A 72,089-nucleotide genomic window follows, 5' to 3' on the forward strand; every position below is an offset into this window, starting at 1 on the left:
TTTTCCTTTTCTTGTGTTTCCTGCCTAAAGAAGTTCCTTTACCATTTGTTGTAAAGCTGGTTTTGTGGTGCAGAATTCTCTTAGCTTTTGCTTGTCTGTAAAGCTTTTAATTTCTCCATCAAATCTGAATGAGATCCTTGCTGGGTAGAGTAATCTTGGTTGTAGGTTTTTCTCCTTCATCACTTTAAATATGTCCTGCCACTCCCTTCTGGCTTGCAGAGTTTCTGCTGATAGATCAGCTGTTAACCTTATGGGGATTCCCATATGTGTTACTCATTGTTTTTCCCTTGTTGCTTTTAATATTTTTTTTTCTTTCTATTTAACTTTTGATTTGATTAATATGTTTGATTAATATGTGTTATGGCATGTTTCTCCTTGGGTTTATCCTGTATGGGACTCTCTGTGCTTCCTGGACTTGATTAACTATTTCCTTTCCCATATTAGGGATGTTTTTAACTATAATCTCTTCAAATATTTTCTCAGTCCCTTTCTTTTCCTCTTCTTTTTCTGGGACCCGTATAATTCTTATGTTGGTGCATGTAATGTTGTCCCAGAGATCTCTGAGACTGTCCTCAATTCTTTTCATTCTTTTTTCTTTTTTTTTGCTCTGCAGTCATTATTTCCACTATTTTATCTTCCAGGTCACTTATCCATTCTTCTGTCTCAGTTATTCTGATTTTGATCCCTTCTAGATAATTTTTAATTTCATTTATTGTGTTGTTTATCTCTGTTTGCTTGCTCTTTAGTTCTTCTAGGTCCTTGTAAACATTTCTTTTACTTTCTCCATTCTATTTCCAGGATTTTGGATCATCTTTACTATCATTATTCTGAATTATTTTTTAGGTATACTGCCTATTTCTTCTTCATTTGTTAGGTCTGTTAGCTTTTTGCCCTGCTCCTTCATCTGCTGTGTGTTTCTCTGTCTTCTCATTTTGCTTAACTTACTGTGTTTGGGGTCTTCTTTTACAGGCTGCAGATTCTTAGTTCCAGTTGTTTATAGTGTCTTCCCCCAGTGGCTAAAGTTGGTACAGTGGATTTGTATGCTTCCTGATGGAGGGAACTGGTGCCTGTGTTCTGGTGGATGAGGTGGGATCTTGCCTTTCTGGTGGGCAGGTCCATGTATGGTGTGTGTTTTGGTGTGTCTGTGGCCTTATTATGATTTTAGGTAACCTCTGTAGTAATGGATGGAGTTGTGTTCCTGTCTTGCTAGTTGTTTGGTATAGGGTATCCTGCACTGTAGCTTGCTGGTCATTGAGTGGATCTGGGTCTTGGCGTTGAGATGGAGATCTCTGGGTGATTTTCTCCATTTGATAGTACGTGGAGCTGGGATGTCTCTCATGGATCACTGTCCTGAACTTGGTTCTCCCACCTCAGTGGCACAGCCCTGGCGCCTGGCTGGAGCACCAAGAGCCTTTCATCCACACAGCTCAGAATAAAAGGGATGCATAAAAGAAAGAAAGAAAGAAAGAAAGAAAGAAGGAAGAAAGAAAGAAAGAAAGAAAGAAAGAAAGAAAGAAAGAAAGAAAGAAAGGAAGGAAGGAAGGAAGGAAGGAAGGAAGGAAGGAAGGAAGGAAGGAAGGAAGAAAGAATCAAATAAATTTATTAAAATAAAAAATAAGAAATAATTATTAAGAAAAAAAATTAAGTAATTAAAAAGCAAAACAAAACAGACAGACAGAACCCTAGGACAGATGGTAAAAGCATAGCTATACAGACAAAATCGCACACAGAAGCATACACATACACACTCACACAAAGAGAAAAGGGGAAACAATATATATATCATTGCTCCCAAAATCCACCTCCTCAATTTGGGATGATTCGTTGTCTATTCAGGTATTCCACAGATGCAGGGTACATGAAGTTGATTGTGGAGATTTAATCCACTGCTCCTGAGGCTGCTGGGAGAAATTTCCCTGTTTCTCCTTTTTTCGCACAGCTCCCAGGCTTCAGCTTTGGATTTGGACCTGCCTCTGCGTGTAGATCGCCTGAGGGTGTCTGTTCTTCTCTCAGACCGGACGGGGTTAAAGGAGCAGCTGATTAGGGGGCTCTGATTCACTCAGGCCGGGGGGAGGGAGGGGTATGGGTGCATGGTGTGTCTGCGATGGCAGAGGCCGGCATGATGTTGCACCAGCCTGAGGCATGCCGTGCGTTCTCCCGGGGAAGTTGTCCCTGGGTATGGGACCCTGGCAGTGGTGGGCTGCACAGGCTCCTGGGAGGGGAGGTGTGGAGAGTGACCTGTGTTTGCACAGAGGCTTCTTGGTGGCTGCAGCAGTAGCCTCAGTGTCTCATGCCCATCTCTGGGGTCCACGCAGATAGACACAGCTCATGCCCATCCCTGCACTTCTTTAAGTCACACTCTTAGTCCCCTCTCTTCGCGCAAAAGGAAACAAAGAGGTAAGAAAAAGTCTCTTGTCTCTTTGGCAGTTCCAGACCTTTCCCCGGAGTCCTTCCCGGCTAGCTGTGATGCACTAGCCCCTTTCAGGCTGTGTTCACGCAGCCAAACATAGTGCTGTCCCTGGGATCCTACCAAACCCCGAGCCTCAGCTCTCAGCCTCAACCCGTCCCAGCGGCTGAGCAGACAAGTCTCTTGGGCTGGTGAGTGCTGGTCAGAACCGATCCTCTGTGCGGGAATCTCTCTGCTTTTTATTTATATATTTTTGTGTGTGGTATGTGGGCCTCTCACTGTTGTGGCCTCTCCCGTTGTGGAGCACAAGCTCCGGATGTGCAGGCTCAGCGGCCATGGCTCACGGGCCCAGCCGCTCTGAGGCATGTGGGAACTTCCTGGACTGGGGCATGAACCCATGTCCCCTGCATTGGCAGGCAGACTCTCAAACACTGTGCCACCAGGGAAGCCCGGAATCTCTCTGCTTTGCTCTCCATACCCCTGTTGCTGTGCTCTCCTCCATGGCTCCGAAATTGCCCCCTCCACCACCCACAGTCTCCACCCTCGAAGGGGCTTCCTAGTGTGTAGAAACTTTCCTCCTTCACAGTTCCCTCCCACTGGTGCAGGTCCATCCCTATTATTTTGTCTCTGTTTTTCTTTCTTTCTTTCATTTTTTTTTTTTTTTTTTTTTTTTGCCCTACCCAGGTACGTGGGGAGTTTCTTGCCTTTGGGGAGGTCTGAGGTCTTCTGCAAGCATTCAGTAAGTGTTCTGTAGGAGTTGTTCCACATGTAGATGTATTTCTGATGTATTTGTGGGGAGGAAGGTGATCTCCACATCTTAGTCTTCTGCCATCTTGAAGCTCCTCTGGGGATCCTAATTTGAATGCTTTGCTGCAAGGATTTTCTGCTCATTGCTTCATGATAACCTATCACAAGTACCTGTTCAAAACAAATGTGTGCCCTAAGTAGAGTCCTTCAATCTCATTTTCTGCCCTTGTATCTACTATAATTTTGTTCTAGCAATGCCAAACCACCTGTTCTCCTAGATCATGATATTTTCCCTCTTGCTTCTCTACACCCGACATTTCCTCCTTTGGGGACTCTTTTCTCTACTTGTACCCCTAGTAAAACTCTGCTGTTCCAGGAGTTGGTCCAAGTGTGACTTCTGGGAATCTTTACCTAATTTCCCACCTAAGGATCTGCTTCCTCCTGGGTGCCACTAAAGGTCTCATCACCTGGCACCATCCTACAGTATGATGCCCTGTGCCACATTCATGTCTCCACTGCACTGTCATTTCCTAAAGGATGAAGCTCAGGATCTTCTCATGCTGCTGCCACAGTGACCAGTTCCATATAGCACCTTGCTCAAAGTAGATGGTCAAGTTATGATTACAGAAGAGAGGAAACAAATAAAGGAAAAGGGAGGGAAAAGAAGAAGAAAAATTTAAATAGCGAAAGAGAGACCAATGATAGAAGAAAAATGGGAAGGAGGGAGGAAGGAATCTTTCACAGAAAAATGTATTTAGCTGCTGCCTTTGTGCTGTGCATGAGTCATACGAATGAACATTTCCAAATACTCCAGAGAGGGGTGGGGCTGTTTCTGATGTACAGGAAGGTGAAGACAGAGATCCAAAATATAGCATATTGTCTGAAAGAATGATCCTGAATAACTAAGGACATTCTGATTGGAAGTGGTTGTATGATGGATTTATAAATGTCAAAAATGGGGGGTGGTAGCAGGGCATTGGAAAATGCGGCTGTAGTAGGGGATAACTCTCCTCCTCCACAGTACTGTCAGAGCCTCCCAAAGTTGTAGAGAGTGTGATCCTCTATCCCTGTATCCCTTACCACTCTCTTAATTCCACATCTAACCTAAAGTGGAATGAGAATCATCAAATTCAGCAGCAGCACGGGCAGTGTGAGAGAGGAGAGAAATATCTACAATTGGTGAATGATTCATTGTTTTGATAGACACAACTGCAAATATCAAAGATTTTAAGAATGTGAATTCTAGTTGAATGTTCCATTTTTTCAGATTTGGGGTGTCAGATAGATGTAACTGCAGGAAACCTGGGCTGTTAGTAGAACTACAAACACATCAGAGGTAACCTATGAGCATGTATGCACAGAATATTGTCAGGAGCCAAGAGGGAAGGACCCATCCCAAAGCACAGAAAGACACCCTTATATGAGTGCCTCTCACAGCTTCCTTATACCTAGCATCACCACAAAATTAAATTAATTTTTTTTTCTCTTTACACTGAGGGAGTAAAAAAGGCAGAGAACCCAGTGGGAAGGAACAAGGTGCCCAAGAGCCGTCTCAGGTGGAATGATTAGATGTCACATACTTTCCTGAATCCAGAAGCTGAAGTGAGGGCTCTGTATTCAAGATATGGAAAGAGACATATGACTGAAGAAGGGATGCAATGAGAAACCAGAGGCAGAGAATGTCAAGGTTGAGCACCACAAACTCAGCAATTCTGCTGACCATTCATTATGTCAGTCTGAAGAACTGGGATGAGACCACAAATACAGCATAGTAAAAGCTGGAAAGAGTTCCAGACCCAAAGCCCTTCTTGGTACAGTTAGGGAATTTGAGGCCAAGAGAAGAAATGGGGAGTGGTTTGCCCTGGCTATACTTTATTGGTGACCCCTAAATCTAGATTTCTTGTCTTTGACTTCTGCTTCATTGCTCTTTGCTTTAATCATGATTGCTTCCTTAAAAGTGCTCATGATCTTAGATTGAACCTTGGGTGATGAAAATAAAAGTTCTGAAAAAAATTTTTATTACTGTTTTCCTCTTTTAAAAATTAAATAAATTCCCATATACTTCATGAGATTACAGTTTTGTTTTGTTTTGTGTTTTCAAGCAGCTTTTAGCTCACAGCCCATAGGAATGAGAAAAATGAAAGAGAAAAATCCTATACGATCACCTAAAACTGAAAAGTTTCCACTCATCTTTTTGATTTTTTCTTGTTTCTGGGTCACTTTTCCTGGTTTGGAAGTTTTCCTGCCTTCCTAGCACAGAACCTCGCTATTTATGTAAGTTAATCCTTTAAAAAAATCATTTTCTTTTTCCTTAAGAAGGTTGAATGGGTAAGAGGCAGGAGGAGGGAGGTGAAAAGCATGACCTGTTCCTAGATGACCTGCAAAGAATATCAGATTATCTTCATTCAACAAACTGCACAGCACTGGAAGACATACATTTGTATGTGGTAGAACCAACTGAAAAACCTAATCAGAATTCAATTCTACAAACAAGAGGAGACAATTTCTTTTTGTCTGACTCGATTATTGGGAGGGAAAAGACAAAGTGTGGGAGTGGAGTGGGGATAATATATTAGTGCAGATTAATAGATTAAGACCAATATCCCACTTGGGTCACATGATTTCCCTCTTCTTTACCCCTCAGATATAGAAAAATGAAGCATAAATTGAAAGAGTTCTTATTAAAAGTCTAAATCAGGCTTTTATCTAACATAGAAATCAGAAGCCTGGTCAAGTGGCCCAAGCAATCTGGTAAATATCACAGTTCCACTTGATACATAGCAATAGTATTGTCTCAATAAGCCAATCTGGATTCAAATCCCTAAAAAAAGGGCAACTTTTGGCTACTCTATGGATTTGCTGTGGAGCAAATGAGGTTTGATCTCCGAGTTAAAATTACTGGCTCCACTTTGACTTGATACAAAGACAGGCTGTTTGTAAATGTCTCCAGCTGTGCTGAAGGTTGGTATTTGGGACTTAGTTCATAAAATCTGGGTTCCCAACTTCTTATATTAATCACACGGCTCTAACAACATGATCTATTTTGTAAAGATTTTCATGATCCTGCAGCAGCCAGCGCTATTTAAAATATTTCCCAGGTCAGAAGAGACCAAGAGTCAGAGGCAATACCTCCAACTAGAACAAGTATTTGTTATATTTAAAGAGGACTAGAAATATCTTCTCTGTTATTAGTCAATGGGAGGGAGATATTGGCAGTGAAAAAAAAATGCTGGGTGAGATGGGAAAATCTTGGCCATAAAGAAAAGAACAGTCATTGATTCAAACTAACTGATGATTTCTAGGTTACAGATGGGATGGTAAATGGGGTATATTTGAAACATTAGGGGTTTTTCCAATAACAATGATGCTCTCTTGCCCTTACTTTGGTTTCTCAATGGAACACAAAAGAAAAGATTTTTTTTTTGGTTTCTGTCAAACTAAATCATATGTAAAAAAGATTGTGGAAGTACTTTCTAAATGCTATATTTTTAATCAAATATTTACTATTACTTCATATTTCATAAGAAAGTAAAATCAGTGTATCCCATAGAGATTTGGATTTGATATTAAAGAAGTCTAGAGGTGTAAAATCTCACATCTTCCAGGCACCATAGCCTATGGAAGGTCACCTGAGATTACATAACTTCACTGGGAGATTCATCACAACAGGGGACTGTTGTTGAATGTCTAATGCCATCGATTGTGTAAACATTACTGCAGTATTTATAGTGTATTAATTGGTTTGTAGAACATAAATACATGGATTGTTAATGTAAATAATGCACAATATGGGAATGTATCTTCTGTTCACATATGCCCATTATAATTACCTCTCCCTGAAAACTACATCTGACTTTGGTCATTTAATGAGAGTATAGCACCTCATGAGCTACAGCAGAGTTTAATAAGCCCTGTGGACACAAGCAAAACCATGTATTGAAATGTCACTATATTTCAGCACTCTGAAAGTTGTTGTGGGGGAGAAAAACAAGAAAAAGTTCAGAGACTCTGCTCTAAGGAGTTATAGTCCGTACCACAGGCAACTTAAGATAAAGTGAAATAATACCAATACCAGTTCTAATAGGATTCAGAGTTGATATGATAAGAAGTTATCCTGGAGATAGGAAACATAACATATGGGATATTAACTGGTCCTTGAAAGATGGAGATGCAGTTCACAGTTCTACCTGTGAGCTAGAGGAAGAGTCAAAGGAGGATGCTTTAAGCTGAGGGAATATTGTGAGAAAAGCAAGAAGGACAGGAGAAGTTGGAGCCAAAAGCATTTTGATGAGAGTGAGTTAAGCAGGATGCTGGAATGGAGAATAAATCTAAAGGGACCAGTCCACAAAACCCTTTGCATGCCATATGATTTTGCATGTTACAGCTCCTAGGTCAGATTCTCCAGGAAACAGACTCTGAGATAGAAACTTGTGTGCAGACAATGTATGTAGTTCTCTGACAGAATGAACGAAGCTGGACAAGTGAGAGCTGGATGATGATGATGTTCTTTGTTATCAACCATTCAAACTTTAAGTGTGCTCATTGGCACATGGGATTCTGTATTTGTTTTTCATAACCTCCTCAAATGAATCAGTGTTATACCACACTCGCACAACAATACCAAAAGAAAAATAAATAAGATACAAAATTTTATCAGGAGAATTTATTTCTGTTCCCGTACATGAAACAGGAAAAAACATTTTGTCCTTGTAAAAATATCTCAAATTCTAGTTTTCTTTAAATGTTCATGCAGGGACAAGAACAAAAATAATGCATTTGCAAAGAGCTTAACTTAAAAAAAAAGAAATTTTAAAAACATCCTTCACTGCACCAAGTCATAACGAGGCATACAGCAAATGCTGCACAGTTAATGTTGCTCATGGACCCCCGTGGAGTGGAAGGATTTTACCAGAACTGTATGAAGTGCCTTGAAATTAATTTTCCTGTAATAGAAACTACTTAAAAGAATTATCTTGCTGTGCAGCAAATCAGTTCATGTGGCAGATTTATGCTTTCATCTGGAATTTTCTTAAAGGGGGCAAAGGCAACAAAGAGATGGTTTGGATGAACTTAAAATCAGAGTCTGTCCAAGCCCTGAGCTTTGTTCTTGGGTTAAAAAGACTTCAGAAAATGTTAAGACATGAATAAATGCAAGACTGTTTTGGATAAGCATCGGGCAATCTTCCAAAGAAATTTCAAGCTAAAGAAACTTCTAACCCCACCCTTATCTTAGAGATGAAGATACTGAGGCTGTGGGAAGGGGTCAAAGTGTAGGTCAGTAGTGTGTAAGCACACACATACACACACATAGACACACATATATTCATCTATACATAGACAACATCTCATGTTTTAGAAACATTTCCCAGTTTCCAACCATTCATTTAAAATCTGTATTAGTGAGGCTGGGCTAGGCTTTGCTGTGATAACAAATCAACACACATTTAACACAGAAAAAGCTTATTTCTCACTTACTTCATAGGTAAATGGTAAATGTTGGTTTAGAGGCCGTCCTGAGTGGTTTCTCCCCAAATATAGACTCTGAGAAGCAGCATGAGATGCTACTGTCTCAGAGTCCCATGCTTCCAGTATACTAATGAGGGAGAGAGACTCTACTAAACTCTCCTGTTCGTGCTTTTTTTTTTTTTTTTTTTTTGACAAATATTTCCAGAATTCCACTTTGCCTGGTGAATGGAGAAGCAATTAACTATCAACAGCAAGTTCTGGGAAAGCTTCTAGACTAGTGCTCTCAGGTCTCCTGAATGGCAGGCACCATTGTCTCCTTCTTTAGAGCCAAGATGAGTTCAAGGAAGATTAACTTTTGCAACACGTATTTGGGAGGTAACTGCACTGATCCATGCTCTGGATTAAAATAATAAAACTGTTAGAGAATTTGGGAAGGGTCTTAAAATAGTCATGGGAATGAAATTCAAGAAGTGATTGTATCCAACCATGGAATACGGGAATCCAGAAAAGAGAAAAGTTGAAAGAATATGTAGGAATAAATAATACATTAGTTTTGGCAGAGCAATATAAGAAGAGAAAGACAGAGATTTAGGAAGAAATACCTTTGAGGTAATGAGTAAAAATTATAGAAAACCATGTCTTTCAACCTTTCAGACTATGTTTTATGAGAATATATGAATAATAATGCTGATAAGCAACAGCTTATAAGCAAACAGCCTATGAATCTGGGAGTCTCAGGGGAGAGACATGGATTAACAGAAATTGTTCCTTCTTTGTCCCAACACATTAATAAAGACCGAATTTACTCAAGATCCCTGACTGCACTTATAAAGGAAATGAGGTGTTTTTTTGTGTCAGTTACGAGGCATGATCTTCAGGTGTTGACAAAGCAGCATGTGTGAGAAGCAAATGGACAAACAGCTTCTTTCTTTGTTTTTGTTTTTTTTTTCAATTGCGCTTATTTATTTATTTATTTATTTTGAAATTCGTAAATCAAAATCTTAGACAACCTTCTCTGGTCAAGTACAAAGTTGAGCTGAAATTTCATAAGAAGTGGAGAAATTTATTACAATTCTGCTTAAGCGGACCAGGAGAACAAATAAGCAACAGCAAAGGAAGCAGAAGAGAAACATTCCTCAGATTTAAGCTCAGTGTGCATCAACCAACCCAGTTTATCATCTGTCATCATCCCCTCAATCACTTTATGGTTGAGAGGAAGTGCTACTAGGAGTTTTGCTTTCTAGCTTATTCCTTCTTCTTTAATGAATCAGTTCAAGGAAAGTTTTAAAAAGCAATGAGGTAATCAAAATATACAATAATGTTTCTGCTTTCTTTGTTTTAATTACAACCTTCACAATGTGAGAATATTCAGTATCAGATTGTCGTATATTAAGACTGACCATTAGTGCTAAATTTTGCCTGTAACACCTTGCCTTTGCTGAAACAGTAGCCCTCATTTTTATTCAGCCTTCTTCCAGGCAGACCCTCTCTCTCTCTGGTTTATATAAGCAGGATATTTTAGCTCATTCTGGAAACTAACCCTGGAAAATTCATCTCACTCCCCTGATCAAGGGTAAAATATATCTTGCTAGTTCTGGTAGCCAATTTCTTCTTGACTCTGTAGAAAGATATGCTCCAAGGGGCTGAGTAACAAGCCTTTAACTCCTATGTGCCTGAATTTCTAGCTATAATTCCTTTGCAGAGCCTCTGTTCCTAAAAACATGTTCTAAACCCTCCCTATTCTATATATATGCATTCTATTTGCAATTTATATTTTTAATCAAAAATATTTTAATATGGGTCACTCATGAATAACATAAAGGGCTGATAACTTTAGAGAAATTACTATGATATGTTAAGAAGGTTAAAAGGAGATAGAGATTATATTTTCATGAAATTATCCCCCTAAATGTAGGTGATATGCATATTCTACAGTTAGCAACCTAATGCTGGGCCCTTATAAATTCCAGTGAAGAACAATTATAAAGTCTATTACTTAGTTTCTGTTCAAATCTCTATTCTCTAAGCTTATTGTATTTCTAGGCCACTAAAACCTTCTGCCTGATTTGAGGAGTTAGGTTGTGAAAATATTTACTGAACCTGATTCCCTGATGGGAAATAAAATCCACTAAAATCAAACGTATTTGTGAAACACAAACACATTTTCACTATCTGTAGCTTATAATCAAAGCAAAGTTTCTTGCTTTGACAAACATGCTAGTCACTTTGGAAATAGAAGTGATGCACAGTTTTTGCATTTATTAATTGTGGATCCCTGCTGTAAACATTAGCTAACCATTTGCTGCTGAATCTTAAGTAAATCTCTACACTAAAAGGCACTGCTGATCTTCCAAACTCTTAGGCTCCACATTCTGAGTGGGGAGGAATTTGTCAAAGGAGGAATTTGTAAAGTCACCATATTCACAGAGGCCCTGGAGAATGAATTTAGCTGATGTGTGTAAAGACCTCCAAAGGTGAAAAATAGGGCAGGATAGTCACTGATGCCAGAGGGACTTTCTAGGAAGTTTTGTGGAATATTCCATGAATTAAACAGGAGCATTTCTTACATGACCAAGAGAGGAAGAGGCTTTCTAAGATAGTTACTTGGCAACATATGTGATGTCAAGCAGTTGTTCATATGAGATACTTCTGCAATGGCCCATATTTACTCATTTAAAATTTTAAAATATTTTAAAGCTAGAAGAAAATCAGAAACCTTGAAACAAACAAACTAAAATAATTAAAAGTCCCATTAGAAGATATTGCAAGCCTTTGAAATATCTGTATATTTACTCAATTCTGGAGAGAGGAAAGGAATGTTAGAAGTCCTAAAGTAGATGATCCCAACTATAAAAAGCGTTCTCAGAGATAGAAACCTTGCTCTGCTACATAGATTACTTTGGTAAATTGGTATCTATCTATCTATCTATCTATCTATCTATATGAGTGTATATATATATATATATATATATATATATATATACACTCACACATACAGGGCATTTTCAATGACTATGCTCAGTTATTAGTCAATAGGAAAACTATAAGATTTGGTGTGGAAGTATTCATATTTTTAGCCTCATATATTGGCCACATGATATATTCTAACTGGAAAAACTATGTTAATAAACCAGTAATTAATAAAAATGTAAATAAATATTGTCCAATTATTTTCCTTTGAGTATCAATTTGGGACTTTTGGTGCCTTGACCCATCAGAACTTCTTAGGTCTCTAAGCCCAGTAGGTTCCTCCTTCTGTGTAATGCACTGGTTCTTTCTTTTGGCTTTGCCACAAATTCACCTCGGACCTCACCATCCCATTCAGAGCTACAGCAGTAGTCTTGCATCTCCTTTCCTTCCATCTCTTCCTTATCAAATTAATTACATCTGCAGCAAGCTAAGTCTTTTGAGTATAACACTTTAATTCTGGTTGCAAAACTATCAATTTCTTTTCGTGTCCTAGAAGATAAACTCTAGCACGTTATTCAGACCTTCTACAATCAACGAACCCATCTTCCCTTTATTTGTCTTGTGCCCTTTGCAGCTAGCAAGCCAATCTAGATTTGGTGCCCCAACAATCACTGCATTATTTTACTGCCCCTCCTTTCTTCAAACTTACCTTTCTTGCCTAAATGCATTTGTTCTCATTTCAACTAATCCTTAAGGCCCAGGCAAATAACTCCCTTCTTCTAAGCAGCTCTCTCAGTTCACTCTCGATAACTGTAATCTCTTCCACCAATGGAACTATATGAACCATTGTCCTTACCAATGGAACACACCTTGCCTTGTGGAATCATATACAGATATCTTCTATTATTATTTAATTAACCTTATGTTTATAACTTATCCCTCCAATAAGATTATGATTAACATAAAACTAAGAATGACTACTTCTCCTTTTCCTCCTTTCCCTCCTCCTTCTTTATTCACAACTACAAACAAAGAACTTTGTACATAATGGACACTCGGGAAATAACTGACAATTGATTAAGAAGTGATATGGGATCAAGTTCCCATCCTGATTTCATCTGGGCCATTTCCATATGAATTTGAAGGAGAATTGCAGTTTTTGAGTGATCCTGATTTGATAATTTTTTTGTGGCTGTGGTTGTTTTAATTTATGTGGACATTTTAAACTATGCCTTTGAAAGTGGTAGTTCTCCCTACTTATAATGAGAATGTGATTTTGAATAAAGCAAATTATCTAGGGTCATTTGAGCTCCAAAGAGAAAGCATAATGTAAATGCCATATTTGCACTGTTATTATGTATGTATATTCCATTGCTTATCAAGTCAAGGGTTAGATTATGATGGTTGTAAACTCGCTTTTTGCTACAACAGTTATTTTATAACATGCCACCACAATTTGACAGCTCTCACTAGATGACAGTTTCTAACTCGTTATATTTTATTTGGCTTAATTTTATTCGATTAAACCTCTCCGTACTATTTTTCTCTTTTGGTGTCTAACCCCTTCAACTGCCAATAGTAAAAGTTTGCAGGATCATGGTCCTACAAAATCTCACATGAAATTTCTGCATGTATCATGGCAACTTTACACTGAATCCATGGAACATCTTTTTATTCTCAATCGGGGGACCAGTAGTTACATTTAGTTACGTTTTCAGCTTATTGGTGCAATGCCAGTGAAGTAAGTACCCTGAGAGAGACACAATGTTGCTGCAACAGAGTTCCTTCCAAACTTAATTTTACAGGTTGAAGACGTATAACTAGTAGACATGCAACACCTCACTACATTGACCTAATAGTAAACAAGTATAATAAAGCACATAAATGTTTGATATTCAGTCCTAAATGAAAAAAAAAAATGTATTCTATAATGAATACTTAATTAGCACTGCAAACTGGATATAAGGAATGGAGCCCCTACTGCTTCTGAGACAAAGTAGAGTAAAATGAATTACTATCATGCAGGGAATGATATTAATAGTGTCCAGCTTTATAAATGAATCCAATTTTAAGCCACTTTAGTTGCTATCGTACTGAGAATGAATGCAACATGCCTAACATATCATTTCTTTTCTGGCAAATGACAAGACTTAAGCAGAAAACAATTTTAACTTGCTGATGTTTGCCTGCATTAAATATTTCTAATTATTGAGCACTCACAGTCAGACAACATTCAGAAGACAAACGTCAGTGCTCTTTTCAGCAACAGCATGTTGAGAGGAACCATCTTTTTTCTCTCTCTTACAAAAGGAACAAAGTAGTTGAAGGATTGTTTGGGTGACTTTATAGCATCAGTAATTGTTGGTTCACTCCCTTGAGTCTATCCTGCAGAGAACAGTTGGCATTTTACTATATGTGGTAGCTTAGGCTTATGTGCTGTATTTGTTATTCAGAATGTTTGCAGGTGGATGAAGTCACAAGGAAGTGATTTAGTAATCTCCAGGAAAGGCACTGGCAGATTCCACCACAGAGTACCATTTCCACATGCTAGGAGGAGAGGCTGTTGTGCTGATTATTTTGGGAATGAGAATCATAATTACACCATATAAATTGGACCTAGGATAAAGAATCAGTAAGCTTTTCCAACTTTTAAAAATTTCTGATTTCAACATTTAATCTATTCACCTACCATTGAGTAAATCTTTATTGTATACTCAGTCTGTGCTAGTCATTTGATTAAACAGAAAATTAGGAAGAAGTAGTATTCCAACCTTGGGATTTACAGTTACTGCCAGGCAGAGAAGACCACTATAGCTGAAGAGTATTGTTCCATTCAGAGTGGTATAGAAATCATAAATATTGTGATTTAGACCATTGTATAAAGAAAGAAGGACCAGGGTCATCTAAGATGTGTCTGTCCCACTGCCGAGAGAGGATGATACCTTATCTTCAGAAAGTCTCATTGTGGCAAACCAGAGAGGAGAGGGGACTCAAGGGCTTTGTTCACTTAGAGCCCCCCCAAGAAGTCTTACATGGTTGTTTCTGGGCAACAGCCATATTGTCAAAGGCTTTGTTTGACAAAGGGACAGTGGAGAGGAGACAGTGTCAAACTTTCTGAGACCTTTGCAGGAAACTTAGGGTAGTGTTCAAGGTGCTCTTTCTGAAACCTGGCATGGCTGGAGAAGAGATGCCCTTCTGTCCTGAACTACCCTTCAAACACTTTGATATCCACATGATTACATTCTTCCTGGGTGAAAGCAAGACCCATACAGGCTGTAATTATATTATGTATGTATAAAATTATACTATATATATATATATATATATATATATATACACACACACACACATGTATGTATAATATAGTAAAGGTCAGATGAAACACAAGTTCAGGCCAGATGCCCACTCAGCACTTAGGCTGCTCATTCACAAGTTATACCTTTGGGAACAAGCCAGCCTTGCCTTTGCACTTAAGCCTTGACCATGAGGAAGAAGCAAATCTATTATTAGGTCAACAAAACAGGATGACCTAAAACACATTCAATTAAACTCCAAGGCAGTAAGACAATTGGTAGATGGATGGATGGCTATATGGATAGATGGATGGATGGATGGATGGGAAAAAGGACTAAATGGATTAACTTCTTCATGGATTGTCTCTTTCAGAACTTCACTCTCTCTTCTCCAGTTAATATGGAAATGGGAGTCCTGTAGTACCTCTTGCTTACAAAGCTCTTTAGTTACCTAAAGGATAATTCTTCAACTTTATGCCTTTACTGAAGATATCTTAGACCAAGTCCTAAGGAAGAAATTACGATAATGACAATTACCATGTATTGATGGCAATGTAATTTCCATGCTCTAGACTAGGGTTTCATTTGTATGTATTCACTTATTCTTCCCAATAATTACACGAGGTAAGTAATATTTTCATCTAATCCCTATGCTTACAGTAAGGAAACTAAAGCAAAGAAGTGTTCAGTAACTTGCCTGAGTCACACACCCAAGTGGTTGATCAGGGATTTGAACCCAGAGAAGAATGACTTTTGAGGACTTGCTTTTAATTGCTACATTCCTTTGCACATAAAAACTAGGCCATTTGGGTTGCTAACAAGAAGCTGAAAGTGATGCACACAGGAGGCCCTTCTATATCCTCTCTTTCATTGTTTCCCAAAGCATGTCCCCTAAAACTTATCTCCACCAACTGCTGACTGACTCTGCTCCTCACTGCAGATGAGCTCTGGAGAGGGAAAGCCAGCCTGGATAAGATTATAATCGCACAGATATGTCTTGTTTGGGGAAAAGGCACAGTGTCAGGAGAGGAGAATGGATGCTCTCCGTCCATGGGTGACACCCCTTCCACTCCATGATATACGAACACCAAAGCCACCGTACATCATGGTGACATGCACTTAAACTTAAAGCTGGTCCAAGCACTTCTGTGCTCCCTGGGGGAGCTGCCATAAGCTGTGATCTATGGAGAGGGCCCAGGGCTGCTCTCTGCTTGGATTTGTCCTGTTTAGAGTAATCCTCCAAATACAACTATTGCCTTCACTGCAAAGAGGCATTTCTTGGAAAAAAAGTAAGTGATATGCATCAAAAGAGCGTGAGATAGAAAAAAAAAGAAAGAAAGAAAGAAAAAGAAAGCTGGTGTTTGTAGAAGTGATTTTCTAAAATAAAGCAACATATTTTAATAGACGAGTGTTAGACTGGGAATCAAAAATGCATGGCTTCTAGCATTGGGTTTTCCTAAAACAACCTCTGAGACCCTGAGCAAGTCATTTCACACTCTGGATCTCTGCTCTTCCATATGTAAAGTAAGGTAATAAAATTAGACATGTTTTTTAAGGTCCTTAAATTTGTTTAGGGATAGAAATTCACTGTTCCTAAAATTTACAGTCCATAACTTCTCCACTTTGATGTCTTCCTTATCTAGTATAAGCCAGACAGAGAGGTGTTCAAGAAATTTTTGTTGAATTAGTGGATGAGGAAGTTTCATAGAAAATAAGAGCCATAGTATCCTGACCCTCAGTCTGAAATACACATTTGATGAATCTGCCCCAATTTTTCATTAGGCTTACTGGAGTTATTTTTATGAAAAGCTGACAAACAAACAAAACCTCCTACATTGTGTTTAAACATAGTTATAAAAATGAGATTCTTGCCATTCCCCAGTAACGGCCTGGAGCCATTGTTATATTCATCAGGGATTGATCATTATTGCTCTGCCCAAGATATTTCTGCAAACAGCCAAAACATCATGTTTCACTAATCAGACCAATAAAAATGCTAGAGCTATGCCTTTAAAAAAAAAGAAAAAAAAAATATATATTTAAGTCCTGGATTTCACTGGAGCAGAATGCAATTAAAATAGCTGTTTATCTTACCAGTTCTATTTTAGAAAGTAAAAATAATGATGCAATTTAAAATATAATTTTAACTTCTATTGTAAAAAAAAGAGTGTTTCAATTCTCCAAGGCAAGCACACTTATTTTTTTATAAAATTTAAAATTTCACCCTATATGTAAAAGTGTCCTCCATCATACTATATCTCATGACGAAGTGGCTTTTTGAAATGGCTCTTTTAGTAGTTTTGCAGTTTTTCTTTACTACTAAACTACCTTTATTCTTCAAGACCCCAGCTCTGCCTGTAAGGTTTTTAAAGCAGCTAGTGATTTGAGGTCACATCTCTGATCTTTGTATCTTACTTGTAATAAGAAGGTCATTTGTACTATTCGAGCTTTGAAGGTCATATTTAGGATGTTTTAGATCAGCTCTGCTCAATAGTAATATAAAGTCAGCCCTATATGTAATTTCATGTTTTCTCATAACCACATTTAAAAAGTAACAAAAGGTAAAATTAATTTTAATATATCTTATTCAGTTCAGTATATATAAAATATTTTAATGTCAATGTGTAATTAGTAAAACAAAAATCAGTGAAAGATATTACATTCTTTTTAATACAAAGTCTTCAAAATCAAGTGTTCTTTTACACTTATACTTACAGCAAGGTCAGCTGGGACCTTCTTCATTCCATGTGGTCCACAGCCTCTTGGGGTCCATTGCTACTCTACTGGACAGCACAGTTTCAGATGATAGCTTCTAATGGAAGAAAGGCTGGAGTCTGATTTGTTTGCTTATTTGTTGTATTTTTTTTTTTTAATTTGCTTTGTTTAACCTACTTGTTTTACATATTGAACCTATTCTGAGGTTTCATCAGCACATCACTGGTTCAGTCATTTTTCCTTTAGTGTGAATATCTCTGTAACTGTCCCTTTTATATTCGTTCCCATCCCCACTTTAACCAAGGACTGGAACAATAGCAGATATCAAATGTTTCCAGAATAGAAGAAAAGCAAATAAAAATGTATCTTCTACTATATTGAACAATAAACCTCTCTGTCACACATGTGCACACACACATGCACACACACACATCAGATTTTCCCATGAATGGCAGAGAGGTTTAAAAGTATTACCAAATCCTTAGAGGTCTCTCAGTTCATGAGGCATCAACAAATGTTTTTTTTTTTTGAATGTTCAAACAGGAAGCAATTGCAAGAAGTGAAGTTACGTAGATGCTTTTAGATAGTCCATTGGGAGACAGAATTTTTTACAGGATCCTTGGTAAGAAAATAATAACATTCAGTGCTTGCCTATGAATCTAAACACAGGAGCTGTATATTCATTGGGAATTGCGGAATTTCAGGCAACTAAGAGGGATGATCAAATACTTTGTAATCATACATACTTTCAGCTTTGTGTGGCGCTACCAATTAAATAAGAAGCTGGATACCACTAACATTCCTTTTATATAAACACGGTGGGACCCAGTACACCTATTGACAAATAAGGAAACGAGTTCAAAGAAGTTTAGCAACTTACTCAAGGGAGTACATGGGACTAGAAGGTCCCTGGGGACATTGTTTCCAGCCTTTCGATTTTTTTATACTGCATCTTTGTAATCATATTTGAAATATTTGTGGATTGGGGAAAGACAGAGAAATTTAATAGGATTTAATTAGTCAATAGATTGAAGAAAACCACAATTTGTTTCATCTGTCCCGTCTCTTAACTTGCCCATTGAAAGTGTCCCTTCTCTAGGCAGGACTTTCCATGAACCCCTTCCCCATTAGAGAGGCTCTAATGAAATTTTTCCCAGGCACTCATGCATGTAGACTTCCCACATGTCAGGGAACAGTGGGCTTCCTTCTCCTCCACTGGTTGGACAGGAAGTGCTGAGAACAAGACTCTTTTCTCCACAGCGATGCTCACAGTGCGCCTCACACAGGAAAGTTCAATCCTGGTGTGGTTTGACTGACACTGATTAGGAGTCTAGGGAAATGAGACTTCCACTTTCCAGTGCCCTTCCAGTGGACTCAGCATGAACTCCCCTTGTCACTGTCAGTTCCTTCACTACCCCAATGTGCTTGTATTCGGTTCCTAGAGGGGTGTTTCAGGGAACTTCCTGCCTCTCTTATTCTCGATGCTACAGAAACATGTACATTACGCTTGGTTTCAGCTTCATATCCTCCCATGCCTCTCCAACTTCCCTGTCATTTTGCCTTTGCCATGAAAATCCTATTCTAGCCTGAAATACTGCCCTGTGATGTGGTTTTGTACATAGATACTAGATAGGTATATCAAAAGGGGGATGCTTTAAACACACAGTACCTGGATTTCAACTCAGTATTTGGCTAGACTTCTTAGATTATTTTGTATAAATGTGAACTGGCTTGTAGCCAGCTAAATGACCACACACAACGGCAGCTAATCAACATATCAGCATTAACCTGAAGGTATATCTCTAGTGGCCTGACAATGAGTTCTGCCCTTGGCCTTGACCTGTTCAACATCCTCATCACTTTATAATTTGCAGATTGAATTGTTATTTGAAGTGTGTTTCAAAAAGGTCATAGCCCGGAGTGCCAGTGTTACTGGGAGTTATATAGTAGCAGTTAGGAGTAGAAATGGTATCAGAAGCACATTTTCTGAATGAGGGAATGGACATTTCAATGATTACTAACTGAATGAGACTGTCCCTGCTGAGTATATCAGCTCAGACATAAGAAAGTAAACAGACTGCCCAACTGGCAGATGAACTTGAATATTCTTCAGGTGGACACTACCAAACGCTTTCATACATGTGCCCTGGAGCTGGCTTCCTCTTCAGCTTTCCATATCTCAGTCACTGGCATTATCTTTCATATAACTCCCCAATCAGACACCTGAGTGTCACCGTCATTTCTCTCTCTCCCTTTTACCTATGTTCCCCTGACCACCTGTCCTGGTGATCAGACCTTCTCAATGTCTTACAAATCTATTATCTACCACAAAAAAGGGGAAATGAAGGAATCAGGGCAAGAAATAAAGTTTGAAGAAGCTCCACGTATGTTTCTAATAACGTACCCAACGTGGTCAGCTGGGTTCAGATTCAAAACATTATAGAATGTTGTCTCTACAAAGACCATTCTTGCTTGGGTGAACCAGCCTTGATAAACACATTAGGCTTCTGAAATAATACAAGAAAAACAGAGACTTGAAGATCAATTAAAAATTGATCAAACATTTCTGTTGCCTCTAAGATTTGTAAAAATGTTTGTAAACAGGAAATTATATAAGGGATTTTGAACCCTCAACCCAATTAAAGGTTAGTGTGAGCCCCTTGTATCTCAGAGGTGATGGAGTTTGGGAGTTCATATCACAATAAGAAACACCAAGTGGAGCTTTTCTTCCTCTTTGGTTATTATTTGCTTGCTGAGTTCCAATGTAGCACTTGAGGTTGAGGAGAATGCAAAACAACACAGGTAGCCCGTGAGGCAAACAACAGTTGAACTGTATAGACTGCAACCACTCAGATATTCAAAGAATGGAAAAAGAGAATGGCTGAAAGAGGTGATGTTAGAACACCTGAGCTCAGGGCTGAGGGATGCTAGCAGAGACTAGGAAGAGGCTCTGATGCTGTATTTGCAAACACTCACCCCAGGCTTAAGCCTTACCTTGGACCTGCTCTTCTGGCTCCTGAAAGACAGGTGAACTTGACACATAGCCAGTTTCCCTCCACAAACGTAGTTAGTTATACAATGAGACGAGAGTCTACAGTCCATGGAAGAATCTACCACCAGGAGGAAGCAGAAGTCCCTGTCTCTAGAGGTCAGCACAGTCAAGCAATGACAAGACACCGTTTTACTTCTGAGAAAGGCCCCTTAATAATCAGAATTACAGCTGATTCTTTGGATGCCTTGTATAACCCAGCTCACAGTCCAGCCACCAGGGTTTTTCCAACACAGGGATTCATCAGCTTCACTGGGGCAGAAGCAAAGTCCCCTACACCTTGCACCGCATGACCTCATGCAGCAGCTTCCATGGAAAAGCTGTCCAGCAGACCCCAAACCAGGAAGGCCCATGTCGAGTCTCAACATTCATCCTCTGGCAGTCTGTGACCTCTTCTCAAAATAATGCCTCAAAATGCCTGAAATAAATGTATAGAATTACCAAGGAAATCTGTTATTTTTGAAATTTAGTTCTATCCATGAACACCTTGGGAGCTTCAGAATTACTGGGAGCTCCATGACAAAGAAGAGTTGCAATGGCTGAGGTCTCTAGCGTATGAAGTGGAAAACTTACATATATGGTTAGACATACCTTAGGACTCACCTCTACCTGAGTTGACCATAGATGACCCTGTCAGTTTTGGGTAAAGGAAAGAATTTATTCAGCTACTCATATTCTCTGTGTTCTAATGTCACCAAGAGTTGGGGTAGGAAGACAGTTGTATCTCTATGTAGCCAGTCAAGTCCTATTTTGGGTAGAATCTCAAGCTGTAAGAGGTCAAGCTAATCACTGGGGGACCACTGAGCTGACTATGAGGAGGGAAGAGGAGGAGGGACAACCAGATCTTACCTTTAATGCAGTGACCTACTGCATCTAAGCCAGAAATAAGAAAAAGAGGAGTTTTGGTAGCTTTGGGAAAGTAAGATTCCATAGCTGATCCTGAGTATCAAGCAGATGTTTATTTAGAACAAGTCAAGAGTCAGGAGGTCCAGCTCACCACTCAACCTTTCTTATCCCTATGTGGGTGAATGGACCCACATGCAGGAGCCAGTAACCAATAACATCACCCATCTTGAGATTTGTACAGAGGACCATGCTAAATTGTTGATATTATATATTACTCTCTGAAAACTGCATCCTTAGTTTCCAGTTGCTTGGGACCTGTGACCTTCCTATTGTTTGTAAAACCATAAATTCCTCTTCAAATGAAAAAAAATAAAAAAAACAAAACAAAACACAAAAAACCTGATGACCCTTTTTATTTTGTTTGGCTGTTTAATTTCCTGATGTAGTTTTAAAGTCACTCAGAGCAAATAGAGCAAATAGAAATCATAATTTCTTCTTTTACGTTAGCAGTAGTAACTTCATTTCCCTAAAATAAAAGTCAGTCCCTTTACAGGAGAGCCCGGCACACACATATTCCTGAATTTGGGCTTTGTTGTGTGTTGGAATGCTCTAAGGGAGCAGTCATCTACAAAGCCATAAAGAAACTCACTCTGAATCCTGAAGATAAGCTTTTTGTTATTCTCCTTTTTTTCTATGGGTTTGGCCATTGAATTGCAATGATCACTGTTTCTTTTTTAATGCACTTTATGCTGCTTCCCATTACTGCTCATTTTTGTCATCTCTTTTCATTGATGGAAGTTTCTAAGTTTCACTGCTTCAGCCTTTCCCTCAATTCTCTCTCCCACAGTGAAGCCTGGTGATTTCTTACAGTACCTGGTCAGAGACTTAGAATAAGGAGCTATTATAGTTTCAATTGGAAACTGTGGAAAAATCAGAAGTCATTCTCAGATAGTTAACGGCATTTGGTCTGAGATTAAATGGCATGAAATGGAGCAATTGGGTCATTGGATAGACATGGCAAATAGCAAAATATAATAAACAGACTCCAGTCTTCACATCCAAGGCCCTCCAAACAAAAGAAGTGCTTCTTTGCATGGCTGCTGCAGACACCTAGATAACCTTTTTATTTCTAAATATCCTGATTCCAGGGCTTAGGGGTGCCCCAAAACTTCACAGCCCAGTGAACTTCTGTAAACTTGCATCTTCTTTAGGGGCAATATAATCTATTCATCGTAGATTCATTTACCCTTAACCCATCAAATTGTTGTTTGGTGGGAGTTGTTTAGGGCTCCTGAAGCCCTGAGCTATTTTAATGAGTCATTTCAAGCTTCTGTTTCTCTGTGCAAACAAAAGAATGTATTTGACTATAAGATATGCTCTTAACTGCCAACTAATCTGGACCACGCTTTGGATGCAGACAGCACATAAATCAAGTCATAGGCATACTCTTTCCTTGTTTTTCTATATTACTCCACACCTGAACAAAAGCAATAAGACACCACTTCCATACACTGTACCAAGTAGTAGAAGGTGACACAAGCTTTGATCTCAGGACCTAGCCCCAATTATACCTATACTCTAAACTGACCCCCTCAATGTGGGAGTTTGAGTGCCCAGGATTCTCTGGTACTCAACTTCTACATCCCTTCCTATCCCTGTGAGGTCAGAGGTTTCCTTTGATGCAATGCCTCCCCCTTGTCTCTCTCTAACAATCAGTTATGAAGGGTTCTTTTTGCTCCATCAGGAAATTTTTTAGGATGACCTTCAAGTCCTTGCTGATATCTCCTTCTGTAAACTTATCAAGCCTATAGAAAACCTAGGAGTTCTTTTACCACTACCAACAAAATAATTGGCACTTAATATAAATCTTGAGGCCAGGTTCTGGTGTGCTTGACCAGGAGCTGTGTCCTCTCAGGAAATACCAGCTGCACAGCTGCACCGGGATCAGGGACAGGTCTGTGGGTCTTGCCCAAGTCCAGCCTGGGAGACACCAGCCTCCACCCTGCAGGACCCCCACCTCCACCCCATTCTGCAATGAAGGAGAAAATAAGCCATGCAAGTCGCTTTATCCACAGAGACAAGGAGAGAAAATGCTATGAAAATGAACTTCGTTAACTATTTTTTCCCAAAATTATTTTTTAGCTATTTTTCTAAAATTTCTGAGGGCAAATCAACTAAACCCATTTGGCTACATTCTAATCTCTTTGTGGCTCCTGAGGTCTGAAGTCACTGATACTTTGATACGTAACTAGTGCCATCTTGCTTGACAGAAAAGTTGCTTGCACAGCCTAGAACATTCTCCAAGCTGGAAAGGCTCTGAGGTCGTCACCATGACCCAAATTTAAAACCAAAAACAGGGGGAAGAAAAAGTGCAGTTTCCCACTAATGAACACCCATTGTCTCCTGTGGGCAGAACAAAGAGCTGCAGAGAAAATCCTGAGTATTTAAGGAGATGAAAAGTAATATGTGCAAGAGACAGCTATAGATGAGACATACCTTCTGGAGATTCTGCTGGACCTGCTAAGGCTATGTCGGAATAAAACCAACCAGATGGTAGAAACCATGTTTGGTATCCCCATCTCTTCCATTTCTGGACCTGGAACTGCCCAGAGTCTTTCATCTGGGCTCCACTTCCTGGCTATGACCTCTCTTCAGCCTCTGCTTTCACAGTTGGCCCGTGTTGAGCAGGTTAAGAGTGCCCACTATACTATGCCCACAGAATGAACTCTTGGTTATACCAACATAGGCATTTAAGTGAGTAAAACGTCAGGACAGAGTCCTTGCTCCATCACACTCCAGCTGTGACACTGGGCAATTACTGAACCACAAGAAGAAAATTCCCATTTCCTTATCTGTAAAATAGGATGATAGTATTACCTACCTCGTTCAGCTATTATAAGGATTAAAGGAGACAATGCTAATGCTTAGTAGAGTTTCTTGCACATCTTAAGCCCTCAATAAATATTAGCTATCATTATTAGTTTTATTAAATGATACTGGTGTAAAATGTGGCATCGTTCAAGGGAAGTTAAAAGGATTTCAGCTCTTGGACCCCCAAATACTGTATTTTAATAGTGGAATTCCAAACACCTTAAAAAGCTTGGGGGGCTGGAGATTGAAGTTTTTGTTTTTGATTTTTGAGTTTTTCTTTTTCTGGGGGGAGGGGTCACCAAATTATAACATATTCTGTTGGTATTTAAGTTTACTAATGGATCCAGTATCTAAGATTGATTTATTTTTAATCCCTACTTGAAAGCAGATTTAAGTTTTCAGTGTGATTTGAGAATGTGGTTGTTCAGAAATCATAGCCTCGCCCCAGCTTTGAGCAGCGTTAGACTATATAAAAGGCATATTACAGGAGGCAGGCTCTACATATCAAGACAGAGCACTAATTCATTCTTATGCAAGGAAGCCTTTTTCCCAATATTAATGAATATGTTTAATCCTGAGAATATCGCTCAGATTTAGTCACACATGACTGCACCCATTTTGTTTCAAAATTTAAAGAAACAATTTTGACTGAGGCTAATCCTGGCTTTTTAGCTTTTTTTCTGGAACAAAGAAAGTATCGTGTTCTTAACAGAGGAAACTATCAAACTTTTCACCATATATCTTAAAAAATTACCACAGATAAATGTCAGTGTCCTGGTTTTAGTCCCTACGTCTCCATGGATCCCCTACCATGTTTTCTGTAGTGCATTCATTCCTTCCTTTATTAATTCATTCATTCTCAGCACACATTTGGTCTGGTAACAGCTACTAAAAGAGGTAAACACTACAAAGTAGAAAAGGAAAGTCTTACAAAAGTACTTAACAACTTAAATAATTCCAAATTTTAATAGAGAGGTCATTATAAAAGTAATATCTAGATGGATTAAAACTCTTTGACACAGAAAGTGAACCCAAAACTATAAGGAAGAAGAATAACACATTGGACTAAATAACAACTAAAATTTTTGTGTATTCCAATATACCATAAATGGCAGCAAAATACAAATATCAGTTTAGGAAAAACACAGGCGACAAACAGGTTAATATGCTAAATATTCATGGAGCTCCTATAAATCTATGAGAAAGAAAAAAAGAATCTCTATTCAAAGGACTGCCTTAATGCTGTTTTCAAAATATTTGAAACCACATGATAAGATGGTTCTGTCATTTGTAGCCATTGGCCAGGATGCTTGCAATGACAAAGTTAGCATGGGGTGAGGTGAGGGGGAGAAAACATGATCCGGCTAAGGGCTCCAGAGCCCATATCTGTTGGTTTGTTTTCAAAATGGCTGGTTTCTCCATTTTAAGGAATATATTTCTGAATTCTTCAACCTCCACCAAATCAGGAATTCCATCCACTGGGACTGTTCATCATTTTTTACATGCACATTGTAACATCATCCCTCCAGCACATGGAGGGAAATAGGTGCCTGCCTTCATGATGTCAAATACACTCCCTCATGGGAACATTTCCTTCTTCTTAAAAGCATACATTTCACTCTTTCTACCTGCATGAAATGTGAATTAGAGATGTATTTGTTTTACTAGGCTGACTTTTAAATCATTAACCTTTGTAGGCTGATGCAGGGCATCCATTAGTCACTGTAATCATACTGTGAATTCACCTGATCACCTGTTTGTTAAATACCAGGGAAGCAATTAGTGCATTGCTGGTGGAATCAGGAAAGAGAATTTACTTTGAATACTTCGACACTTCTGGATGCCACCCAGGTATGCCAGGGTGAAGTCCATGGACAGAGATTTCCTGCAGGCCAAGAGAACTTAGCATCAAAGAACTGAAGGGTGTGTGTGGGGGAAATGTTGGCTTATAAGAGGAGAATTAAATATGAGATAGGGCTTCCCTGGTGGCGCAGTGGTTAAGAGTCCGCCTGCCGATGCAGGGGACACGGGTTCGTGCCCCGATCCGCGAAGATCCCACATGCCGTGGAGCGGCTGGGCCCGTGAGCCATGGCCGCTGAGCCTGCGCGTCCGGAGCCTGTGCTCCGCAACGGGAGAGGCCACGACAGTGAGAGGCCCGCGTACCGCAAAAAAAGAGATAAGGAGAGGCAAAAGAAATTGCATCACTTTGGTCTGCCCTGTAAGACTTGCCCTACCCAAATCTGATGACTCTTACCCCCATCAGAAAGTTCTAATAGCTCTCTTATGGCCAAGGAGAAAATAACTGTCAATGCCATCTGGGTTTTGGAAAACATAAAAATTCTCTTTGTATTTTTGTAGTCATCATTTTCCAATTTCCTCTGATCCAAGTTATTTATGAGCTTTTTAGTGTGGCTGGCACGGAGCTGAGTACAGCCCCTAGAAAAATGTGATTATAGACCTTGATGCCTGCTGGTTAAAAATACATGGGATTCTTATCAATATACAGACACTGCCTCTGGTCACTCACAGGGCTATTATCTAGACGTGTCCCTGCCTTAACTTGAGGATATTGTTCTCAGATTACAGACTTTACTGTTCTTTCTCTGACTGCATAGGAAATATAAGAAAAAGCCAGAAGGAAATAAAACGTAGGAGACCTACCATTAGCCTCACACAGCTTACGACAGGCAAAGGAAGAATCACATTCATGAGGAGTAGAAGGTGGGTCAAGAGTGGCAAGGTGAGGGAGGAGTCAGAGGCAGAAGAGGAGACAATGAAGGCAAATGGATAGCTCTGGTGATACATATGACAATGTAAGAGGATTTGGGGACAGGGGAGAGCGAACCAGTCTCAGTAAAGGTGACTACATGTGAAACACTGCCACTTCCCACCTTACTTTTTGAAATATATTTGAATTGTTTTTTCTTTCCCATTTTACACTCACATTCATTTTGAAGAGTCAGTTTCAAGGTGAATTAATGGAAAACTGATTTTCTTCAGGATTGTGGAGATTAAGGTTGTAGCATTTATAGGAAGTGACAGTCCCAGGTCTGGGAGTTGTATACATGGAGCTGGGATGCTAGGACACCAGCTTTTACCCAGCACGACCAGAAGCATGGCACTGCCCCACTTAGGCAATGCTTGCTTCTCTTGAAAAGGGTGATTTTCAAGGGAGTAAATATTACTTGTGGAAGAAGGAAGCACCAGAAGTTCATAATTAAGTGCTTACTGTATTCTGGATCTTGTTTCAGACACTGAAGATGAACAACAAGCGGACACAGAATTGCCCTCTTGTGTTGTGTCTGCCAGTGGGAGACGGTTGATAGTAAGCGCTACAAGGAAACCACAGCAGGGTGAGTAGATAAGAACTGGTGAGGGTGGTCAGAGATGCCTCCTCAGAGAAAGCGACATTTGTGCAAAGAACTGAGTAAAATGGGGGCACCAATTTCTGGTATTCAAGAGAGCCTAGCATACACGAATTTTCACCCCATCCAAATTCAGAACCAGTTAAGAGATGTGAAGTTATATTTGTCATTATCCTGGCAGGAAGAACATGACATCCTTAAAAGTGTACTGAAAGCTGTTTCAATGAAGACACTGTTAATAAATGTGTAGAATAGATTAATGACAGTCAACAAGGCATTGACTATCACAGGATAGGTAACAGCAGAAGCCACACCACCCTCAGATCTGCAGGGTCTAGGAAGGGAAGAAATTATTAAAACTGGGAAAGAAAGGGGACTGCTGTTTAAGGGGTCATGGGCTTCGGTACAAGGATGGAACTATTGCCAGCTAGTAACACAGCAAGAAGGGAGCCAGGGAACAAACAGACATCCCGTCCTATTTTTTTTTATGCTCTGATCTTTTGCTGGTGCCTCCCACTGGTATAACCCACTAGAAACCTGTAGGCAAGGGGGCCCTGGACAGAGAAAAGTGAAAGAGAGTAGATAAGAAGGATAAATGGAAAATATCCAGTGCAAATAAGGGGTAAAGCATGTAGCATTCAAAACACTACCTCTGATACTTACAATGCAGATGTTATCCTGTGTGTAATAGGAAGGATGTGGATTCTGATGGAGAAGAGGAAACTGAATCTACGATCACTGGGAAGAAGGGAGCTAGGGGCTGAAAGGTGGCATTGAGGAATATGAAAGAATGGAAAGAGAAACCAAAAGCAAACATAATTTTCTCTGCTCGCAATGTTTTCTAGAGCTGGCTGACGCTAGGCCAGGGGAAAGTGGATAGAGACCGTGACACTATAAGCTGTGTTATTCCAGCTGCCTCTGAAGCCTTGGGTTTTATCTCTGATTGGCAGCTGCTGTCATGTTCTGCAATTGTAATAATAGCAGCAGAGATAAGCACTTTTGAAAGAGATCGCTGTGGAGATGAATAGATCGGATGGTTTCATAGCACCTTTCCCAGTTACAATTTTCATGTTAACTGTTTTTTCTCATGCAAAATTTGCTTTATTTAAAACACATTGAGATATTAAAGATAAGAGAAAATTGTTCTTAGCTGGCCTTTGATTAAAGTAATGAGCACCTTTCATCTATTTCCACTGGCTAAGACAGTTAAATGTAAAAAAGAAACTTAGTTACCCTGAATTTGATGACTATCTCTAATTGAAACATATGGACACTGTTCAAGTTAGCCCCATAGCAGTGACCTCAAAGAGCACTCTTAATCCTTTCTCCTATTGACTCACAGAAAAACGTTGTCAACTAAGATGTAACATAACTGGACCTAACCTAGAAAGCCCGTGTATTTAGTGTATGAAGAGAGATCCATATGAGTCAGGCAGGCCCCAGACTCTCACTTTGCCAGATGGGATAGTAACTCAATCCTAGACATTTATTAAATACATACTGTGTATCAGAAGAAGAAAGTAAAGCTCGAGGAGTTTAACCTAAATTGACTCAATTAATAGAAACCTGGGACAAGAACTTGGAGTCTATGCTTAGACTCTTTGTACTGAACCACCTTCAGATTTCTCAATTCACTTCCATCCCTAACAGGTTACTGGAGTACAAGCCTCAGCCAACAGGGCCAGCCAAGTGATGTAAATGTGCTTCTCAAAATATAAAAGGCAGGGGATGGAGTGAAGAGTGGGAGCCCCTCATTTTAGTATACACAGTCCATTATAAACACAAAAACAAATCAAAATGACATTTTGTTGGTCGTGGACCAGATTTGCCCTGGGATCTGACAGTGGGCACACCTTGGAATTCAGTCCTCTTAGGAAATAGTTCTCTTCCCATAGTTGGGCGTGGTCCTGACTGAAAGCTTCCTTTGTTTCCTCCCTCTCTTCTATTCTCTCTCCCTTTTCATTGAAATGACTTTGTGTTTCTCATCACAGAAATTCTTGTTGATATTAGCATCTTTTAAGGATAATTCATTACCAAAATGTATATGGCCATGTACTGACAGAAAAAGTAGAATTGATTACAAGTTTTGTTATGAGGTTTCCATGTTCCTAAAGTTTACAGTAAATTTGAGTCTGTAGAAGGGTTCAGCCCAGGGGAATATGTACTACTTAGTGTCCCTCCTGAGGCATAAAATTCAGCAAAAATACAATTGTGCTGTCAAGAGCCAAATACACAAGTTGCTGTGTGAAATAGGAAGTAGTAGCAACTTCAGGAAAAAAAACAAGCCAAGCCTTCTGGCCATGCTGAGATATAAACCCTCATGATTTTGCACCTCTATGCTTAGCCTGTATGCAGAGTGTTATGTCTGAGAAATACAGCTAAAGTATGTTCCGACTAGATTGAAGTTTTTGAAATAATCATATCTGTATACAACAACTACAGCCTAACTCTCCTGAAAGTTTTGGCTGCTTTATAAGTGAAATGGAGTGATTGACAAAGCACAGAAAGAATCAAATATTCCTTAGACATTTCCTATCACAAGAATAAATTGAAGAAATGAGCAACTTAGGCATACAGATGGTATCTAAGGGACTAGTCTTCAAGTCATACATAAACACACACACACACATACATACACACTACTATTCCTCAATTCCTCTGGAAATACTTAATCTTTAATTTATACTAACTTTAAATTGAAGTAGGGAATTAAAAAAAAAACTAGCAATCTATGAAATTCCATCCTTGAACATTTTAGGCAAAGATTTTCAATAAAAAATCCTGGAAAGTCTCAGAACAACATTCATATTTTCATATCTTGATGAATTAATGCACATACTATAGTTCAGGAAAGAAGACTTGAACATAATAAAATAACTAAATTAATCATTAAATGGACAGTATGAAAAATAAGTTGTTCATGTACTCCAAGATACCAAGAGCCTTGGAAACTAGGTTTTTCTTCATCTATTTGAGGAGAATGTGTCATAATTCCATGCTCCAGGCAGTGTGTTAGGCACTGTAGTGGTAGCAATAAAAAGAGATGCAGTGCAAGTCTTCAAGAATGAAAGTGGATGTGTATACTGGGTCTTGAAAGATGGGTATCACTTGGTTAATTGGTAAGAGGATGAGGAGGGCTTTCCAGGTGAACAGAACCAAGGAAGCAGGTCACACATGTGGAAATCAATCAGTGAGATAGACTTGGAGAATTGCCTTGCAGGAGAATTCATGGTTGAGGTGAGCAAGAGGTACATTTATAAGAGGTCAGAGTCATATTGTAGAAGATCTCCTTAGATTTGGTACTTTTCCCATTGAAATCCTGCATTTATCTTATCAGGATCTTCTCTGAAGTTGACTTTGTGCTCACTTTGCCTTTACCTCAGTGATCTGAAGTGACATAATGATGGTATTAATAATAATAATTGTTGATAGTGATACATGTAGCACCTTTACTCTCTCAAAGGGTTGTCAGTGCATTATCTCATCTTGTCATTTGAATAAACCTTGGGAAAGTAACTAGCTTATTTGGATGGTGGGAGGGGAGAGAAAAAGAAAGTCACCTTTGTTTACACAGACTTGGGACCAAGTACAGATGGCCAAACTTGGAAACTAATACTCCAGTTAGAGTATTAGATTAGAGAGGAAAGAAAAATCACATGGTAAGGTAATACTCTAGACAGTCAGATTATTACCCCCATCTTAACAACAGAATTGTTCTAGACCAGAAACAGGCACAAGTGCATAGTTCATTCTGAAAATCTCCACATAATCCCACAATCCACATCATTAGTTGATAGCTGTGTCTCACAGGGTTGACACAGCATGTGTGCATAGAGGGAAGAGAAGGTTACCAATCAGAAAACTCCCTTGGTCCCTATTCTAGTTCTATCTGGCCTAAAATCTAATACAACACTTTTCAAAATAATCCAACTAAGATGGTGAAGGTGGAAATGGGAGGTAGGTTCCATAAAATGACAGTAACTAGCCCTGTCCAAACTCTGTTACAGGATTGAGGTAAGTATTACAATATAATTATATGTGTGAAATTACATTACAAATTTCAATGTAGAAAGAATAATAGCATGAACTGGGAATCGTACTCCTAGTTCTCTTCAAGGAAATGAGAGAATTTTGGTTTCTAAATAATATAGGGTAACCAAAGTGACATCACCACTCATAGAGGGAAAATAAAACTAGCTTTAAAGACACAGAATCAAATTCTCCATATGATGGAGTTCTTTTTTTTCTTATCTTTCTTAATTTATTGAAAGGGGCAATAGAAAAATTATGTTAATAGGTGACTATATTTAAATCAAATATAATATATTCTGAGGAAAAAAAGCAATGGTTACATCTTGAGTAAATTAAATAACCCATTGATTTTTCTTATGTAGAGACAAAACTGACATTGTAACACCTACACCACTCTCCTGCATAAGAATCTCCAGGATACAGAGCCTAATTCCACCATCTTCCAAATTGCTCCATTAGTTTTTTACAAAAATTTGAGACCAAGTTTTTAATATACAGAGAAGTACCTAATGACTAGCTCCCTCCTCCCCTGTGAGAAGATATGAAATTTCTCAGGAGGAGATTGTGTTGATTCAGAAAAAATGTTCATGTGAAAAAGAAAGAGAAATTGAAAGAGGGAAAGAGAAAGAGACAGATAGACAGACAGGCAGATAAAATAAAGATAAACCCATGTGGATTTCTGCAGTCTGAGATAACTGCTTAACATAAGGCAGCCTGAGGAGGGTTTGATTTCCAGATTCCATCAGCAATACCTCCCCAAGCTACCAAGGAGTTCCCCCTGAAAGAGGAGAGGAAGACCCTACCTCAATGAGCCCACATACTTAAATATAAGTTATTATTTCTATTTTTATTAACAATACTAAAGGTGAAGTTGTAATTTGAGAGTGGCACTAAGAGATTTGGTTGAAAACTGAGTCACTCTTTTTCAGTGGTCATGACTTGATAGGTCTGTATTCATGTTCCATATTCAAGAGATCCAAATCTGGATATATCCAGAGACTATCAATTTATTAGGAACAGACTATCACAAACTATTTTCACTGAAACACAAAATGGAAAGGAGAATTCTGAATTATATACTTTCAATAAAAGTTGTAAGTCTAATGGAATCAGTAAATACATTTATACATCTATTCATTCTCTTCTCAAAGGAAAGATAAAGGATTGATATACTGAAAGTCAGAGACTCTTGCTAAATAAAGTCAGAATAAATAGATTCAAGTACACTAAATCACTACCAGATTAGACTTACCAAGGGTGATAGGAATAGTAGTGAGTACTGAGTGTGCTAGACACTTGTCTAAGGTCTTTCCGTGAACTAACTCACTTATATTTCATAAACAGCCCACTTGGGAGCTCAATCGTTATCCCCATTTTACACATGAGTAAATGAGGTATAAAGAGATAGCTCACTTGTGGAATGAGACACATCTAATAGGTGGGTGAGCCTGGATTGAAACGTAGATAGTCTGGCTACCTAAACATTCTACATGAACACTCATCTTTCTACCAACTGAGAAAATGAGCCTCTACTTGACAAAATGAAACCTGGAACTCCACATCTTCTCATATGTTCCAAGTTGAGATATTTCTTGCAGAGACAACACAATGATGTGTGTATCAGTGTCCACTGGACATGTGCCCACTCACCATTGCTGTCTTGTCAAACAGGAAGCCTGTTTCTTGTGTCTGTCTTTGTCCATCACCTAGCACAAGTAGGCCTTCAGGAAATATTTGTAGTTTCTGGAGTAGATGAATCAGTAATGCCACTGATTGAATCAAATCTTTAGGTAGCTGAGTGTACGTGAAGCTATTCCCTGAAGTAGTGACAGAAAAGGGGTTTGGAAACTCCTTAATCACCCTTATAATTTCCTGTGAAATATCATAAAGAAAGCTAACTTTCCATATTCTCTTCTCTTTATTTTTCCTAATTTCATTCTAAGTGTTCTGAAATGATCTTATTGTCGACTATTGCTCAGCACAAGAAAGCCTCAGAGCTCCTAGGATTGTTTTGTTTGTTGTGTTTTTTTTTTTAGACTATAGTGTGCTTATTAACTTGTAGACTAGCTAGATTTCCATAGGTAATCTTTTGTAAGAGTTGCATTTGCATATCATCCACATAGGGATCCATTTAGAATCATCATGAACCTATTTGCTAGAGCTCATGCTTTTTTCAGACTTTGGAATCCTAGGAAAACAGAGAACACATTCTCTCCTGCTGTATGAAATATGCAGGAGACAACTTTAGGTTACAATACTCTTTTGCATTAGCACAGATGCTGAAAAGCAAATTCTCAGCTGGTCGGTTTCATTCAGAAGGTGTGCTACACTAATAACTGTGTATAGGGTAGCAGTGCCGACTCACAATATAACAAGTTAAACTGCGTGTTGTATTAGCATTATTCTTAATGCTAATGTAATGTCTATCCACGAAGGCAGCATTGTTAGATTGTTAGTACTGTAGATTGTAATGACAAAAGGAATTAGATGGGTTTTCTATGTTAAATCAATCATTAAGCAGTGCTATAATTAATTGCTGTTGGGAACGCTCTTTTTTCTATTGTAAAATTGACACAGTCTATGAACGTAATTGCTGTGTTTTCATCCTAGGGCCCTTTAAGATTAGAGTCTGGGAGGAAGATGTGGCACTTCTAATCCTTCTGACATTTCAGAGGGACTATCCTGGCAGGAATAATATCACATCACTGTGTAATTAATCAGTGCATTTTCCTGTGGTCTGTGAAGCTCGTGTTTCTCTCTGCATTTGAGAGACAGAAAGGTGGCATGTAAGAACCTTCTGTGGCTTTCATTACAATGTGATGGTGGGTCCAATTATATTCTTGGGCAATTTGACCTTTTCGGGTTATATATTCAGACCATTTTGCTGATTCCAGGGTGGAAAATTTTAGGCATCGATGTATGTGGGTTTGAGATCATTGGTTACCTGTTTCCCTCATTTCGCTGTGAATAAGAAAGTCTTACAGAGTATAAGCTGGTAATGATGACACTAAATTAAAAAAGAAAAACCTTTATTAGCTGAAATGGTATCCCTTCATTTTACAGATGATAAGGCCAGCACAGCAGGAAACTTTGTTAAGGTATAATCTCTCTCTCTCTCCTCTCTCTTTCTTTCTGTCTCTGTTTCTTTGTGTCTGCCTTTCTCTCTCTCTCTCTCTCTCTCTCTCTCTCTCTCTCTATATATATATATATATATATACACACACATACATATATACATATGTGTATCATTATACATACATCTATATCTTTTTCTATCTCTGTCTCTCTCTGAAATAAATGTAAAGAACCTACGAACCTATGTTTGGAAGTAAAATAAAATGATCTGTGTTTGCTCTATGAACAATCTACCTAAATGACTCATTCAGCGATATCATAGGATTAATTAAGCACATGAGACAGGTGCACAGAACTAGGTGTGGTTTCAGATTTCCATGAAATTATCATTAATATTAACATCAATAAAAATGGGAGAGGAAATTTTTTTGGCAGAGCAATAGAGTAGGTGCTGTCGAGATGCATGAGAGAAAGACACAAACGTTCTTCTTCCCTTCTAGCTCCCCAAGAAAACTGCATAGGAAGACACAGCTAGAGTAAAGAAGAAAGTGTGATAGCATCACAGGAGTTGTACAAATATGAAGTCAGAGTCGAATAAAATAATATGTGTGCGGGGTATTCGAGATAATTTCATGGAAGGACTGAGATCACTGTCTGAACCTTAAGCTATAGAAAATAGGAAGTAATGGAAGTTTTTTCAGCAGAAGCGTATTATGTTAGAAGTGGAGATTCAGTGAGAGTAACTTGGAGTTGTTGAGTTTGAGTTTCCAGGGGTAGAAGAGAGATTAAGGTGACTTCTGTGAGGCTGCCTTCTTAGTAGTACAGGGCTATGTGATGTCATTTTGGATCATGGAACTAGCTGAGTCTGAAATCATAAAACTTAGCACTGACTGAGAACTGATAGTGAGCACACCAAAGAGATGCAGGAGACACTCTGAGTATCTGCCATTAGAGGAAGCTTCAAAACATCACATGAATGGTATATGTAAGCACTGTGTGTGCAACTGTGTGGTTCAGATACTAGGAGAATGTTCATGTATTTTATTTTACTCTTGCAACACTGTGACCTGGTTAATATTAACTCCATTTTGCAGAAGTGGACAAGGCAATCCAGTTGTTCAAGTTAAAGAAACCAAACCAAACCAGAGCCGCAGGGATGGCCCTGAAATCCAGGCCTTCTGATTTCATGAATCATATTCTTCCCACTCACAAATTCCTATTTCCACATCAGGAAAGGTACATTTTTAAGTCTTTATATGCAAATGTGAAACTTTGTGTTGTTATTTTCTGAATCTGTGCTAATGAGATCAATTGGGAAGAAAAATAAGGGCTTAATTGCAGTGAGCAGGATGAAAATGGGCTGTGACGGCAAAGGAGCTATTTTTTTGTGATGTGCTACTTAATGATTCATCATCCATTGAGGCAAGGCCATGGAAAAATACAATAAGATTGTGATTTTCAAGAATCATAATTCAATTTTTCAAGGAAACAATAGTGTGGAGACTATAAGAAATTCAGAAAATATTTATGACTCTTTATTTTGTTGACTTTTATTTATTTGGTTGTTTTTCACTATGCTGTCCCCTCCCTTAACCTTCTCACAGTAAGGGATGTTCAGTGTATATATATTCATATGCCCATCAGAGGAGGACCAACTTGCCTTCCCAAGAGCTGGTCTCTGATACCCATGCATTGTGTGATTTTCTGTTTGTTTTTAGCTCTCTTTTCTTTAATGCCCCTGCTTTCCCCAGCTCCATTGCCCACCTCATAGCTGACCCTATCAATCTTCTCACCTGCAGTCTCAACCCATGGAGGGTAACAGTCAGGAGCCTCAGGGGACCCTGTTGGATAGTCTTCAAGACGGAGGAGCCATTATCACTGTAAGGTAAACCTGAAAATTAGTAGACAAAGACCTAACCTATGAACACCCATATTATTCCTCAGGCCCAGTTAAACCTTACGCTACAGTGTCCTGGATTTGAGAATGGAATTCCTGATCCTAAGGGCACAAGTCAGATGCCTTCTGTGATCTTCATGCTTGGATTGACCTTCTGCTTCATTTTATGTCTAGGGATCTTATTTTGATAAAAGGTTGTGCTCTTTATTTTTTCCAAATCCTTTTCCTGGGGCATGGAACATTTCTCATAAAACTCCTCATTGGCACAATGAATGAGACATTGCATATCCATGTGAATTTCCATCAAAGGATTGCAAAAGGAAGAGATATTGATCCAGAGACTCTTTCTGGCTTTGCCAAGAAGGCCACCAAATGAAAAACTGAAGGAATGAATATCTAAATATTCCACAATACCTTTTCCACAATTTAAAATTTCATGAAATGAAGCATTAGTCCACAATTATACAAGAACAATTACAAACAAAACAATGCCCATTAACTGCAATGGAATTGCTGCATTTCGCCTCTGGTGAGGGTACAAAGAGGAGTGAGAATGGGTAATGGTGGTAAAAGTCAATCAAGACACACCTCTTGTGGCCCAGCGATTATAATGTTTCATTTTGTGAGTAGTATGACAGAGTGTACCCTCTGGCATCTGAAACAGCAAAAGGAAAAAAAAAAAAAAGGTCGTTGGTGGTTTATTATTGTATTTTCTTCTAAATTTCAATTTACTTTTCAATTCTAATTCACCATTTAAAGCAGGTAAATTCATTCTGCAAATATAATCAAGGGATGTTCATATTGCATTAGTAGATTGCTTTAGTTTTGTACTTCTCACAACTTAATTATTTACAGCCCAATTCCCTTATTCAACATTAGCATACTAAGGCAAAATCTAATTTGCAGTAAGCAGCTTGAGGCCACAGAACCACAAAAAAGAGTAAATGTAGGCAAGTGAATATGTTGAATTTTTTTATCTCATCAATGCATCCAGTAGCTGATGGATATATTCATCACTTGCATCTTTTAGTAGTTTAGTTCAGTAAAATAATGTGGATATTTTGGTAGTTTTCCTTGTATTTTAAGAATCTTTATTAGTTTCTCTTTTTAATAGGAGCCACATCTGTCATTGGACTAAAATTAAGTAAGACAAGAAAAGGTAAAAATGAGTCAGGAAATCAGACAAGTGGGCACAATTTTGTTCTACAGAAGTGATTGGTAAGTGTTTAATCATTTCCACTTCTAGGCCATTGGTTATCTAGTAGTATTGAATGTGTCCAACCCACCCGTCACACCCTCCCTTCCCAAACTGCTGCATTGTCTGCCTCAGAATGTATTCCAAGAAAAGAATGAGGACTGTTGAATTAACTAGGAATTAGATTAATACAAATGAGAAAATATTTCTGCAGAGCACCTATTGTGGGCCAGGTCATTTTCCAGGATATAGTTGGTAATAACTGTAAGGGAATTGCCTTTTGGTCCCTCCCCTCCATGCTCTTGGGGTTGAGATAAGCACTAGCATCCACACCTTAAACAGTCATACAACCGCGTGTCAGTCTAGAGCCAAGAATTGCCTTGTGTTTTTACACAAAATTCTGGAATTGCTAGGGTGCTTTGAGGGAGAAGACGTCAGGAAGGCAATGTTGAGTGAAGGTCTGTTCTCAGCTATTAAGTAGAAAGCATGGAACAGTAGAAAGCAAGGCATTTGGATCTGCAGGGAGGGGTATGGAGGAAACATCAGCTTGAAACTCTCACACACTTTATGAAGCCATATGAGTTTGGCCATTAAAAAGATAATGTCTACATACAATGATTGTTTCCTCTTCAAATGAAATCTGAGCTCTGATTTGAAGTTCCAGTGATGGGTAATTTAGTGGAAGCTGCCTTCGGCAATTTGCAAAGAACTATCTGAATATAGCATTGCTGTTCCTTAATGGTAATATTTGTCTTTAAGGAGAAGAAATGAGTCATGGTCAAATTTCACAAGTTCATGCATTAGATTGACTGAATCATCCACTATGTCCAGTTTTCTAGCCTCTCTAACTCAGTTTAATTGACAAAGACATCCAGATTTCGAGTGACCCTAAAACAGAACATTAATTGGTAGGCTGGGAGAGAGACTTGAAAGCAGCCTTTATATTCCTATTACAAGAAAGTTTACAATCAGCAAGTACTATGTTTAGATAAGCCTATTACATGTTTTGAAAAGTGGCTTCAGTGGCTCCAGCAAAGAGCTGAATGATTTTGTGAAGCAAATCTCTATTGAGGCTTCAAAAGTATATGCTTTTCCACAGTCTTCCCTGTGGAACACCGGAAATAGTAATAGCTTTGGAGATGGACAGCCATGCCTTTAAATATCTACTCTCCTCCTTGTCATTTATTATCTGTGTAACCTTGGGCATATCTATTCAGTTCTTTGAGTTTCAATATACTTATCTGGTATAAGGTTGCTATGTTTTTTAAATGCAGTAGTATACTTAACTCTTCAGCACAGCATCTGGAATAGAGTAGCAACTCAAATAACATTATTTACTATTAGCATTACTATTGTTGTGGTTACTTTTATTAGACACTGTTGTCATTACACTTTCTTCCTTGAAGGCAAAATCCCACTTTCCTGGAGAGTTCAACCCTCCTCAGTGTGACTCAGATAAATCCTGATAATTTAAGCAATTTGTGGTGATCCCAGTGACTTTATCAGAGACTAGTATAGCATTTGCCTCTGGCCAATAAAGAAGTAAGGGGAGGTCTTACCAGAGAGCTTCTTTGAAATGTTCTTTTACTCCTACAAAGGGATATGAGGAAGAAATAGTCCCTCTTCTTTTGCATGCTGTATTCCTGTACATGACACCAGGGAGTGAGATGATCACATGTGATAATGAAGTACATAGAACAAAGACAAGGACAACATATACAGAAAGAAACATATAAAAACACAAACATGCAAAAGACAGAAGCAACATGGTTCATATGTCAACATGGAGTCACTGAATTAACAGGAGCTGAGTACTTACGGTTATTGAGAAACTTAATTTACTTTATTTTAAATTTTAATTTAAAGCATATTTTCTGCTCCCTGAACCCTCAAGCTTCCTAAATGGTACATTATTAAACAAATTTATTTTTTTCTCCTTGTCCTATCCCTTCCACCTATAAACACAGACACACACACATATGTATGTGTATATATATATATATATATATATACACACACACACACACACACACACACACATACACACATACATAACTACACATATATATGAAAAACAAGGCTGACATACAGGAAGGATATTCCCATGTCTGAACCTATTGAATGGTGAACCTATTGAATGGTCAGCCTATTGAACAGGAATTCAATTTTATTTCATTTGGGTGTGATGGACTTAGAGCCTATTATGGTAAATGATCACGGATTGTACAAAGATGAATAAGACAGTCTTTTGTCTCAACTGACTTATGATCAGGCACAAAGAATAAATGCATAAACAACTATCATTCAAGGCTTGCTGTCGCATGCATCTTAGAAGAGATATAAGGTTGAAAAAGGAGAGAGCACAAGAGGTAGGTCATGAATCTCTGACAGTGGAAGAATCCATTTGTATTATAAATCATGTGCATCGATGTTCCATTTATTTGGCGTTATAATTAGTAGCTTTAGTCTAATAGAAATGTTGCCTCTTCTTGGGGACAGTTACCAACATCTAGTTCTTATTTCCCCTCTGATGTTCATTTTTCTTCCAGCCCATTTAATATTTATCAAGTCCAGAACAGATGTAAAAGTCAAAACATTTCTTCCTACATCTATTGTTTATGGTGTAGATTGAGTTTTGAGATTCAAAAACCTCTTTTTTCCACGTTGAGTTTAAAAAATCTTTTTTTAAAACTTAGAAGCTGAGAATTGACCTTTTTGTCCTCCGTTTTTCTCCAGTGACCTCCCCTCCCTGAGGCAGAAAACCTAAATAGTCCTGGTTACTGCAAGAAATGGAAGAGGTGTGAGGGTGGATTATGAGGAAAAAGGAAATTCTGTGAGATTAAAAAAAAAAAATAGGATGATGCAAAATATTATATCTCTACTCATGAAAAGACACTAGAGAGTATGAACTAGCAACAGAGGGACGTGTCCTGGAGGAATGGTGTTGAGTAAATTCCTGAATGAAGACCGTTAGAAAAGAAGACAGAGTATATTCTTGGAAGAATGGGTAAAAGCAAGACGAGAGTGAATTTCCTATGATAGTCTCAGAAGAGTCTGTGATGTACAGGCTCATTTGGAGCAACTTTTTCAAAAATAGTTGCAGAGTGAAATATAAACTTGCTGGGCCTTAATTTTATGAAACAATATATTCAGGTAAAAATACTGGGGAGTCAACATGGCAGGGACTGTGCTAGATTCTACTACACAAACAAGGTCAGGTGAGACCATCACAAAGCCCTAAGCAGAATGTCCTAATTGAATCAAGTTGAGAGGATGGGTGTGAGCGATAGGACTGGAATGATATAGAGAACATCTAAGAGGGTAGGTCAAGGTGGAGATACATTGAACCAATAAGTGATTTGTGCACTAATGTACCTACATGTATGCACCATCTTTCTCAGATCTATCTCATCTGTTGTCTAAGACAATCTTTTCAGGGATTTTGAATGCAGTTGTTTTTTCCCTCAGCCTTCTTCACTTCAAGGTAAAGACTGTATACGAAGTTCCAGTTCTCTCTCCCAGGCTGCCATAGCTCTTTAAGCAGACATTTGAGGAACTGTCAGAAACAAGGGACAGAGAGCAAAAAGGGCAGACAAGGGAAGCAGAAGGCAGTGCAAAAATATGGGAAGTGCTGCAGTAGCTGACCATTGTGCCAATTTCATACTTTCACACCTTTGAATGAGTGTTCAAAGTGTTTCATTTTGGGAGCCTCAGACAGTGGAGCACTGATTGCGATGGCTTCAGGCATTTCAGGGCACAGCTGGCCACTCGGCCACCCCTGTGTCCATAGCAGTTTTCTAAAAATAAGGGAAATAAAATATGGGTTATTTTCAGCTCTGATGGGTGAACCGCACTGCGAACAATTGTAGGATCCGGGTTGGGTTTTTTTTTTCCCTTTCCTTTCTTTCATTTTCTTTTTTCAAACACCTCCCAAGCCACATCACCTTTGAGGAATAGGGTTCTTCTTTCACATAGTATGGAAAAAACAGTAAGAGAGAGAGATGCCATTTAAGATAAATAACAAATTCTGAGCTTTGGTTATCCCAGTGGTCTAGCCAGGCCCAAATTATGTCTTAAAGAAAGAAAGAAAAAAAAAAAAACTGGGGGAGGGGCAAACACTATAAAAGTAGCTGTTGATATGGTACACTTACTAAAAACAAACAAAATCACTTTTAAATGAGAGGTTTTATATGAAATTATTTATTAAATTTAACAAAATTTTTATTAAATCTATTTACATTTTTAGTCAGCTACCTTTTAGAATAATTAATATAGTAAATAATGTCCCCCAAACCATCTCTTCTTCCATATTCTCCATTTGAGAGCTAGATATCAGAAAACCTGAATTCTAGATATAGTTCTGTTGCTTACTCATTTGTGTTGCACTTGAAAAGTCACTTAATTTCTATAGGTGCTCACTTTTTTCATCAGCAAAGTGAGAATTAAAATATATATTTTTTAATAACATAAAGTCATAGAATTAGTTAATAATTGAATAATTTTAGGGGTCATTTAGTTAATGTATTTCATTTTACATATGAGAAAATTACCGGGTCACATGGTTGGTGGAATATTTTTAATGAGCACCCAGCTGTGCTAATGACTGACGTGTATTTTACACATTATTACCATCATCATTTTTGTTTCATATAAATCTTCCATTCCTATAAATCTAGTCCACTCAGTCCTACTCCAAACACCAATATCACAACACTTCTAATATATTTCCCCATGATTGCCCACAATTTGGGAACTCACGTATGCATCTCAATAACATCTACCTAGTTTCATGATCAAACTAAGGGCATCTTCATCCATGTAGCCTTCCCTGACCACCCTTGCAAACATAGTATCTTCTCCTTTGGGCCTGCATAGCACCTAACAGCTCCATCACTTCAGCCATCCATTTACAAAATCAATGAATAATACAAGCAATCTAGGCCAGCCTGCCTCACAACTACTTCTTTTTGTTCTCAGCAGCTAGAACTGTGTATCCACATAATTTCCTTATATGTAAAAGGGGAATAATAGTAACACATATTTCATAAGGCTTTTGTGAAGATTAAATTTTATACATACATATCAACTTAGACCAGCATTTGATGTATAGTGAGATCTATATTAATCTTGGTAATTATTATATTATTATTTGTTGTTGATGAGGATATGATAATGATGATGCTTTGGGGAGGTGAAACAACACTTCTAATAGGGATATGCTAGAAAGTAAAGAAATAATTAAGTTCTTCTTCATCCTTCTTTAACGAGAATTCCATTTCTTAATTCCCTGGATACTTGTGATTGCCTGAATTTCTTAGAGCTAAATTGAAAATACAATAGGATGCATATTTCTAGAGCAATTGAGATTTCACTGCATTGCCTTAGGGTTCCAGTTTCTTATACCTTTGTTTTGAAAGTAATGAAACATGAAGAACAGTGACATTTCTAGATTATTTTAAAAGTATTTGATCCCCATAAATTTTAAAGACTTCTACATGCATAAATATGGCAGGGAGGGGTCGGGGGAGGATACAGGCTTTCTTTTTCATGTGTCCTTCTTCATCAGACAATAGTAACAATAGATGTTAAATCAGCAGCCACAAGTCATGTATCTTGCTGCTTTGGGGGCACCCACTAATGGCAGTATAAAAGGCAATATAAAAAGTACTCTCAACTGGGACTCGGTATTAGAGTTTTGTCATACTCTACTTCTGCGTATGTGACAAAAATTATTTCTTCTTTCTGAGCTGAAATTTCTTCATCTGCAATCTTCTGGAGTTCAATTTGACTTAGTTTCTTTTAAGTTTAAAATTCTGAAAAAATAATATCTTTGAGTAGAATTTAACAGACCGTTTTCTGACCCAATGTGGGCCAACTTTGTGCTTAGCAGCATAGGTGCTTCCAGTAATGGATCAATGTTTTTGTATCATCAACACTATGCTTAGGATTATAAGTTCCATTATATCAGATTTTACAAAAAAGAAAAAAAAACAAGGAGGAAGGATATATTATCTTTCTGGCTTAATTCTATATCACAAGAGCATGACAAAGCAATCATTTTTGCCTAGCCCAGTTAAACAACTAATTCATCAACACAATGTGACTGAGCCAGGGAGCTGACAAATTGTTGATAGTACATAAGGGTGACAAGAGAAGAAGCAAGTCTTTTCCTATAGGGTATCTCGTTTGACAGACAAGCCTTTAATATATGAACATACACACAGTACAGAACTCTCTTCTCTTTCGCTATACTGAAAGTAGATCTTGTAGCCATAAGTTAAGTCAGTTTAAGGCATTGATGTAGAATAGTCTAATGTGTTTGTATTATGTTATGAGGGGTTATTTGATGAACTAGTCTATTAGTACATGATTAACATATTTTTGTACTCTTTGGAAATAGTCATGGATCTCTTTATAGACACTGTATTTACTCTGAATACCTATAGCATTTTATCCATAACCCTCTTGAGAAAACGAATCTATCAGTTTATAACTATGAGTTTATATATACCACCTTTCCAATATACTACATGATATTTAAAGATAAGAAATAATTTCTCTTCTATATGTATCTTCTCTAAGTTTACTATATCTGTTACATAAGGTGACCATATGTCCCAATTAGCATAAGACAGCTCTGGTTTATGCCCATGGTCCTAGCATAATTATACCTAGCACTCCGTTTCACACATAAAATATTGATAGTTCTCATTAGACGATAAATTATTTGGTCAACCTACTTATACATATACGTTTCCTATAAATATTTGTAAATGATGAATCCCCAGAATGAGACCCTCTCCATTGATTGGGTTCTGTATCAATACTCATTTTTACTGTGGAACTTCAGGGAACAGAGGACATTTGATGAGAACAACCAGGAGAATTACTTCAGGAATTATAAAGATGTATAGCTTAATGTGAATTTGGAAGCCATTTAATCTTCATTCAAAGAAGGGACTTTTCTACAGAATCCCCCAAAGATGGCCATATACCCTTGGTTACTTTATGAATGTGATACATGTATATGTGTCTGCCAGGTTTTGTCCTAAGTGCTGATTTGTAGCACTGACTAGAGCAGATGTGTTGCTTGCATTCATGAAAATATCAAGGTTCTAATGTAGATAGAAGTTACAAGTGTTCAGTGCAGGTCTCTCAGGGGAAGTATCATTAATGTTTGGACTTGAATGATTAACAGGACAAGGTTTGAAAAGAGGGTGGAGGAAGAGTATTCCTGGATGAAGCACAGCATACAGTGAAGCTCTGAAGTGAAAAAAAAGCTTAGAGACTTTAAGAAACTGAAGGATGCCTAACAAAGTCTAGTGGAAGCTAGAGATGAGATGAGGGTTGCTGCACAGTGATACTGTAGTGGTAGGACAGGCCAAATCATGTATATCTGGAACCCCAACTGATTCTTGTACCAGCCCATTCTCTAATGTTGCTTCAATCATGGTCAAGTTAACAGGCCCAGAAACTATGTTGGAGGAACAATACCCATATTTACAGCTCACAGCCTTGCTTCATCTTTAGTGTTTTCTTAATATTGAATATTTATTCATTTAAGGGAGTGATGGCAGGGACATTGAGACTAGAGTTAAAAGAAAAAACAAATACTTTATTTCAAAGAAAACCACTCCAATCACTGAGACTGTCTACTCATCCCTTACTTTTCTCCACCACCCCTTTTTTTAATTAAAAAGGGCATTTACATGCTAATTGGATCTTTATTCCTTGAGAGTCCCTCTACTCTTGTAAAGCCTTCCTCTTCTGGAGCATTTAATCCCCAGCTTGAAACATCATTGTTGATTGCAGTGAAGACAGTGATGTCACAAATGGGGGATTATGACTTCATGGGAGAAATAAGAGAGCAAGACAGACAGTTTCAAGAGACCAAGATCTTTTATTTATGAGAATGTCTCTATTAATCAAAAGGGGAGTGAAATACCAGACATATAGAAAATGACAGCAGAATCGTAGCTAAATAAAATGTTCTTCAAAATTATCCTGGCAATGTCACTTTCTCTTTAGAGGATTCCTGAGAAATGCTATTGCAGAGGATAGGTTTGAGATTCCAAACCTCCCTACACTCAGCACTTGAGAAATACTTATCCCTGGGGTAATTGAAAGTATAATTAGGCCAGGAGCAAGGTCTTCCACATTTTGCCTACAATGTAAGTTTAACATTGCTCAGGGCTCCTTCCTGACCTTCTTCAGTTGGGTCCTTGGAAAAACTTATACTAGCTAAAGATTAATCAATTTTATTATTTTCAAATGAATGGCTCTTTTTCTTTATCGATTTTCTCTTGTTTTTCTGTTCACAATTTCAGTTATTTCTACCCTATCATAGTATTCTGTTCATTTTGCTTGCTTTAGGCTTAATTTGCTATTCCTTCCTTAGTGTCTTAATGTGGTAGCTTAGATTAGCTTACTGATTTTAGACCTTTCTTCTTTTCTAGCTTATGCACTTAAGGCCGTAAGTTTGCTGCTAAGTTAATTTTGATGATCTGTATTTTAGTTTACATTTAATTTAAAAAAAATTTACAGATTTTCCTTTGATATTTCCTCTTTGTGCTATGGTTATTTAGTACTATGTTGTTTAATTTACAAATATTTGGAGATTTTATAGATATATCTGTTACTGATTTCTAATTTAATTATGCTATGATCTGAGAATATATGTTGCATTATTTCTGTTTTTAAAATTTTGTTAGTTCAATCTTGATGGATACTCCATGGTCACTTAAGAAGAATGTGTATTCTTTTGTTGGTTGAGTGTTCTATATGTACAACTAGGTCAAATTGGTTGATAATTTTTAGGTTACATATATATACTTTCTGATTTTTCTACCTATTTGTTCTATTAATTTTGGAGAAAGAAATGTTGAAAGCTTCATCTATAATTGTGAATTTGTCTCTTTCTCATTTCAGGTCTATCTGGTTTTGCCACATGTGCTTTGGAACTCTGTTGTTTGTTTCATGGACATATTGGATTATTATGCCTTCTTGAGGAATGTATCCCATTATATAAATCTTTCTCTATCTGTGATATTCTTTCTTGTCCTGAAGTCTAATTTGTCATAATAAATACTCCCACTATATTTTTGTTTTGTTTTCAGAATAAGAAAAATAAAAGTTTTAATTTTACCTTCATTTCTTTCTTTGATGTCTTTCCTTACTTTGTATAGATCTGAATTTCTGAGCTATATTACTTTTATTCTCTCTAATATACTTCTTTGAATATTTCTTGCAATGCAGGTCTACTGGCAACAAATTCCCTTGATTATTGTTTCCTCTAGAGTCTATCTCTCTTTCACTTTTGAAGGATAATTTTACGTCATACAGAAATCTACACTGATGGGGTTTTTCTCTCAACATTAAATATTTCACTCCACTTTCTTCTCACGTATGTGTTCTCTAAGACATTGGATGTAATTCTTTGTTCCTCAATAGATAAGATAAACATCTTTCCTCTCGCTTCTTTCAGGATATTTTTTTCTTTATCTTTGATTCCTTTTGTCTTTGTGTTTTGAAAATGATATTCCTAGGTATAGTTTTTGTTTATTTATTTGTTTTGACATTTATCCTGCTTGGTGTTCGGTGAGCTTACTGTATGTGTGGTTTAGTGTCTGACTTTAATTTGGGAAAATTTTCAGTCATTATTGTTTTGAAGATTTCTTTTTTCCTTTCTCTCTTTCTTCTCTTTTTGATATTTCCATTACATATATGTTACATCTTTTGCTGTTGTCCCACAGTTGTTGGATATTCTATCTGTTCTTTTCAGGCTTTGTTCTCCTTGCTTTTTAGTTTTCAAGGATTCTGCTGATATATCCTCTAGCCCAGAGATTCTTTCCTCAGCTGTGTCCAATCTATTAATAAGTCCATCAAAGTCATTCTTTATTTTTGTTATAGTGTTTTTATACTTTAACATTTCGTTTTGTTTTTTCCTTGGATTTCCATCTCTGTTTGCTCTGCCCATATGTTCTTGCATGCTGTCTACTTTATACATTAGTGCCCTGAACATATTAATCATAGTTGTGCTAAATTCCCAGTCTGATCATTCCAACATATCTGCCATGTCTTGTTCTGATTCTTGCTTTGTCTTTTCAAATTGTGTTTTTTGGCATTTTGGTGTACCTCATAATTTTTTCTTGCTAGTCAAACATAACGTATCAGATAAAAGAATTGCTGTAAATAGGCTTTTAGTAATGTATTGGTAATGTGTAAGAGGGAGAGAAGCATTCTACAGTCCTATGATTAGGTCTTAGTCTTTTAGTGACCCTATGCCTCCAGGCTGTGAATTTCACAAGTGTTTCTCAGTTTTCTCTTTATTAAGTGGTACAAGATGGTTAGAGTGGGCTGGGATTGGGTATTTCCATTTTCCCGTGTGGGAGGCTATTGTTGATTGGCATTGGATATTTCCTTTCCCCAAGAACAGTTAGGATATGATAATATCCCAGCAGGTCAGGTTCTGGTTAACTAGTTTTCCCCTGATGGTAAGCCTTGTTAAGAAGAAAGAAGTGCTCTGGTATATATTGAAATGGTTCTTTTTCCCCTGCTGGAAGCATGAGGGAATTTTTCTCCAGTGTTCACTGTAGGAACCTGGTCAACCTCTTGAAGATAAATTTCACAATATTGTGGGTGTCTCCTATGACTGGGTCCCCTGGGATTTTTAACTTTCAGACTCATCCACACTGAGCCTCCAGAAATTCTTCAATTATAGTTAAGGTTTTCCTAACCTGGCACTAGCTCCTCTGGTGGTTTTGGCTCCTAAGTTTCTGCCCTGGTAAACAGTGATTCCTGTATTCAGCTGTCTATCTCTCCAGTTTGAAGGCAAGGGTTTGCTCTGTGTCCTTCCCTCTCTTAAAGAGTCAAGAAAAGTGGTTGACTTTTCAGTCTGTTCACCTTCTTACTTGTCATTAAGAAGAAGCATTAAATCAGTCTAAGAGGTTGGAGAAACATGGAAGCTAGTTATATTATGTTGATAATTTTCCTTTTCACAGAAATTTTTTTCTTCATTATAAAGCTAGGGTTGCCAAGTTGAATTACTGAAGAGAATTTCTAAGAAAAATTACAAAATCTCAAAGAATAAATGAATTATTCATATATATATATATATATATATATATATATATAAAAGAAGTGATGACTTCCAAGCTTCTTATATGTGGAATTGGAAACCATACTCGTCCCACTATCTTTTGATTAGTGTTTCTGTGGCATATCTTTCTTCATCCTTTTACTTCTAGATTAGCTATTTCTTTGTGTTAAGGGTAGCTTTTTGTAGAAATAGATTTTTTCAGCTTTGAATATTGGGAGTTTTTCAAGCATCCCTTTGATATATTCTCACCACCCCATTTTTTGAACACTTCCTCATTTTCTGGTATTACAAGATGCTCCAGGTATATCTTGCATATTTCCTACCCAAGTCCTAGAATCAGACTTATTTTCAAGGAATCCTGGTTCCTTGTATTAAGGAATGATTTTGGAAACTATGATCTGGATGCTAAGTGTACACATTGCTACTGGAATGTCTTTGCTCCTAAGCCCTCTTCCCTAATACAGCAAGGAAATATATGCATATGTATATATATATATATATATACATCTGTATCACTAATAAGTGAAACATTAGTTCATACTGATGTCTATAACTCCAATCCATTACCAGATGGGTCGTTCTAGCATTCTTCCCTTGCTTATCTGTAACTTTCCATTCTATCAGTAAGAAACCTAGATCCTACCATCTGTCATCCATTTATTTAATTGCTCCATTCCAGTATACATGTATAGTGGTTTTAGAATTGGTAACTTCTACCTCTGAGGAACACAGATTTATCAACTAGAATATTGTGGTTATGAATAGTTTCTTTTTTTTTTCTTTCTTTCTTCCTGCTAGCTTAAGTGACATTGTTTCATAATTTTGTAAGTTATTTTAAAAGATAACATTTACTCTTTATCAAAATGAAAAAGTTTCCCTGTATTACTATTTTGCTGAGAGTTTGCTTTCATTCCTCTCCATCACTTCTATTGGGCCCCACTAGTGTTTTCAGGTTACACATTTTGATACCCCCCACCCCCATGCAGATTAGGGCTTTTGTTCCTTAGGGAAGAAAAAGGAAATAGAGTGTAAAGACTTTCATACTGGCCTCCATTCCCCTTCACCAACTTCTGTAAGGTTCCACACATTCTTTCTGACTACTTTGGATGCCAGTCTCTTTTCAGATGATTTTATTTCAGAGGAAAGAAAGGTGAGATGGGTCTTGGCAGAGTTTGATAGTAGTTGTTCTTCCTTTTCACTACTGGCATTTTGAGGAAGCTTTCTCAGGATTCTCTCTCTCCTTTTTTTTGACTGAATTATAGTTGCTGTGCAATATTATATGACTTACAGGTGTATAACATAGTGATTCACAGTTTTTAAAGGTTTTACTCCATTTATAGTCATTGTAAATATTGGCTATATTCCTTGTGTTGTACAGTAGATCCTTGTAGCTTATTTTATACCTAATAGTTTGTACCTCTTTATCACTTACCCTTATCTTGCCCTTCCCCTCTTCCCTCTCCCTACTGGTAACCACTAGTTTGTTCTCTGTATTAATGTCTGCTTTTTTGTTGTTATATTCACTAGTTTGTTGTATTTTTAAGATTCCACATATAAGTTATATCATATAGTATTATTTGTCTTTCTCTGTCTGACTTATTTCACTTAGCATAATACCCTCCAAGTCCATTATGTTGCTGCAAATGGCAAAATTTCATTATTTTTTATGGCTGAGTAGTATGCCATTGTGTATATATATACCTCATCTTCTTCAGCCACATCTCAGGATTCTCTTAAAACTTTCCTTTAGGTACCTGGTTGGGGTTCTTTGAGGAAAACCCTGCAAGAATTTGTGAAACCCCCTATGTCTGAGGCCTTTCAGAAGCTCCACAGTCTCACAATAGCTCACACACTACTTTCAGCTATTTTTTCAAAATATCTATTTAAATTGATTTATAGGCTTGTATCTTGCTAGATGCAATCTGACCCAGGTAAATGAATGCTCAGGTGTTCCTGCTTCCCTCAGGTGCCTGTTTCTCTCTACATTTTATTAGTTGTTTGCCCCACAACATCAATTCTCTGATAGTTTTCATAAAGTCACTAATTTGCTTTTCTTCCAGTTTTTTCCTTTATTGTAAAGGTGGGAATGGTGTTATTCACAGCTCTTTATATCTTTGTGCTGAAACCAGAAGCCCCCAAGACTATGGTTTTACTTTATTTAATTGAAGGGAAATTCCTGCTGTTCACCACCAGAAACATTACTTAAAGGCATATGCATATGAGACTATATGCTGAATATTGATTTTTGAAATAACAGGTTTGAATGTTTTATCATTCTCTTCAGGTCAGTCTTTTTAGACTTGCTTTCTTCAAATCCATTGCAGTAGTATGAGCTCTTGGCTTTGATGAACTTTGAAAGATGGAAAAATTAGTAGGGCAAAGAAAATAAAAACCTAAAATTGTCCTCATTTTATGAGAACTCATGAGCATTTGAAAAAGAGTTTCAACTGAGATATTTATCACCCAAGCATTCCCATTTCCCCAAAAAAGGCCATTCAACACAAGAACCACTTACAATACAAAGAGCTAATAGAAAGATATGCAAAAATGTTTAGCAAAATGTGAGACAAATTCTAAAATGAGGAACCAATTTAGAATTGGATCAATTAAAATATTGATCAATTACAATCCCAGAATAATGAGATTTTAAATGCCACAAATTAGACAACAATAGAAAAGCAGCAGCAACAATAACTACAATAACAACAAAAATGTTATTTGGTCTCTAGCCCAAACTTACTGGTTTATCCCAATTCAGATATAAACTCTTTCATGAAGGCTTCCTTAATCTTAACCAGAAAGAAATAATTACTTTCATATCTGAAACACTTACCTTCCTTTACTGAGCCTAATTCTGATCTGAATCTAACTATATTGTGAATCTAACTACATTGTGGATCAAAGGTATGGACATAAATAAAGATCAATCAAATGAGAACAAGCAAAGTCTACTTAGAGCTATAGCAAGGGAGTCAGGCACCATGACTTATGTTTGGCAAAGGCTTAAATGCAAAAAGATGAGTGGGGAAATTTTCTTGTAGAACAAAGAGGAGGTTTCAGATGATGACTTTACTGGAGGCTGTTGACATGGTGTAGCTGCAGGTGAGCTAACTAGAAGTGGGGCATTCTAGATGATTGGTCAGGCAGGGGTGCGTATTTGCTTTATCTGGTTGGTCTGGTTGGTCCCCAGCTGGAAGTAAGGACAAATATTATGGAAGCTGTCAGTTATTAATCAAGGCCTGGTCATTCTGGGACAATTGGATAGGGGTTATTTTATAGCTTCCTGGATTGTTACTGGAGTTAGTGAGTGGTTTGACTTCCTGCAAGTCTGACTTATAGATAGATAACAGGCTGGTTTCTTGGGCTGGTTACTGTAGATTATGGGTTGGTTTCCTGGGCTTGTTGCTGCAGGCTGTGGGTCAGAGTTCTATTTTTTCATTTGGTCTGGTGATTGTATATTCAGTATCTCAGTGGCAAAGAAATAAGTACCCCAAAAGTCTAGACCTGACCTATTCAAAATCACCTATCCCTGGACTCCTTCCCAGACATAGTCCCAGGTCTTAAAATTAAGGTTGAACTGAAGTCATCCTCATTAGGCCCGTTCATCTTTTCTAATGGAATGGTGTGCAGGGAAAAGTTTCAGGAAGCCCTAGGGAAGTAAGAGGAGCTACATAGCCATGTTAATAACAATGTTGTGTTAAGAAAGCTCTTCAGCTCTTTGGTTATAGAATATATTACTTAAATAAGGTATCTTGTTTTTAAACCTGAATTTTTAAATTTGTAAATGAATTTGGAAAAGATCTGTAGTTTTGCATTTAAACTCTCTAAAAACTGTGAAAAACCCATTAGTCATTTTTAATATTTCACATAGCTTAACAGAAATAAATATTGCAAGAAGACTGTACAAGCTAATAAAAATATTATATACCATCATTTTTCTTAATGCATTAATATTAATTATACATGATGATATCAATCTTTGAATATTAGTAAGTTAGGTAGCTAATTCTTCATAATAAATATGGAATATGCAAACTATTTCAAATAAGAGGTCTCTAGAGTGTATAAAGGATACACTCGTCACTTTACAGTAAAATAGTGAATAAAACAAACAAAATCTCTTGACAAATAAACTTTAAGGTCTCTTCTGATTTCTATAATTTTATGGTTACAGCAGATTTGTTACTCCATTATTTAAAAAAATATATGACATAAAGAGAACCATCTTTAGTGGGATTTATTTAACACAAGTAGAAAATGCAGTTATTACTCTAAAAATGTAATCAAGCCAAACATATACATTCCAGTTTGACTTTATAAAATTTGAATTTGTAATGAATAAGAATTCAAAATATATTTCTTAAAGGAAAAGAGACTAGGGGTAGCAAAACAGCAAAGGTTAATTTTTTCAAATAACTTTCATTGAGGAAGCTAATGAAAATTTAAGATTAGTCATTAATTTTTTGAATAATAAGATGGTTGCTTTGGAGAGCCTATAAATTGTCACTCCCTGATATCTAAACATTTCTCTTAGATTGAATTTGTATTATTGATTTGTTCATTATATCTTTTGTATTAGAACATTAAAGTGTAAACTTTCCAAATCATTGTGATTTCCTAATAATGGAGTCTGGAAGGATAATACTCAAAATGCATTTATTTGTTAGCATAGTGCACATATTTCCCATTTACTATGATATATTTATTGGGTTAAAATGTTGAGGAATAATCTATGCCTCTCCCTCCACTTCATTCAACACTTGGAAACAACATCCCTGTTTCAGGAGGACCATTTAGGGGCTGGCCATGGTCAAAGGAGATTTACTTTGCTCCCCTAGATCACAGAAAAGAAAGAACTTTAGAGAAATCCTTAACAGGAAGATTGTTTAAGCTTTATTTCATCATCTTCTAAGATGGCCCCAAATTTTAGTGACAGAGATGTAGTGAATGCTAGCTGTTACAAATAGTGAGAATGAAGAATACAACTTGCAAATTCCCACTGCCCATAATTTTAATAAAAAGTTACAAGCAACTTTTGAAACCATAATCAGGAAGAATTCATGGCCTGAGAGTTGATTTTGCAAAGATGAGTTTCTTTTTACTCTTTAAGATCCAATAAAACACCTTCATAGAATAAAATGACACATTTCCAGACACCAATAGTATCAAATTGTGTGGTTTTATTTGCTCTCTACAAAAATGGTACCAATATATTAACAAAAATAAAAACCCTCAAGAAAGAAAATTCCCAAATAAGATGAATAAAGTACTACACGAACAGTGATTACCTTGATTCTGTTAGCTCTGAAGATGTTCTTAATGAAACCCATAATCTGGTGCCTGACCTATAGTTCTAGGCTACTTTGAACATATGATTTCAAAATACAGTAATTCAAGGTGATTTTGCCATTGATTCATTACAGGAAACAAGGAGCTGTTAAGTGATGTAACTTGTTGGTGTGTATTTTACTCTGTTCATATAAACCAGTGAAGCAAGATCAATTTGTTTCTTGGTTGAATTTGTTTTCTTGTGGGCACCTCAAGCATACAGTCAAGAACAGCTTCCAAGAAACAAATTTATTTTCCTGAAATGATGGTCTTTATTGGCAACATCTAGTTCTTTTAATTTTACAGTTGGTTTCCCAGTTATGATCTCTGTTTTCATGAAGCATGAGAAAAATCCTAGAACAGTTAAATGTGCTTACCATATAGTTTATGAATTAGTTGCTTCTTCAGATTGGCAAAAGCCATAGACTAAAACTGCACTCTCAGTAAGTCAGTTTCTTTCTTTTCCTGACTGTCCCTCCTCCTGGGAAATAAAATTATTTGTTCTGCATGCATCACAGCTTGGTCATGGCAGGTATTAAATTATCTATCTATCTATATAATGTCAAATATCTATCTGCGTAGTGTGTGTATATGTGTATATATATACATACATATATATATATACATATATATATATATATATATATATATAAAGAGAGAGAGAGAGAAAGAGAGACAGAGACAGAGAGATAGAGAGAAAGAAATGAAGTGTTGGAAAAATCCTACTTCAACAGCCATTCATTCATCATATATCTTACAGATATCATATAATCCCATGAGTCTTGGGTGCCCAATCTGTAACAACAACAATGAAATTCAAGCAACCTATTTTGGGATTATCTGCTCCCAAAGGTATTATAACATATAGGGAACTCAGAGATAGGAATATAATTTGTTGTTGTTGTTTTTAATTTTTTCATTGAAGTATAGTTGAATTACAATGTTGTGTTAGTTTCAGGTGAACAGCAAAGTGATTTAGTTATACATACACATATATCTATTTTTTTCAGATTCTTTTCCCTTCCAGGTATTACAAAATATTGAATGTAGTTCCCTGTGTTATACAGTAGGTCCTTGTTTGTTATCTATTTTATATATAGCAGTAGAAATATACTTTGGAAAGGTAAAGTATTCATTGCACATTTCAGGGAATATTAATTGTCTTTCTGATACTACATCATCAGACAGCTCTGATAAAGCTAAGACTAGCCTGTTTGTTGTATTTGATGTTCCTAACATCAATACAAAATCTCTTTTTGGTGACTTTCTGCTGCATTTAAAGAAAGGGAGGAATACAGGTGCATTTTAAATGACTATTCCAGCTCTGCCCAGAAGGGTTTGCTCAGCCCAGGAGGGACTGCCATTAGTAAGTGAGAAGTGACATGTTCTGTCTCTCAAAGGTTTCTTCGTGTCCACTTTGGTAGCTCTCATTACATTGCCTGAATCCATTAAGACTGAAACAAGGTTACCCCATGAAATGTTTTTGTCACTAAAGAGGACATACTGCTCTTTAATCAGTGACAGAACATCTTCTCTGACAAGACTGAGTGATGCAGTGAGCTCTGGTCCCACCTTTGCTGCCGAGAGGGAATATCCCTTACAAGGACAGACAATATTCTTATTAAATTGTCACTGGTTGATCTATCAATGCTCCAGCGAAAATAATTATTCTGAATATGTTTAATGTAAATATCTATGTTAAATGAAACCTCTGGGAGTGGCAGGTCTCTGAGATAAGACCTGGTTACTAGACCTTGGTACTTTCCTGTTGGTATTCTGCAGGCCTGTTTTTGCTGCTGTTACTGAAACTCAGGTCCAGCTGCTCACCACTTAAAAGCCAATACTAGAGAGGCAAGGTTGGTGGAAAGGAAAATTTGGCTTATTCCAGAGGCCAGCAGCTAGGGGGAGAAGGTGGACATATGTCCAAAGGCCAACTCCCCCACAGACAATCTGAGAGGAGGCACTTTTAAAGGGGAATTTCAGGGGTGTATAGGCAGAGGTAGAGGGGCTACATGCAGAAACAGTACAGTCAACTCTGACAGTCATCTTGAAATTGATCATGTGGTGGTCTGATCAGTGTCATGTTGGTTGTTTTAAGTAGTTAATCTTCAGGTCCAGGGTTGGTTTGTTACCATTTGTTTGAGGCCAGTTATTGGAATTGTGGTAGCTTATGTCATGGCTGCAATCTGGTCATCATGTAGTTAACTTCTTCCACCTGGTGGGGATTTCAGTATCTACAAAACAGCTCAAAGGATGTGGCTCAGAATATTTATCTATAGCCCTTGAAGAGGAACTAAAAGTCCTTGACTTTGTTTAATGACTAAACTATTATTATTTGGCCTTATTTGACTGTTTTCCTTTGTTTCTACATTTTCTCACTTCTCTGATTAAATCTATTCTTTGACTAAAGTTTTTCTACAGACAAAAGGCAGGCTGAGGACATGCGGGCAGGTTCTTGTTCTGGGAAGGCCCCATAGGGTCCTGTTTCATTTCACTTTTGCTGCTACACCCAGCCTAGGACTCTCTCAGTGCATCTCAAAGGTGAGAAACCCTCAGGAGCTTCATCACCTCCTACCACCATTTCCATATCAGACAGATTGCCATCTCCCAGCCCAGAGGCCGGACAAAGGACAGATACTATTACATCCCCTACAATTACACTTCTCTACTCACTTTTTTCAGCCAATAGGCAAAATTTGACATGTAAATATGTCATGTAAATAGAAATCTAAATAAGTCAGCCACTCCTGCAGAGAGAAAGGTTCTGAATTTCAGCCACGGCTTGGATAGAGCTCACTGAGACTGACACCTTCTGCTTGCCATCACATGTCACACAGTGCCTTCGAGTAATCCTCTCCCTGTTGAGTATCCTCACTACTCAGTTACATACTACTCAGTTCTTCTTTCTTCCTCATCTGAGCATGAGCAAAGAGTGCATCTGAAAGTCTCTTCAACAAATGGCATTGGGAAAACTAGATATTCACATGCAAAAGAAAAAAATGGATCTTTATCTTATACTATAAGTAAAAAAATCAATTCAAAAAAACACAAGACCTGAAATTGTAAAACTCTTAGAAGAAAACATAATGGAAAAGCTTCATGACATTGGTTTTGGTAGTGATTTCATGGATATGACACCAAAAGCCCAAACAACAAAAACAAGTGGGACTAATTCAAACAAAAAACTTCTACACAGCAAAGAAAATAATCAACAGAGTGAAGAGGCAAAGAATGGAATGGGAGAAAATATTTCCAATTCATATATCTGATAAGGGGTTAATCTCCAAAATATATAAGGAACTCCTATAATTCAATAACAAAACAAAACAAAATCCTAATAAATTAAAAATGAACTAAGGATTTGAATGGATATTTCTCCAAAGAAAGTGTACAAATGACCAAGAGGTTCACAAAAATTGTTCAATGTCACTAATCATCAGGAAAATACAAATCCAAATCACAATGAGTTATCACTTCACACTCATCAGGATGGCTATTATCAAAAAACAATGACAACAAGTGTTGGCAAGGATATGGAAAAAGTGGAACACTTGCACATTGTTGGTAAGCATGAAAAATGGTGCAGCCTCTATGGAAAATAGTATAGAGCTTCCTCAGAAAAATTAAAAATAGAACTACCATGTGATCCAGCAATATCATTTCTGAGTATATACTCAAAGAAATTGAAATCAGGATCTCCAAGAGATATCTGTACTCCCATGTTTATCTGTATGCTCTCTACAGATAAAAACTGTTTTTCTCTCATAGAACCAATTTATTTAGGTTTGTATTCTGAATGAGGATTAAAGGGGAGCGTCGCCTGCCCAGTATATTTTTACCTGTGAACAAAAAGGAGACTCATACCAAGGACAAGGGCAATCTCACCTATCCCTGTGTTCTCCATTCTTAGTCTTGAGCCTAGTAGTGCTGGTGGATGGACCAGAAAATGCTGGCATGCTCCAAGTTACTAACCAACCTTCACTGTTCACTTACAGACACCAGGAATTTTTTTTTTCACTTAGTAATGTTTATACTATTTTTTTCTGATTAGGCATAGTAATTTTTGGCTTCAGAGAAATTTTTAATATCCCCATTTCAGAAAACCTACTTTGAGAATTGTGATATGCCCACCTATGGTGTATTTCTATGGCCTCTGGGTATCAGAGTTAAAGAAGCACAGTGCTTAGGTCACTTCCCAGGCTTGCCTCATGCTTGCTCTATTTATCAGTGGGCCCCCGTAATCCCTCACATTTCTAATATATCTACTTAGAGGATGAATACAGTTGCTCCCCACCTCTTTATCTTGACACCTTTTGCTAAATCCAGTGAATGTCTCAACTAGTTTAATCTACCTGAATCTCCATCATTTCCATTACTTCTTGATTTTGCTTATTTCTTCTACTTGATCAACAAACATATACATTCATCTCTTACAAACTCTTGTGACCACAAAGTCTCTGTCACTTTCTATATTTATTTTCAATTTCCCCTTTGCTTTGTTTTAACACATTAGTCAGCATCTAATATTGCAAGAGCAAATGAAAAATAGATGAAATACTTTAACCTTTACCTTTCAATACCCAATAAGTAAAGTATTAATGTAAGGCCTGTTTCCCTATAAACAGCCAAGTCATTATTTTTCAACTCTGCATTTTTTTGTTTGTTTGTGGTACTCAGGCCTCTCACTGTTGTGGCCTCTCCTGTTGTGGAGCACAGGCTCTGGACGCGCAGGCTCAGCGGCCATGGCTCACGGGCCCAGCCGCTCCGTGGCATGTGGGATCTTCCCGGACCACGGCACGAACCCGTGTCCCCTGCACCGGCAGGCAGACTCTTAACCACTGCGTCACCAGGGAAGCCCCTGCATTATTTTTTTTAGTAAAAGAAAAAGGGAAACCATCTAGAGACAGCTACCTTACATCTTCTAAACCATGGGAAGGCCAGGTATTCTTGGAGTATTGTCGGAACTGTAGTCAATTCCAGTTTTTAAAATGAGAACTTTCTTCAATAATATTTCTAGTCATCACATTGTTTTACAACACATTATAACAATTATCCAAATATGAAAGTAGGTAAGATTTTGTAACTCAGAAAACAAGGTTTCAAATGTCTACTGACACTATGAAAACAAAGCTAGGCTATTTCTTTCTTTTATGAAAACCTTGCATATTCTATAAAAAACAGAGTAGGAGAACAAAATAATTTTGCTCAATTTCCTGAATATATAAATACAATACACAAGTAGCTAGGAGATTGGATTGAGTGGCTGTTTGATTGACTTATTTCATGGAGGTTTTATAGAAAGTATTAAGGCTTACAAGCTCTATTTTCTTCAAGACTCTGCTGTCTCACCTCCCTTCCTCCTCCAAATTTTCCATACTTTTGAAATTTTAAAATATTGGCTGATCAAGTCAATAAGGAATTTTACTTATGAACATTCTTCATAAGTTTCCAAGGAAGAGAACATTATGTATTGACTTCCTGGGAGATTTTCAAACCAATCGGCTAAGTGTTGTCTTCATAATAATCTCCGTTACAGAGCACAGTTCACCAGTTGTGTTATACTGTTTTTCCCCCCACATCCAGCTGCTTCAAATTACAAAAATAATTTTCTAGACAAAGTGTGTAGCCTCTCAAAAGCTCTAACTGTATTGTCTCCTTCTCTTAGTTTCCCAAACTGCTGGTGTGTGTGTGTGTGTGTGTATATATATATATATATGTGTGTGTGTGTGTGTGTATTTATATATATATATACACACACATATATACACACATATATATATACACATATATATATATATATATATATTTAGAAAATTCCAATTTAAACCTTAAAAGAACTTTCAAACTTTTCTGTGATTCAGAGCAATTGGAACCCTATTTGTCAATGGTCAGAGTAGAAAATAGTACAATTACTTTGGAATAACGTTTGGCAGATTTTACTTATGTACCCTAAGACCCACCAAGTCTACTCCTAGTTATATAAAACAAAGATAAATGAAAACATATGTCCATACAAAGAATTGTGTTAACATGTTCATAGCAGATTTATTAATGATATCACTAAATTGCAAACAACCCATATGTCTGTAAGAGAAAAATATATAAATAAATAAACATATGAAGTAGTATTTGATACTTCTTACGTATAAAAAATGAACTATTAATACACACATAGATATCAAAACAAGTCAAACATTAAAAAGTGAACAGTATATGTTTTCAGTCATATAAAGTTATAGAATAGGTACACCTAGTTGATACTTATAGAACTCAGAATAGTTCTTGCTTCAGGGTGAAGTTGTGGTGTGAGTATTGATTAGGAAGGGGAAGAAGGGAATTTTCTAGGGTGATGTAAGTGTTCTTTATCTTCATAGAGGTGTTGGTTACACAGATTTATTTATTTGTCAAATCTCATCTAACTGTACACAGAAACCACCTGCTTTTCACTGTGCGTAAAGTATACCTACTTATTTAAGTCATCTGCTTATCATGTAAAGAATATGGAATCTGTGGGAAAAGAATCTAAAAATAAAAAGTATTATTCATCAGGGAAATTTAACTACTATTATTTATGTAATTAAACAGAGAATACAAAGTAATTTAAACATGCTAAAACTAAATAGTTAAGAGAAGCAAAATTAAGGTATTTTAATTCTCTTTCAAAGTAACAAAAAACAATAGTGTTACATAGGTTTTAGATGAATTTACTTCTATAATGGTTCATTCACATGGCTGTTTGTGGGAGGCCTTGGTTCCTTACTGCATGAACCTGTCCACTGTGCTGTTTGAGTGTCCTCATGACAAGGCAGTTGGCTTTCCTGTGAGCAGGTTATCCAGGAGAAAGCAAGGACGAAGCTACATGCCTTCTGAGGCTTTGGGTCAGAAATCACACATGGTTACTCCTGCCCCATTAGAAGTTAGTCACTAAGTACAACCCACACTCTGGGAGAGAGATACTAGGTTCCATTTATTGAAGAGAAACCTGTCAGAGAATTTTTAGACATATTTTAAAACCAACACACAGTGAATGACCTCACCTTCCCCATGTTTCTGACACTTGCAAAGAGAAAAAGGGGCTTACCCTGTAGAATTTCCAAAAATATAGTACTGCTGTCAACAATGAAGCACTGCCGTTTGGGGAGTGACCTGCAGGCTTTAAAGAGAAAGAATAGTCATTCCCAGCACCGATACCAGGGTGAAGCAAGTGAGGTACCAGAGGTTAATGAGACACTTGCCTCAGATACAGATTAAGAGGGTGTAAAATTAATGCAGAATGGTTGTTTTGCATTAATTTTCATTTTTAATAAATATTGCATTATAACATTATGTATGTTGATTACTGAATTTTTTTACTCCCCTTAAAGTTTGCACCCAAAGCTAATGTCTCACTCACTTTTTTTGCTTAACCCTTGCCCCATTCTCTTATACTTTCCCCTTTTCCTACTTTATATATATTGGTGGCTTAAGGCCAGTATAGAGTAGTCTGAAATTAGTAGATCATCAAAATGCTGGAAACAGACTAGGGGTAGCACAGAACAGTGGAAAACAGCCAAGCTTGATATCAGTGGCAGCATGGGTACCAGTGAAGTCCTGCTCTAATTAGCCACAGGACCTTAAGAAAGTCATTTCACCTCTCAGTTTGTCAGTTTCTTGGTGACAAACTTGAAAGCACTGAAGTAGATATTTTCTAATGCCCAGTGAAGGATTAACATTTTGACAGCAGAAAATCTTAGTCTTGGATGTTGCTTTTCTTTCCCTGAATCCATCATCTGTAGCTAGAGACATGAAATCCATTACTCTTCAGGGTAAAGCTAATGCCTTTCCTATGTGATTGTTGTTTTAATTTTAATTTGGAATCATTTTTTGTACTCATTTGGCAAGTTTGTCCAATCTCGCTGTGAGGTAGTAATCAGGGCATGATGTAGTATTGGTATCAGTTTGTATTTTCATTAAGGTGCCCTGAGGACTTCCAGCACTAGATGCCAACAAATTTAAATTATTAATTTTATTACAACAAGAATTCTATAATGGCAGAGTTACTGAAATGCTTTTTAAATTGGTTTTTAAATAGAAAAATAAAGAGATCGAATTTAAACACTTGGGAAATAATGAAAAAGTGAGACAGAGCTGCTATTGATTTAAAGTCAGGTAAGGGAATACTTTTTTAAAGTTCAATATTCACAAATCATTGGCCTTAGATGAGATACTAACGAGAATACTCAACAACCTCATAGGTATGTAATAATGAAGAAGAAACCAACTAATAATGAACAAAAACTGTGGCACTAACAAGTAAGAAAGAAAAACTGATATCACTGATTAATATTATTTTAATTGATTCTACTTTTCACTAAGAAAATACTACATTTCAACATGCTTATTTAAAAATCTACTGTAAGTAGGAGATATATAATCAGAAACAAGCGAGGGACTCATAGCTGCATTTCTGAATGATCTTGGGTAAATCACAAAAACCAATTTGAAACTGTCTTCACCTGAAAAATGGGGACATTAAAACCCTCACAGAGGGAGTTTTGTGTGGCTCAAATGAGTTACTGTGCATGACTGTAATTTGTAAACTGTGAAATACTCTGCATGTATAAAGAATTTATAAATTTGTAGATATTTCTCATTTCCAATTAATATTATTGGGAGTCCTGTGAAGGGGATAGAGATGAAAGAATAGTGGAATTCTAATGTGACTTTATCCATCAGATGACTCAAAGCTGACCTTGAAACATAGAAGTTCATAGATTTCACTTTCATTCAGAATGATGTGATGAGTTCTGTAATAAATGATAGTAGTGCAGAACTTTTGAAAAATCCTTGTCATTTTTTTGTGTTTATTAGGTACTTAAACAAGAAGAAACCTTTGCTGGCAGACACAGCAACAAATCAGTCAGCAAATCTCATCAGAGTTGCCCTGTGTCTGATTTGCCACAATCAGCCACCCTCATGTTCCCTTCCTAGTTCTGTTTTATCAACACACCCAACCCCAATTGTGGATCACTCTGAGGTGGAAAAATGTTCTTCAGTCTGGCAGGTCTAGACTGGGGCTAGAGCCATACCATTGGTGTAGGTCCAAGGAATCTAGATTGGCTTTGTGCATAAAGGAAGAAAACATTATATCTATGGGGAAGCCAGAAGCTTATTGGCTCATGTAAAAAGAGTGTGGCTGGTGTAGGAGGTTGTAGAGGCATAATCTGAAAGTTAAACCAGGTTACAAGTTTAGTGAAAACATTTAAGGGTGATTGATGAGGTAAAGACCATAAAGATTCCAAGACTAGAATATGGGATGGAGAGTGAGCAGCTTAACACTGGCAAAGTAGGAAGGGCAAATCCAGAAACACCACTCCTCACATTCCCTGTCATCACAAGAACAGCCTGAGTCAAAAGAACTTAGTGAGAATCAGAACCATACCTTGGAAACAAGGACAGCCCATTCAGTGTTGAAGTGGTGTTCTGGTGGTGTGTTTAGATTTTTGCTTGTTTGTTTGTTGATGTTGATTCAACCCTCAGCTAGAGCAGAAGGACACAAAGACATCCTATTTGTTGTTCCTACAGGGCAAAGCCAGGGGCTGCTAATAAGAAAATTATTTTCTCTAATATGACAATATGTGGAGAATATTAGAGGAAAAGTAACGTTTGGGTGATGATTGCTTAACAGACCATCCTATAAGAAGAACATTGGGTCCATATATCTATTTGTGAACTAAAATCTGAGGAGCCATTTTCATACTGACTTTCCCTTTTCTCCTAGAATCTAGCTAGACAGCAATGAATGTCAGGGAACTGTTTGGAATAATATAATAGATACAATTTATTGAGGGCTATATATGTCAAGCTCTGGGCTGTTTTCCATTTATGAGCTCATTTAGGCCTCACTTCAACCTTATGTAGGAAATAATATTATCTCTGTTTTACCCATGAGGAAACTGAGGTCTCCAACCAGCAAATAGTAGAGTGAGACCTGAACACAGTTTCAGTACAAAGTCCCACTTTATAGCACCATATTCTACTATTTTGTTCTGGGACTTGTGGAGGAAACCAGATGAAGTTGTGCTCCTGTAGAGTGTGTGAAGTTTTTCTGATGGTGACAGGTCAGGGGGAGGGTGGAGTGTCTTCTGGCAGAGGTGCTGACTGGTCGGGTGGTTCATATAAGCTGGTCTGTAAATTAAGGGAAGGATAACCAAATTAGAAGTGAAGGGAGCACACAAAACTCACCCACTTTCTGAAAGGCTAAAACTTAAAATAACTGCCTTGAGGATTACTAAGGAAAAGTTTAAGTTAACTAGATTTTCAACCTCTGTTATTATGCTGTCATTCTCTCTGGGAGTACTGTGAGCCTTTGGGAAAGATGGGTCTTACATTCTGATAGAAGCAAAGGAGACCACTTAGGCAAATGAGCATTGGGTTGGTCTGGTCCAGTTTCTAGGAAAGAAGGTAACACTGAGTTCCTGGTAGACCTCTAGAGTGTACCCCACATGGTTGTGGAGTACATGGTTGTGTACTCCACAACCATGGAAAAATCCAAAACTTGGGAAAACAGGAGATGTCCCATAGCAAAATAAAATAAAACCAAGCTTCTAGGGTCATTAAGGGACCCCCTTGGTAGGGTTCTGAATATAGAAGTTACACTCCAAGAGCCCAGGAGGTTACTCTGAGCAGTTTGCTGCTGGTTTTCTCCTGACTTTTGAGTATCCACCTTTTTTTTGAAAAGGAGAAAGGGCCAATAGCAGCTGACTACTTCATTTATTTCCTTTCATAGATTTAGCTTCAGATTCATTTTTTCTGATGACCGCTGAAAGATGTTTCAATGTTTTCTACCCATGGGAATGCCCATCTGTCTGCACTCCATCACTTCCAGCTGGATTTGACAGTTTGTCTCTAATAACGAGTTTCTTTTTCTTACTTTCCCCAATCTCAAACTGAACATCTACCTTGTACATTGGCAAGATTAATATATCCCACTTGAGCAAATGCAATATGGTTTCTTGGTGTCACTCTCAGAGACAGTACTTTGCTTGCCAATTGTGATAATTATACCATATTACACCAAGGAAATATGTATTTTTCATACTGGTCAGGGTAACCAGTGCGCATTGTGGCCCCACTGTCGAAGGCAGTGTCAGGGACCTTATAGGCCCTCAATGGATATTGGTTGAATGCATAAATGAACTTTGTCAAAGAATTCTTAAATTTAAGAATATTATGATTATTGATACTTTCTCGCACACATATTTTCCTTCTCAAAGAACTTAGAATATCACTTGATTTATCATTAGAGAATTCATGCTATCAGGTACAAAAATGTAAGACTTACTCTACAAACTTATAGATATTGTCAAACTACCTAAAAATGGGAAATATGCCCTAAAGTAAAGTTCATGCAATCAGTATTGTGATGTCATAGAATCAGTATTGTGATAAGGATCCAGAAGGTATTTTTTAAAATACAGGTAAATTGATTTCTCTACACCTTTGAATTCCTCACAACTTCCATTATATGGAGTAAAGAATTTTAACCTAGAACTGATTTGTAAACATTTTATGTTCAAAGCCTCTGCCCCAGATAATTTTGCTATGACAGTCTCCTCCCTATGGAAATCTTAAGGTTCTCTAACCTCAAAATTCTAGAATTATGGAAAGTTAAATTGAATTTTGAAATTCAGGCTATAGAAATAGAAGCAATCTTTTGGATGCTAATCTAAAATATGACCATTTCCCAAAGCTCCTGACTGCATCTGTTTTAGAAAGAGACTACTCCTGGGAAAAACACAAGTTACATGCTGTTTCTCTTCACACATAACCCCCCTTTATCACAGACATGACCTGAATTCCAACAGCTGGCTAACCTTATCACTAGTAATCAGCCATCACCCCAAGAAGTGAACATAATCAAAAGCTAAATCAAATAAATATGTCTTACTCTCTGTTCTGACGTCGGCCAAGTTCCATTTCTGGTGAGAGGCCAAGGGAAGAGGGTGCCAAAGACATATGGCTGTGGGTACCATTGTGCCAGAAAGATGTCAACACACTGGAAAGGATTCAGAGAAGAGCAGCGGGGGTGATTAAGGGGCTGAGGAATTTACTTATGAGGGAGATTAAGAGAGCTAAGTGTGCATACATTGGCTAGGCAATATATGGGAGGCAGCAGAGTTGGATATAATTTGAAGTGTTGACAAGTCCACACAAGGAATTAGTGGCATGGGAAGCAGAGGAAATACTAAGGCTTGGGAAAGAGTAGTAAATAAGGATGAAAACCAGAGTTTAGTTGTCATCAACATTTCTTAAGAGAATGTTGATTTAAAGTAAGAACATTTTATCATAGATAAAAAGGAGATAAAAAAGGAGAATGTGAAAACAACCTGACTTGGCCTGGGACAAAAAGCTTAAGGAACAAAGAATATCTTTCCTATTCCCTCCCCTATTGGGGCATCATTACTAAGAATGTGTCTACTTCCCACTTTCAACTGCATGTAGTTCCTCAGACATATTCACAAGGATCAGTGGCCCAGGGCTCACCACTTCCCTTGCCCTCTTCCTATCAACACTGTCATCCCTGAATCTTTTCCCCACTTGGGTGCCTCATAAGCACTCAGTACATGATAGTGATATATATTTTTAAAAGCTTCATTGAAATATAATTCACATTTCATACAATTCTCTCATTGAAAGTGTACAATTCAATGGCTTTTAGTATATTTAGAATTGTGCTTCCAACATCATAATCAAATTTGCAGTATTTTTATTACATCAAAAAAGAACTGCACAGCCCTAAGCTATCATCCCCAAACCCTCACAACAATGTGTTTAATTCCAAAAATTAATAGACATTGTCAAAGCTTAATAAAAAATGAAAAAGACTACACTAAAGTGATGATTATACAATCATTACTTTGACTGGGATCAAGATGTGGCTTATAAATATGGGTAAACTGATTTTTCTCCATCTTTGAATATCTCACAACTTCTATCACATAGAGTGAAAAGTTTATAACCTCAAGTTTTCCCTTTCTCCAGCCCTAGCAGAACACTAACTTACTTTTTAACTCTGTAGATTTGCCTATTCTGGACATATCGTATAAATGGAATCATACAATATGTGGTTCTTTGTGACCAGCTTTTTAAAATTAGCAAAATGTTTTCAAGGTTCATCCATGTTATGGAATGAATCAATACTTTGTTCCATTTTATAGCTGAATAATATTCTATTGTATGGATATGCCTCACATTGTCTATCCATTCATCAGTTGATGAATATATATGACTAATAGAGAATATCACAAAATTTTTTTTCTTATGAAAATGCCTGGTCATTCATTTAATCACATGATTCAGCCTGGGGCATTATGAGCTGATTTCATCATCTCTCCCAGGAAAGAGATGCACTGCCTACAATCAAACAAATGATGTTGGAATTTGATGTTCCTTTTCAGGTTTTGTTGGAGATACATTTGGCCAGTCAATCCAATGTCCAATGGTTTGGATAGATTTTACTTCCAGTTACACATGACATAGAACATATGGACACAGTCTCTCTTTATGGACTTTGCCCTTCAGTCTTTCCCCAGAAGGATAAACAGTATAGTGTAGCAGAGGCTGGCATATCCGTCTTACGCTTCTACAAAAATGAAGTGAGCTATTGTCTGTCTTCTTTGAATGCAGGTTTCCTCCTCAGAAAGTAATGGAACAAGATGCTTTGGAATATTCTAGCAATGGTCTCAAAATCAGACCCCAGTCCATAATAGTGGTGTGACCTTGAGAAAATTATTTTAAATCCCTAGAACCCAGTTTATTCATGGAGACAAAGAAGTTTAGAGGATTGTATGAAGCAAATTAAATGATATATAAAAGTACCTGGCACATACTTGGGGATCAATAATGTTGGTTGATTTTAACAAGAAGTGATCTTACAAGTAGTAAAGGAGTGGGAGCATATGAAGGAAGGAAAAGTCTTAAGGTGATTCATAACAATATCTAATAATACCTCCTATACAGAAGAATAAAAAATAACAACCATCATTTAATAGCTCTTCATATGCCGGGCACTATTCTCCAGATCTTTTCGTATATTAGCCCTTGCAACTTTCCTGTGAAGTAGATATTATTATTACCTTCATTTATTAACAGAAGGGTTTTGCAAAGGTCACTCAGCTTGTCAGAGGCAGGATTTGCATGCAGGTAGCTAGTTTGAGGACTGAATTACTAACCACCATACACTGCAGACACCCTTGTTCCTCTGAGTACACAGGTTGGGGACATTGTACATGGAATGGGATATTCAGGTCTTGGATGTAAGAAGGACTTGTTCATCAAGAATCAGTTCCCTGTAGGTTAACAAATTTAGCTTTCACTATTAATTTTAAACATATTGTTTTATTTATCACTCTCTTTTCCCTGTGATAACTTCAACTTTAACAACTCTCTCTTTTACCATGTTAAAGCCCAAGAAAAGACCTTGGCAAAAATTGAGCTGTCCATATCTTTCAGAGTTGTTTTTTGTATGCCATCTTTCATTGCTATAAACTCACAAAGAGGAGCAGGTGGTGAGGATAAAAATATGTTAGTATTCATATTTCTAGCCAAAAGTCACCTACATTTAATTTGAGGCAAATAGGAAACAAGCAAAAATACCTCCGTTCTATTCCTATCGCATCTCTGCCCAACAGTCAGACCGTGATCCTACAGTCCTGGATTATTGCCACTCATCCTGCCTTCCCACGTTCTCTGTTACTTTAAGCCCTTCCTGCACCAGGCTGCCAGAAGAGCCTTTGTATAATACATTACCTGCCCCCGCTTCTTCAAGAGCCTCCAATATATTCCTACTTTTGAAATATATCCAGTTTTAAACCCCTGTACTTCCCCAAGCTCTCCCAACACATTCCTGTGCCTCAGTAAGAGAAATCTCATCATTGTTCCCTAAGCCTGGTCACCCTAACATCTCACATCTGTCTTAATACCCTTAGGAAGACACACTACTCACTACACACACACACACATACACATACACACACACACACACACACACATACACGCACACACACACACAGTTATGTATGCACAAGTGCACAGTAGTAGAAAGAATGATAAGCACACAGTAAATATCAGTTCTTCTTATTTATTTTTTTTTAATTTTTATTGGAGTATAGTTGATTTACAATGTTGTGTTCGTTTCAGGTTTCGCTCTCTTGTTAGGGAAAATGGTTTTCCTAACTTTCCCAGCCTGGAGTATCCTCTCTCTGCCTAAACCCCTGCCATACTTGGTGTCACACTGTTTAGAATTTAACTGTTCTTTAATGATAAACGTCTAGGACTCATTCTCTGAGGTATTCGGTTAAGGTGCATTTTTGAAACTAAGCTGGTTTTTAAATGGTATTGACTACCTTCTATGTAATTGATTGATTTATAAGATATATCAATGTCTCAGATCAAATATTATCTCTTTTCTGTAATCTTCATGTACCTGAATCCAATTCTTACTACCCTCAGGGAAAACTAATTTCTCCTCTCCACTTCCATAATGATGTGACTAATAGATTGTTCTACCATTGCAGATAGCACCTTGTACTCTGGTTATTGTAATACAGCTATTTCCCCCAAACAGAATATGCACTTCTTGAAGGCAGGAGCCATACTTTCCTTCTATCCCAAGGGCCTCTGTACCTAATAACTTAATAAATTGCTAAACAAATCTGGATTAACTTAATTAAAATAACAGAACTCTGAAGGAAGAGGATTAAATGTGTCAAAATGGGTTACGGGGTGAAGAGGTTGGGGTTGCTCAGATGTACAGGGTGCTTCTTCTTCTCATACATTGCATTAGATTTGCTCTTTATCCAGGACCCACTGTGCCAAATCAGGCTTGTGATTAAGATCAAGTCTACTGGGAAATCAGCAGAGTTGTAGAGCATTTGAAAAGGGCCTTGCTGTCCAAAGTTTGCAACTCTGGCAAACAGCTGTTATGGTTTTATTGTTTTATTTTTGCTTCCTTTAAAGGGCAAGGTTTGAAAAATCAGGGAATTTATAAAAAGAATTTCAGTACAAAAAGAACACTCCAGGAATCATTTTCTCTGGAAACAAGGTGAGTTGCCAACTGCATAGTATCCTGGGTGCATGGTAGCTGTGCCAACTTCGAGAGCTGCTTAGCCCAAACTCACCTTTTTCAAGGTGTAAAAGACCTATTCTGCCCTCAGGGAGGACTGCAAATATACTGACTCTATTTCCAAGAACCGCTTTCAGATCCATTTAGAGCCTCGCAAAGAATGTGTCTCCCATTCTGTGGGGAACTGCAAGTTTTTCCTCATTGGATCAAAGAATATTCGGGCTAGAATAGACCTTAGAGGTCGTCTAGTTTAAATTTCTTTTATTTTGTTTTTCTTTCTTTCTTTCTTTTTTCTCTTAGAGAAGAAACCAAGAGAAAGAAAGAGAAACCACACAGCCAGTTATCACAGAAGGAAGGCTGTGATGTCAAGTTAACTTCATTTTCTGCAACATCTCAGAGCCTCTTCTGGTGTTGATTTTTGCAAAAGTTCACACCAATGTGTTAAAGGGTTCTATCCATATAGTTGATTAAACAAGTTAGTGATCTCATAAAGGCAAAATGCTACCTAATTTTATGTCTAAGCACTTACTTTTTCTATATCAATGTTATAGAAACAGAAGTTCTTGGACTTTGTTATTGTGTATCTGGAGGATGAAAGGTAAGTAAGTATGAAGTTTATACTGAAAATTCCATATGTACATCCAGGAGTGTGTGTGTGTGTGTGTGTGTGTGTGTGTGTTTGTGTGTGCATGTATTTGCATATGCTTGTTTGCATGGGACTGGTGAGGTTAAAGGTAATGACATATTTACAACATATTTACCTGGTATCCAGTGGCTTCAGGCCCCTTGACAGAAGAGAAAGAAGACAAATGGGGACTCTCAGATTGAGGGAAGGGTAACAAAGCATCCTTGGAAAGTAATGTCCCTGGACTGAGGCTCCCTTGGGGAAGAGCAATGGGCAGTTCTGCAGTGATGACTGGGTTTCACATAGCAAGAAGTCACATTACTAATGTAACTTCCTGCTTGGGTTCTACTTACCTTCTTTATGATTCTTTGTCCATTTATGTACACTAAATGGAACTAGTAACATGATTATGCTCTTGAAATAGTTGATGTAAGAAAGGAAATTTCCTTGAAAGTATAAAGGGATAATTAAATAGAAGTCATCTATTATTTTGACTGAAAGGACAATGTCTTTATAAATATAAAAGTGTTTCTCCATGTAATGCCAGTTCTCCATGGCAAGGACTGGCATAGGTTGGTCTGAAAATAAACCACTTACAGAGCCAGACTCTGCAATAGGAAAAAGAGAATAAAGAGGTCTACGTACTTCATTTAAAATGTGAACCATCAGTCATGTTCAGACATATATTCTGCCCACTGCTTACCTCACCCAATTTGATTTTGGAGCAACCCTCTTTCTAATTAGACATAGACACCAAAAAATATTAATAAAGGTCCAAGTTTGTGTCTGGTAGAAATTTTTCATCTTTCAGTCAAATCAATATTTTATATTTGTACTTCTTGTAGTTCAAAATCCTTGAAATTCTGTAATTTATCCATAAAATTAAGCATGGCTTAATAATATTGCCAGAGAAATTAATAAAGGAAGAGCACGTTTGGGAATTCCATGTGTGGACACCTCGGGTACCTGCGGTGCTCTAAGCTTCTTTGGTTTAAACAAGTCACACTGTATCTTCAACTCAGCCCACTTTATAATTTTAATTAAACAAAATTAAAATTAATTATT

This window comes from Orcinus orca, chromosome 15 (assembly GCF_937001465.1).
Source record: "Orcinus orca chromosome 15, mOrcOrc1.1, whole genome shotgun sequence".
NCBI lineage: Eukaryota > Metazoa > Chordata > Mammalia > Artiodactyla > Delphinidae > Orcinus > Orcinus orca.